Source organism: Amia ocellicauda, chromosome 16, assembly GCF_036373705.1.
Source record: "Amia ocellicauda isolate fAmiCal2 chromosome 16, fAmiCal2.hap1, whole genome shotgun sequence".
Taxonomy (NCBI): Eukaryota; Metazoa; Chordata; class Actinopteri; order Amiiformes; family Amiidae; genus Amia; species Amia ocellicauda.
The window spans coordinates 6253989-6324544 of record NC_089865.1 but is presented as its reverse complement, the minus strand read 5'-3'; the positions used below and the strand labels follow the sequence as shown (position 1 = coordinate 6324544).

General features: G+C 41.0%; 5 protein-coding genes across 11 annotated transcripts in view; 1 reads left to right on the top strand and 4 right to left on the bottom strand.

The window, feature by feature from the left end:
- The window catches only part of rab3gap1 (RAB3 GTPase activating protein subunit 1), an 18658-nt gene extending 1674 nt beyond the window's left edge, over positions 1 to 16984 (bottom strand). The window contains exons 1-24 of one of the 3 annotated variants that reach the window (XM_066687576.1): positions 16890 to 16984; positions 16734 to 16789; positions 16251 to 16326; positions 15533 to 15665; positions 15231 to 15309; positions 14815 to 14934; positions 13828 to 13993; positions 13510 to 13609; positions 13323 to 13404; positions 12966 to 13034; positions 12624 to 12697; positions 11923 to 12015; positions 11280 to 11449; positions 10989 to 11090; positions 10733 to 10905; positions 9835 to 9889; positions 9118 to 9513; positions 6196 to 6333; positions 4485 to 4712; positions 3764 to 3860; positions 3580 to 3683; positions 3369 to 3484; positions 1624 to 1726; positions 252 to 272 (exon numbers count right to left, since the gene is read on the bottom strand). In XM_066687576.1, the coding sequence (XP_066543673.1) occupies positions 252 to 272; positions 1624 to 1726; positions 3369 to 3484; positions 3580 to 3683; positions 3764 to 3860; positions 4485 to 4712; positions 6196 to 6333; positions 9118 to 9513; positions 9835 to 9889; positions 10733 to 10905; positions 10989 to 11090; positions 11280 to 11449; positions 11923 to 12015; positions 12624 to 12697; positions 12966 to 13034; positions 13323 to 13404; positions 13510 to 13609; positions 13828 to 13993; positions 14815 to 14934; positions 15231 to 15309; positions 15533 to 15665; positions 16251 to 16326; positions 16734 to 16789; positions 16890 to 16907 (2769 nt within the window). In that variant the 5' untranslated portion in view covers positions 16908 to 16984. The other 2 variants (XM_066687578.1, XM_066687579.1) reach the window with 2 other exon arrangements.
- Positions 16985 to 26998: 10014 nt separating this feature from the next.
- LOC136711819 (ankyrin repeat domain-containing protein 26) lies at positions 26999 to 31219 on the bottom strand. Its single transcript, XM_066688328.1, has 8 exons — positions 31035 to 31219; positions 30448 to 30517; positions 29895 to 29946; positions 29319 to 29378; positions 28922 to 29079; positions 28396 to 28548; positions 28044 to 28185; positions 26999 to 27168 (listed from the first exon to the last, which is right to left on the bottom strand). Exons 5-8 carry the CDS (start codon positions 29030 to 29032, stop codon positions 27107 to 27109), a joined length of 468 nt encoding a protein of 155 aa, XP_066544425.1. The 5' UTR covers positions 29033 to 29079; positions 29319 to 29378; positions 29895 to 29946; positions 30448 to 30517; positions 31035 to 31219; the 3' UTR covers positions 26999 to 27106.
- Positions 31220 to 36202: 4983 nt separating this feature from the next.
- On the top strand, positions 36203 to 48275 carry map3k19 (mitogen-activated protein kinase kinase kinase 19). The gene is made up of 14 exons (XM_066688483.1): positions 36203 to 36411; positions 36900 to 37097; positions 37609 to 37800; positions 38376 to 38536; positions 39053 to 39168; positions 39304 to 39416; positions 40093 to 40144; positions 41163 to 41250; positions 41846 to 42105; positions 42227 to 42270; positions 42389 to 44623; positions 44962 to 45081; positions 46255 to 46952; positions 47442 to 48275. Exons 2-14 carry the CDS (start codon positions 36924 to 36926, stop codon positions 47518 to 47520), a joined length of 4332 nt encoding a protein of 1443 aa, XP_066544580.1. The 5' UTR covers positions 36203 to 36411; positions 36900 to 36923; the 3' UTR covers positions 47521 to 48275.
- An 880-nt stretch (positions 48276 to 49155) lies between these two features.
- ccnt2a (cyclin T2a) lies at positions 49156 to 57942 on the bottom strand. Of its 4 annotated transcripts, none has more exons than XM_066688487.1 (10): positions 57733 to 57942; positions 56718 to 56799; positions 56015 to 56155; positions 55537 to 55597; positions 54239 to 54301; positions 54082 to 54127; positions 51658 to 51821; positions 51185 to 51255; positions 49623 to 50778; positions 49156 to 49524 (listed from the first exon to the last, which is right to left on the bottom strand). In XM_066688487.1, the coding sequence occupies exons 1-10, from the start codon at positions 57888 to 57890 to the stop codon at positions 49457 to 49459; spliced, it is 2010 nt and encodes a 669-aa protein (XP_066544584.1). In that variant the 5' UTR covers positions 57891 to 57942; the 3' UTR covers positions 49156 to 49456. The 4 variants fall into 4 exon arrangements, with proteins under 4 accessions (XP_066544584.1, XP_066544585.1, XP_066544581.1 ...); XM_066688488.1 differs by having other exon boundaries at positions 56027 to 56155; positions 57733 to 57941; XM_066688484.1 differs by having other exon boundaries at positions 49156 to 50778; positions 57733 to 57940.
- Positions 57943 to 58777: 835 nt separating this feature from the next.
- acmsd (aminocarboxymuconate semialdehyde decarboxylase) lies at positions 58778 to 65947 on the bottom strand. Of its 2 annotated transcripts, none has more exons than XM_066687567.1 (10): positions 65811 to 65947; positions 63614 to 63658; positions 61370 to 61466; positions 61101 to 61150; positions 60587 to 60823; positions 60307 to 60400; positions 59964 to 60059; positions 59534 to 59706; positions 59361 to 59459; positions 58778 to 59136 (listed from the first exon to the last, which is right to left on the bottom strand). In XM_066687567.1, exons 1-10 carry the CDS (start codon positions 65865 to 65867, stop codon positions 59074 to 59076), a joined length of 1011 nt encoding a protein of 336 aa, XP_066543664.1. In that variant the 5' UTR covers positions 65868 to 65947; the 3' UTR covers positions 58778 to 59073. The 2 variants fall into 2 exon arrangements, with proteins under 2 accessions (XP_066543664.1, XP_066543665.1); XM_066687568.1 differs by lacking the exon at positions 65811 to 65947 and adding an exon at positions 63898 to 64019.
- Between the last annotated feature and the right edge of the window lie 4609 nt (positions 65948 to 70556).

The following is a 70556-nucleotide window of genomic DNA, read 5'->3' as shown; positions in this document are numbered from 1 at the left end:
ACATCACAGACTGATAAATAAAATTAATAAAGAGCGAAGAATCGCAGGGGGGGTGAGGGGTTATTAAAATAAAAATCTCTCCAACACCAGCCTCACTCTACAACAGCCTGTTAACTCTCTCTCTTTTTAAAATCGCCCTTGTCCAGCTTGGCAATTACAGCGCGAAACCACTCTAATCCACTGAAACCTTGCGGCGCGTGTTCGCGGCACACGGGGTGTGGAGGTGAGGAGGGAGGAAGGCTGGTTGTTACCTCGTCAGAAGACTCGGCCAACTTGAAAGGAGTGAGAGAGAAGCAGCATTAGGAGAGAAACAAGAGGGTGAAAGAAAAAGAAAGAAAGAACCAAAGAGAAGTCAAAGGTGATTCGAAAGGGTTAGAAAGAGATCAGAAAGCTAGAAAAAAATGATTTACTGTTACAAAATACATGAGGTCATGTATTCACACATGGGGGAGATACGCAGACTTAAACACGGACGTGTGGTTTTTTTCCCCCCAGATATTTATCATTTTTTATTCATATAAAAAAATTAAATCCAATTTAAATATTTTATTTCAATTATTTAATGAATAACTTAAGCAGTTTATGGTAAGATTATATCCTTCAGCAGACAATTCTAAAGTGTTGCTGGGTTTAATTAAAACATGGTAAAGACCTATTTTTTTCACTATTAAGGTTTTATAAAAACAAAAATACAACAATTCCATTCTGAATTGGAATTAATTCAGCTTAATGAAGATCTAAACTGTTCTCTTGTGTTATGTTGGGATCTTTACTAGTTCCCCCCACATTTAAAACTGGAAACATTGCATCTATGATTAGAGTTTAAGGAATAGCCAAAGTGAAAGTAACAGTACAACGATTATTTTATGGGGTGAGGTATCTGGACACATTTATTTATTAAGGAATGATCAGCTATAAGATATCACTCAGGAAGGAGTGCAGTCTCTCTAAAAAGACATTTCTTTTTTAATTGTATACATTCACTGAAACACATGACACACATTAGTGTTTGGTGTCGCAGCACACAGGAGCTTGTGAAAATGTGCTGCCCCTAGTGGCAACTTCAGTGCTGAGCAAGACGGACAACACAACAGCTTGAGCACTTTCAGGGCCAGGTTTCGTCTAATCGAGTTCCTGCATGTTTTATGTATAGATGGTCCTGGTTACCGGACTCCAGATCTGAACCTGTGACTCCTTCTCATGGGGTTTTCCATAAGGATGCTGTTCACAGAAACCACCCACACGAGAACTGAATCGAGACATCTTAACGCCCATATAGAAAACATCTCGCACCATGGCTTCCACTCGCCCAAGACGGCTGAGTGCAGAGACACCAAACACAACGATGTAGGTAAATATATTAAATAAAAATTGAGCTTAATTTTTGAAAGACCCTGTACCTCATGAATGATGCAGTTTCAGAAAGTGCGTAGTGTTCCTACAGAGGGGAAATAATAAAAAAAAAAACTAGAGAAAGAAACTAGAACGCCATCACCTTCAAACCTGTGTGCACAGACAGCCTTGACCGCTCACCACCGACAGAAGACAAATCACTGAAGCAGAAGAGATGCTGCGAAAGAGAAGCCATTCTGCATATATACAGGAATAAAAAGATGCATTTACCCTCTGCGCGTTCACGAACAATTTGTGGATAATGCTTCCGGCCGGCCCCCTTCCTGCTCCGATCACCGACACCTCGGGCTCCTCCAGCAGAGAGCTCACGAACCTGGCGCCGGGCAGCAGCGAGAGGAGAGAGACGGTCAGCGCTTGATCAAATCGTCCCCCTGACTGACAAGCCCCTTCGAGCCTGCCACCCGGACCCTTGGCCGGGCCCTCGGTGCGGCGCTCAAACCCAGCAACGTCTGACAGCGTTATTAGCTGAAGTGACATTTCAAATAAACTCCCCTCGCCTGCTCCTACTGGGACAAGCTGCCTGTTACCGCCCTAAAGCAATATTCAGGCTTGAAAAGAGGAAAGACATTTTAGTGTGTATCACTTCAAAGCACTTCTGAGCAAATTTGTTTTCAATGCATTCAACTCTAATTGACAGTTGGAGGTGTATTAAGTCCCAGTCAGAGCCGTGCATCTCAACGCGTGGGGTTTGAGCACTAACCCGGCCCCGCGTCACCACTTCCCTCACGACAATCTCTCGTGTGTCGAGAAATTAAACCTCTCTGTATTTTGTGCTGCATCAGCTGTATGCAAGCAAAGTATTAGACATTAATTATAGATTAGTTGGTTTCGGTTCTTTTTAATCAACCGGCAAACATCACATAAATGAGATCCGAGTTACTGTGGGAGGAAGCAATAACATGATCATACAGGATTAACAATTATATCGGAGACAAGCCAAACATCTCGGCTAATGCATTATTAATGAGCCATTCATCACACACAGTTGAACAGTATAGGCAACATCTCACCCACAGCAAACTCGCTATTTTACATATTCAAGCTAATTATGTTAAAAAAAAGAAGAAAAGAAAAGCACCCCCACTTATATCAGAATCAAGGAGCTTTCCGCTGCAATATAAAACGTCAGTATTCTGAACATTGACTACTCCTTCACAATCCTAGCGAATGTTTTCCAAATGTCCGCTGTAGCAGAAACGGTTGATTCGGTGAATTTAACAGGTTAAATGCAACTCTTTAATAAGGCTGATCCTCGTCTGAACTAAAACAACCTTTAAATAATGAACATCTCACAGGAAACTTTGTGACATGACCCCCTTGTCCCCCGTCAGATGTTACCCACTCCCGGCAAGCCGTCTCTCCATGACTCCCTCTGTACGGCTCTCCACACCATTATTAAAGGGAGGAGGGAAAAAAAAAATCTTTAATAATGCGGGGGAACTGGGTTTTATTGAAGGGACGGCAGCAAAAGTGCACCGCTGCATCCCTCTGGGAACCAAATAAAGACCGGCGCTGAATGAAATTACTTTTTTGATTTGATTAACATTTCTTTTTTTTTTTTTTTCCTTCTCTTTCAAAAAGAACTGTGCTCTTAATAATAACGGAGAAGAGCAGTGTAAACACCAGAAGGCGTTACTAGTTCACAGCCGGGGATATGGAAATGTCGCCCGCGAATCTGGATTAATTCCAATTATTGAAGGGAATGCGATGTGTCACTCAGAAAATCAATGAGAGAGAAAGGTGAGCCGGCAGCTTCATAGTCGAGCCTGAACGATAGAAATGTCGCCAGATCTAAGCAGGGGCACTAGAAAGGCGAGGAAACTGGAAATGAGCATGAGGGAACGCAGTGTCACATGTCGACAGGAGAAATCATGAAGCAGAAGACTGTTGTACAAGAGTGATGGCACCTCTTCCTCTCTGAGAGCCAATAGGGATAAAAGATAACGTCTCTTTACCTCTCCAGGTCGTCCCGGTCCTCGGCTCGCTCACACTTGCCGATCCCGAACTTGGCTTTCAGGGATCGCGCGCGGGCGATGATGGCCTCCACCGCCATGAGCTGATTAATGATTTCCTGCGATGCACACAAAGACACAACGGGTTTGATCCCGCACAGCTGTGGCGTTCGGGTTTTCAAAAAGGGGACGATGACTAATGACGTTCGTGTACCTCTAACTTCTTGTAGTCTTGGCTCGGGTAGCGCAGGAGCTTGCTGGCGTGAGAGACGGTCTGCTGAATGGCCTTCCTCACAGAGGGGATATCTTCTGCCGATTCTGCCAAGGTATAGATAGTATTCGGCACGGTTTACTTACTAATGATCATAACGAAGTCTCCAGTGAAAGGCAGTGCTTACCTTCCTCTTTCACCTTGAGGATAGCTGCATGGATGAGGCAGGACAGCAGATGTCTAGTGAGGTCAGCAGGTTTTTGCACAGCTAGATAATGCAGGACCTAATGAAAATTCAATTGTACAGACAAGTGGGTGGATATTTAATGATGGGGCACACAAATATATCACCACTGTACATGTATTTGGCCAGATGAGTCACTTTTACAGCTTGCTAGTGATCAGCTATATATTTACAACTATTAAATGTAGGACATTTCTCCTTCCTGTACAGTTTGACCTGCCTTTGCCTTTCCAACGTGTCTCCATAAAAAGTACTCCTACATTAGCAGCTGTATTCCCATTGCAGTCCCAAACCCAGTATTGCACCAAACAGATGACGTGCGAAGGTCACAGTGACTAACAACCTTCGAAGCGCACGCGATCTTCAGCAACATGAACATCGTTAGAGATTCCTCACAGCACGCAGCCCGGGACTCTGACCTACTTTCCTCCCTGTTCATGACTGCTTAAGCTAACATCAGCAACAACTAGTGCCCCCTGTTCCATCTCGGAGAGAGAGGAAAAATAAATCAAGCCGTGCTTTAAAGAAGTACAGAAGTCCGAGTAATAAACTGCCTTTCCTGCTCACTTCAGTGCGTTTCTATTGGGCGCGGTCTAATGGGAGCAGCGCCAGCCTCTCTGCGGTTCCCTTCTCGCACATGATTAGCGCACCACCAGCCGTCTACCTTCTCAGCCTCCTTGGTGTCGTCGAACAGCCTCCTCTGCCTGCGCGCCGGGGTCGGCTTGGCCGTCTCCCAGGCCTCTACCCACATGTTCCCAGGGATTTTCATCCTGGCGCTCAGCTCTCCCTTGACAACTTTCTCTCCGTTCTCATCAGCCACCTCCTCCTCCACATAGTCCCGGGGGGAATACCACCTGACGAAGTCTTCCAGAGAGCAGCCGGGGTTAGCCGCCTATTAGGATGGAAACGAAGCAGCTCAGAAGCATCCCCTTCCCCAATTGGCAGGCTGTCCCCGTATCTTTTGACTGGTGCAGGAATGACAGCCATCGCTCTAAATATGAGCAACTCAATGTACGTACAGGGATTATGAAACAGTCATGCAATACCAGTCCTTGTGGGGGAAAAAAAAAACATTAACCAACTAAAATGTTACACCACAATGTTCTCTGCTAAACGAGGCAACCAACAAAGGCTGCTGCATTTGAAGTTGTCTTTTTATAAAACAATCATATATAATACAAGCTGATAATAAGCTAAATAAAAACTAAGCGTGATGGTGTTCTTCAAATTGGAATTTCTTTCTAAAAATAGCTTTATTCAATGGTGCCTGAGCTGTCTGGCTCTGTATCCGGCACCAATTCATCCTTCCCCGGACATCTTGCACACCGAGGAAGAGCAGGCGGCCGCCCTCCCGCTGCCGCCGGCTGCTCAGCACCGCTGTTTTCGGCGACACAGGGCTGCGTTTTACACAAGAGTGTGTCGACGCTACGCCGCGCTGGGGGAAGGGGATCTGTCATGTTCTTAAGTCACACAATTTATCATATTAAAACTCGGCTATCAGCCTCAAGGGAGCTGATAATTAAAAAGCAAATGCCAGATTATGCCTCGGTAAGCACAATTATGTGTCTCTAGCTAAATTTAGAGATGATATTAAGCTAAAGGGGTATTTACTGTATACCTGCCTGCCTAATTTCCATTAAGACTGGCAGTTATTGAAATGTCACAAATAGGAATTCAGTATCTCTAAATTTGGTCATTATATATATATATATATATATATATATATATATATATATATATATATATATATATATATATATATATATATATATATGCGCAAGTATTCCTTACATAATTCCATCTGTACTCAGTGTCCTCTGTGCAAGTATCTCTGTATAACAGTTCACACGGTCGATGATACTCCCTTGTTCTCCTTGGTATGCCAAAGTAGTAGTAGATTTTATTAATATATATTGCCAAACACTCATATGCAGTTGTGAATTTTAATTGTATTGTATCCTGTAATCCTGCCGTGCATTTTGCATTTTCTACAGCCCTAAAGCAATTCTTCTTGCATAAGAGTCACCTTGGAGAACGGTGTCAGCCACAAGACAACAATAATAATAATTGAAGGATCGCCATCCATCCTACTGAAAGTGTAGGACATGAAATCTAGAACATTAATGAACTTGAGTTCTAAAATCCATGCTCTTCCATTCACTCTTCCCCATGACTTTCACTACTTCTACTTTCTCTTCAAGTACATATACACTGCGAGGAATAAACTCAAGAAAAAAAAAAACTCTTTGATGGACAGAGTCTTTAAAGGCATCAAAACATGACGGAATAATTTGATTATGAAACGGGCGCTCTAATGAACAGCCTGGCGTTCGTTAGCATAATGATTAGCGCTTTGGCCACTGGCAATTTCATACCTTGAATGACTCCATGTCAGAGAGCAGGCAGGCACTCTGCATTCGCGCTCTCAGATGCGCACCTTCGGCTGATGTCCCTAATTTGGCCAACACCTCTGACTGTTCTTCGAGCAAATCTTCTGTCATGGGCGCGGGCTCCTGCAGAGACAGAAAGGTCAGACTTTGTAATTAAGCTGCTACAGTGGGATTTGATGGCTCCGGGTTTTTTTTTTTCCCCGGGAAGAAGATGTCAAAGCGAATGAAAAGGGCTGACACTTAAACTGGCCCCTTCGATCTCCCGAGTTCATAATTTCTAATGAAATCCAGGAGAAACATCACCTGCTCGGCGTCCACAGGACTGGCTCTACTACCGAGATTGACAGCGCCTGAACTTTATTACTCTGTCAGCACAAGAACAGCCCCAACACCTCAGCCACCCCGAAGGCCTTAATGAACATCCTGCGCCTTTGTTCTACCACACAGCCGCCTGGTCCGCAAGCTGATCTATATCTGGACCACTTCAGAGACTGTGGATAAACAGAACAAAGAAACAAGAGTCCCCAATATACAATAAAACACAGTGAAGAAGAAAAGCCTGAGCTTAATACAGAGAAAACAGACCCATAAAATCCCAAGCAGCTGAAGAATAGAAACTTTTCAGAAAAAGATTCTAAGCACACAAATACTGACAGTATTATTCGTTGCAAAATATCTTGCCTCGGTTTCTGCTCCACAGGAGAACCGAGTGTCTGACATTTGAGTTGGAGTATGCAGTAGACAACATCAATTTCAGACCTAAGTACGTTATAATTGTAGTGGGGAGGAAATTTAAAAAAAAAAGAGCTAAGCCAGAAGGACCATTACCAGAGCTCTTGAGAGAGTAAAAATAGGACAGGCCTTTACCGTGAGTAACATGTTGTTACCATTTAGACTAATTAATGTGAGAGAAGGTGAGAATCTAGGCCTGGCTATCTGATTATAAATGAAGTGTGAATGCTTTGAATATATAATATCCATTTCATGCGTTGCACATACAAAAAAAAGAAATATACTATAGATTTTTTGTAATGATATACAGTATTGTGCAAAAGTTTTAGGCAGGTGTGAAAAAATGCTGTAAAGTAAAAATGCTTTCAAAAATAGACATGTTAGTAGGTTATATTTTTCAATTAACTAAATGCAAAGTGAGTGAACAGAACGAAAATCGTGATGGTGTTCTTAAAAACAAATTCAAATTGGAATGTCTTTCTAAAAATAGCTTTATTCAATGGTGCCTGAGCTGTCTGGCTCTGTATCCGGCACCAATTCATCCTTCCCCGGACATCTTGCACACCGAGGAAGAGCAGGCGGCCAATTAACTAAATGCAAAGTGAGTGAACAGAACGAAAATCTACATGAAATCCATATTTGTTGTGACCACCCTTTGCCTTCAAAACAGCATCAGTTCTTCTAGGTTCACTTGCACACAGTTTTTGAAGGAACTCGGCAGGTAGGTTGGCCCAAACATCTTGGAGAACTAACCACAGTTCTTCTGTGGATTTAGGCACCTCAGTTGCTTCTCTCTCTTCATGTAATCCCAGACAGACTCGATGATGTTGAGATCAGGGCTCTGTGGGGGCCATACCATCACTTCCAGGACTCCTTGTTCTTTACGCTGAAGATGGTTCTTAATGTTTAGGTTCGTTGTCATGCTGCAGAATAAATTTGGGGCCAATCAGATGCCTCCCTGATGGTATTGCATGATAGATAAGTATCTGGCTGTACATCTCAGTATTGAGAAGACCATTAATTCTGACCAAATCCCCAACTCCATTTGCAGAAATGCAGCCCCAAACTTGCAAGGAACCTCCACCATGCTTCACTGTTACCTGCAGACACTCATTCGTGTACCGCTCTCCAGCCTTTCGGAGAACAAACTGCATTCTGCTACAGCCAAATATTTAACATTTTGACTTATCAGTCCAGAGCACCTGCTGCCATTTTTCTGCCCCCCAGTTCCTGTGTTTTCATGCATAGTTGAGTCGCTTGGCCTTGTTGCCACGTCGGAGGTATGGCTTTTGGCCACAAGTCTTCCATGAAGGCCACTTCTGACCAGACGTCTCCGGACAGTAGATGGGTGTACCAGGGTCCCACTGTTTTCTGCCAATTCTGAGCTGATGGCACTGCTGGACATCTTCCAATTGCGAAGGGAAGTAACCATGATGTGTCTTTCATCTGCTGCAGTAAGTTTCCTTGGCTAACCACTGCATCTACGGTCCTCAACGTTGCCCGTTTCTTTGTGCTTCTTCAAAAGAGCTTGGACAGCACATCTGGAAACCCCTGTCTGCCTTGAAATGTTTGCCTGGGAGAGATCTTGCTTGCTTGTATAACTACCTTGTGTCTTGTTGCTGTGCGACTTTTGACCATAAACTGTCTTCAGCAACCTCACCTTGTTAGCTGAGTTTGGCTGTTCCTCACACAGTTGTATTCCTCCTACACAGCTGTTTCTGTTTCAGTTAATTGTTGTGATTCAACCTACATATTGAATTGATGATCATCAGCACCTGTTTGGTATAATTGTTTAATCAGCCACCCGACTATATTCCTACAAAATCCTTGACTTTGTGCAAGTGTAATAATTGATGCTGTTTTGAAGGCAAAGGGTGGTCACAGCAAATTTGGATTTGATTTAGATTTTTCTTCTGTTCACTAACTTTGCATTTAGTTAATTGATAAGTATAATCTATTACCATGTCTATTTTTGAAAGAATTCTAACTTTACAGCATTTTTTCACACCTGCCTAAAACTTTTACACAGTACTGTACAGCTATCAAGATAAAAGAATATGTATGAACACATAACGGTATGTTTAAAATACATAAGTCATTTTCAGAGAGAAATATCCTAACAATCTAGGTTTCAACAAACATAAATAACATAAATTCCAGCTGGGGGGCCCTCACCTGTGTGACGGGGATGTACAGCGGCTCCTGGCTGTTCAGTATCAGCAGTTTGCCGTGGGGGTGCAGGCGGCCCTCGGCTTTGACCCTCGGTGTCTCCTTGCCCTCCTTCCCCACCCCCTTCTCGCCATCCTGCGCGTTCTCCTTCAGCTCATCCGTGTCGCTGAGGCACTCAAAGAACTCGTCCTCGCTGTCGCTCCAGGAGTCCCAGGACTTGCCCTGCGAGGCTTCAGCCTTGTCCCTCCGCGGCTCGGCCCCCACGCCGTCCTGCCCCGGCCGCCCATTCTCGCAGCCCGACACCTTCCTCTCCCTCGCGCCGCTTCCCCCCGAGCTGTCCGAGGGGCCTCCACGCCTGCCGTCGTCTCGGGCCTTCTTCCGCTCGATGCAGCAGTTCAGCATCTAGGAGGGACGCATCAAAACAGTCACACACCGGGTTTCGGGACCCGATAGCTGTAGATCTCCAACACATGAGCAGCACGTTCATATAAATCGGGAATCATACCGTTCCTTAGGAATGGTTAAATAAAAGGAAATATTGATTAAGCTGTATTATCAGCTGGTACACACTGCTCAAATATGTTTCCGACAGATGGAGGCATGTTTTCTTCTGCATTCTCAATTCCATCTGTGCTATAATGATATGTAATTAGTGCCACGACGGTGCAGAAGGTTGTCTGTGAAAATGAGCAGAGCATATATAGAGAGCAAGTATAAAATCACCTGGAGCTTCTGATGCAGTAAGCAGCATCTTAAGTCTGGGGGGCCACTGGCGAGTCTGCAGGGAAGGAAAATACAGATGCAGCTGAGTGGTTTTATAAGCAACAGATCATTAGATGCAACCCAAGACCTGGAGATGGATATTGCAGATGTTATTTTAAAAGAACGTGCAGAAACGGAAGAATATTAAATCTAGGAAAAGTGAAGTGCCTAAGACCAGAAATGGATCAAACTGCCAGGCGATGGCAGCCTTATTCCAAGCCCTCGAGACACTGCATTACAGGAGCGGCTGTCAGCGCGAGCCAGCGAGACCACGGATGTGAAAGAAGATGGAGATGGATTAATCTCGCCGATTCGCGGGGATAACCCCAGTGAGAGCGGCGGTGTTTACAGCAGCTGGATTACAGTAACACAGGACACGATTACACAATAAATCAAAAGCTGGGAAACAACCACAGTGAGTTTTATAAAGGCCATTTATCATTCTTAATTGCCAGGAAGAAAATAGTATTTCTCACTGCCGGTGCGAGGGAATTGAGGGGAGAGAGGGAGAGAAGACTTGATTAAATCTGAATTGTCGGTTGAGTTTTAGTTGTTTTTTTGGTTGTTATTATTTAGTTGGGCTCTTTTGTTATTTTATAGAATGCACCCTGGAGATACCTTCTCGTGCTGTACTGATGTGTCTGCAGAGAAATGACTGCATTTTACTCTTTTCTCATTCCGTTCCACTGCCTATCAGAGGGAAATGATGCTGGGAGATATAAACAAAGTGTGACAGACAGGGGAAAAACAAAAACAGCAACAAACAAACAGTGGAGGTATTCAGGAGACCGGTTCTGCAGACGGGAGACAGAGGAGCATAGGGTTGATCATTGCCTTGTGGTGTCTGTTGGATTCTTACCCGGGTACAAGGTAGTTGTTTTCCCATCGGTAGCGCATTTCCAGCACAAACTCCTGCCACAGGTGAGCTACTCCTTTTACCCCTCCGTGGTAAAAGTTCACCATACAGAGACAGAGAGCGAGTTTGTAGGTCAGGCTGTCGGCTGGGGAGGACTTGAACTGGTTGTACAAGTTCTGATTAAACAAACACCGGATACATCTGTTTAGTTACGACACACAGCAGCGCAATTCAGTTAAATAAATGTTTTACAACGTACATAATCCTCCGATTCTTTCTCCGGCTTGCCGTTTGCGTTGGATGGTGTGGACTTGGCACCATTGCCGTCTGACGGCTTTTCAGCAGCATCTGGAAAGAGGTACTGAATAAGAAGTATAAATTAATGCATCGCTTTCTCTTTCCCCACTTAAACTTCCTCTCTACCTTTGATTGCGTCAAGAACAATATTTACATTCAACTTCAAATATTAAAAGTCCACACTCAGACGCCTGGTCTTTAAACACGCCTCTTTCATACTCCTCTCTACGGGAGAGAAAGCGGCAACACTCACTAATAAGATCAAATTGAGGACGTCATTGCTCAGAGGAGATTCTTCGACCCGCCGATGTCTGCGTATCCGTTTCCTGGCGCTGTGAACCATGTTGGACACGGAGAGTTTATGAATAGGAACAGTGCTGGGCTCCGTCAGCTTGGACAGCGCGTGAGTGATATCGCTATTCTCTGGAAGAAAAACACCAAAGAGTCAGCGGCTGCCTCTCTTGTATACCACCTCTATGCCACACAGTGCAATCCTGCAACACAGGCCAAAGCAAATAAATGGGACTCTAATGGATGCAAAGAAACCAGAGATTCATGGAGAATCTGCAGATCAGTTACTGTGGGAAAGTCATACAATAAGATGGCATATAAATAAGACATTTCCCAGAGAGATTTCAATATTTCTGATGGGGTTCAGTACGTGCTCTGCTATAAATTCAATCTTACCACATCTGTTCTTTCACTTCACATGTACAATTTATTTAGATAATTTATTCTGAAACGTTGAATAATACACTTGTTGATGGCCATACTGACCTTTCCGTTTTAAATCAACGCCTCACTCTCAGATCCTAAACCTTCAATGTTGCGAGGTATCGCACATCATGCACACAAACACGATTTACATAACTACAATCCCCATTTTAAGACCGTACCTTTACCCTCTTCCTCCACCCCGGATCTCCCGAGGATTTCCTCCGTGGACTCTTTTCGACAGCAGAGCTTGAAGAACTCCGTGAGGAAGTCCCCTGGAAGGCAGAAATATCCATCCGCATTCGTACACATTGAATATGTATAGACAACCTACATAATAACAAGGGTGACTGACAAGGATTCATCACTCATGATTTTAAAGGGCTAATGTAAAACAGTATATGCAGTACTGAAACATTAGGGCACGAAAAACACAATCCTCTAGCTGTCTGAGGCTTCTCTGAACAAGCCGTGACATTCCTTTTCATCAAACACTTCCCACGTGTTGCAATTTAGGAACATAAAGAATAATCAGATTTGGCACGGAGAGATACTTTCTCTGAGTTTTGTCTGGAGAACTAGCCACACACACCTTTTTTTAATCTTAGGCAGTAGAAGAATAAGGATTTTCTTTGGCAGATGCGCCACAATGCCAACACAGGTCTACAGTGCATTCATACTATTTTGCATTCATCGGTTATTGACTCATCTTTGTGCATTTATTCATTTCGTTTTTCCTTTCGTCTATGTGCATTGAATCTCTTGGTAACACTGTTGCGGAGGTAAAATATTTAACCTTATCAATGATTGAAGGTAAACAGCCACGCATAATTGGAAAGGTTATTAATTAAAAATGTAAATATAAAATCACGGTGTATCTTACCCAATAAGCACTGAGGATTGTCTGCTTTTCTCACTCTCACAGACCAGTGAGGAGCTTGCAGAGGATCTAAATCACTGAAACAGTTAAAACAAACCCAGAAATGTCAACAGAAACCAGTTGTCCCCTCAAAGAGCCTCTTAAGGCAATTTTTTCATGGGGTGTAATATCAAATACAAAAACACATCTTTATTATTTTTTAGCTTTATGGTATTTTCTTAAGTTACTGTAAATGTTTGACAGTTGAAGTGATGATGCTTTTCTCATGCATGTTTGAGTTTCAATTATAGGAAGCCTATGGGAAGACTTACACTTTAAGTTGAGAGCGAATGAAGCCGTACTTACGAATAAACATCATTGTCAACCACGATGCCTTCGGTCAGGTGGGGCCATGTGGTAGCAAGGTGAAGTTCACTGACAACAACAACAAACCTAGTGAGCACAATGCTGAGCACAAAAGGAATTAATATTTAAAACCATAACACCTGCATCATACACATAATTCACTTCAGCACCAGCTATGGATGGAAATAAATACATTTGAAAGGGAATCAAAACAAGGAAGGGAGGTGAATGCTTTCAAGGAAAGCCATTTGCACTAACATTGGCGTGAAAAGGAATAGTCTAGTACTGGCTACAGTGTGCACTCTTCATTATTTTGCCTACTTTTGACATTATTATTACCCTCCATCTTTTTCCTACCTAATAGGATCCTCACAGGCTCCGAATGGCAACTTCCCGAACTCCACACCTCCGACCTCTCCACTTAGAAGGGCGTCAAAGTCTGGAAAGCATAAGCATAGGGGCAACATAAAGTTAAAGAGACAGCTTTTTGTGAAAAGGTCACATGATCTTCCATAATAACACTAAGGCCACAATCGACACGCACCTGGAGGCTGCTGTGGCCACGAATACTGCTGCCAGTCCTGAAGGATGTATGTAAACCTGATTGCTATATTTATGGGTGGCAAAGGTGTTAATGGGCAACCCTTTAAAAAAAAAAAAAAACAAGAAACAGTAATTCCAGTTAGTGTCAGTATACTGTGTTTCAATTGAAGCTTTCAACAACTAATCTCCGTGCTTTCAATGAGAGGATCAGTCTGTCACTTAATAAGCTTAAACAAACATGCAAGCACACATACACACACACACTTAAACAAACACCAGCACAATCTCCTCCGTGTAAAAGCTATGACATCATCCTTACAATCTTTGATTTGAATATATCCAGCAATCCTGACAGGTGGTTATACTGGCTGGGCACTTTTCGAAGGTGAACCATTTCAAAGTCCGTGCGAACGCCCGGGCCCTGACATTCACCGATGTACATCCGCCTCCACTTCTGCTGGATCTGAACGAACACGGGCACCTGGCTGATTGAGATTTACACAATGCAGTGTCAATGTCAGCAGCGATGTTCTCTCAAGAATAAATTGCATTTGATATCATTCCAGCTAAAACGACCTTCACAGTTGTCTTCACTGTGACTTCTGACTAAAATTCAGATAAACTACTCCATCTAGTGGAAATAAATCAGATGCCAGCCTGTTTGCAGATTTATATTTGTGCATGCTTCTTAACATATCATTAATGATATTATCCACTTGAGATAATTGCTTGTGATGGATTAACAACCTGACGCTGTGAAAGGTTCAGATTTATTAACTGTACAGAATGTGGAAAATCCAATTTCATTATTTCTAGTGGGGACATCTGTGGAAGGAAAGTTAGAAATTCTCTCTCTCATACCTGTTTTACTCTCTTAATACTTAAGAAAGATAAGGTCAAGCCAGAAGGAAGCTTGTTTTCTGTTTGTTATTTACGATGAGAATCTTGCAGACAATGTCAAACAGTATGATTGAAGTGCCTGCTCCCTAATCCATGTGTTGACCTATGAACTCTGTCTTATAATGATATATATTCTGCTTAGCTAACTCTAAGATAATATAGTAATGACACTGTGATTGTAACCAGATCTTTGTTTTTTGTGTATAAAAGCCTCTGACTTTTAAATGAAGGCAGAGCGACTTTGGGATCTTCTTGATTCACTGTTCCTCTCCACGCTGCGTGTATTAAAGGCATTGCAACTAACGCTCCAACCTGATTGAAGATTGTTTTTCTTCCACACATCCAATCACTAAAACATCCAGTTAAAATATGACAGTTTAAAACAGTTTTAAAGAAATGAACCTACCAGCCCGTGTTTCCCAGGGATATTGATATGGAACTCAAGAGCAGATTGCATTTTGATTCACTGATAACTGCATCGCAGTTGGCTCCCGGAGAAATTACAACAAATTCTCGCACACCATACCTGCACACAAACAAACATTGTTTTTAAAACATGGATATTATTTTTTTCTTGTATTTCATAATACAGAATAAAACATGCAGGTGAAACGTTGAGCCATTGTCTATTATCAGTTAAGTAGTCAGAAGAATTAAGACAATTGCAGTTTTTACACTTTAGCACACTAGAAAACACTAGAATAGTTAAAGTATTTTATCAATCATGCAGAATAGAGCAAAGTTTGTGCTGGAATTACTTTAGTGTGTTTTATATCAACCCCCCCCCCCCCCGCCGTAAAATCACAGCCTCTCTGTACGCACCATCGGACTATACAGTGAGCCCGGGGTGGGAAATCATTGTTCATGCACAGCAAATCTTGCATAGCCACAGGGAACACATCTGTAAAAAAAAATTAAGTCACCTAAAACTAGCATTTCAGACACTTCAAAACAAAACAGCCACAATACAAACATAATCACAAAGTCTGTTCATTTGGAGAAAGAGTTATGGAGGTTTACTGTTACAAAAAAATAAGATAAATGATTGCTCAGGAATGGTAAAGTAGAAAAGCACATTGTATCAATCCTTCATGTTAAATCGGAAATGTAGGAAAAACTCAGACCTTCCTCTGGTTCTTCCCTTCCTTCTCTGTCAGGCGACTCCTGTTTTAGATAGATGTGCGTTATTGTGAATTTGAAATCAGCAAAGGAAATCTCCTCCACCTTTTCTTCCCAGGTGCCAGACGTATATTCCCCCTGGAGAGAAAAAAAAAAAAAAGCATTTCAGCTGATTCCTGGAAGGCCAACAGATTGTCACGCCATATCTGAAAGTATTTTTTCACCCAATACACGTTTTACAAAAGAGCAGTTTAAAATGTTAATGATATAATCTCAGAACACTAACTTTGTAGGACATGAAAATGTGACCAAAATAGAAAAAAGCACGCGTCTTAACCCTGCAGTAGCATCACACAAATGCAGGCGTGGGCAGTGCTATTAACTCTCCATGTCTATCTTTGCAAATAAAATAAGGTAACAGGCATGACGTGTCTAAAGTATGACGTTACTCTCTCAGCAGGAACTTGTAATTATGTTTTGTTTGTTTTTTTCCTATGCAAGCAGTATTGCATGATTTATACCCAGCTTAGTTTAAGTTGGGGATATATATATTACCAGCAATTGAATGCATATTAACACACATAAAACAAAAAACAACTTTAAAATGGAGAACTTTGAACTATATGCAAACTTAGCTTAAAAATAAAGACTAAGCAAGTGGGTCAAGAATAGCAAACAGCCCTCAGATTATATTAAATATGATTGTTAGCAACACAAAGATACCTTCTCCAGAGGTTTGCCCACATTGCCCCCAATAAGCTTCCAGTCATTCAGCACCTCCTCCACCCTGGAAACAAACCTGAAGGCAAAGACACTGCAATAAGGACAGGGATGAGCAGGCACACATCAGCTGTGCATCCATACATTCATGCTGATTCGTGGTCCAGCAACAGTGATCTGCTGCTCAGTATTATAACTGCATTGCACTGGGGGGTCTAGTCACTCTTATTCATTTTTTCTGCGGCGACAGGGAGTTTCTACAGTGGGATGATGAGTTAACACAAAGTTTTCTGCCCTACGTTGTGAGCCAATACAATCGATTTCCCCCATCATGGCATCTTATCAGCCAGCTTACAACTCAAACACACAACACATGTGGTCGCTCTTGTCAGCTCTGTCCCAGGAGAGGCAGGGAGGCGATGATGTGTTAGTGAAGTGGAGGAGAGGAGAGGAGAGGAGAAAGGACAGCTTTATTCCTCCACCCACCTCTCCCACTCCGACGCGGTGGTGAAGTCTGTGATCTCAAACACCTCGGACTCGGGCTGCAAGACAAGTAAAGCGAGCTGCGGTTAGCAAAAGCACACGTCCAGCCCATCTACGTGGACATATCTGCATCGCAACTGGAGGGACACGATTACTCACGTCGCTGTCAGCCGCCATCTTGAGTGCCTGTTTGTTTTTCCTACCGCCGGTGCATTGTGGGAGCTCCTTCCTGTCGTTCGGCGCATGTGTTAGTTAGGGAGCGTCGTCAAATGACACTTTATTATTATAATTGCACGGCGCTGATTTGTTATTTTCGTCGGACACGCCGAGAGGTAGATTGGAAGTGGCGTTTGTTAAAGCCAAATAAGATGACGTAGTGTTTATAAAGGTGTGTACGTTTCCATTATCTTGGCTGTGATGGTTCGTTATTAGCAACATACATATTAGTGCATTACTAGCACATGCTTTTCTCTAAATGAATAGATTATTATGTGTGGCGCATTGTTTTTATCTTCTTTCTCCACTCCACCCTGTACAGCAATGTACATACGAACATACAAAGGCCTGGAGTGCAAAACATCATTACACAACACAACACAACACCACACCATCTCTTGAACAGTATCATGAAGACCTCCATATATACTCAGCAAAAAAAGAAACGTCCTGTCACTTTCAACTGCTTTTATTTTCATGTGTAAATATTTGTATGCACATAAAAAGATTCAACAACTAAGACATAAACTGAACAAGTTTCACAGACATGTGACTAACAGAAATGCAATAATGTGTCCCTAAACAAAGGGGGGGTTAATCAAAAGTAACGGTCAGTATCTGCTGTGGCCACCAGCTGCATTGAGTCCTGCAGTGCATCTCCTCCTCATGGACTGACCCAGATGTGCCAGTTCTTGCTGTGAGATGTTACCCCACTCTTCCACCAAGGCACTTGCAAGCTCCTGGACATTTCTGGGGGGAATGGCCCTAGCCCTCACCCTCCGATCCAACAGGTCCCAGACGTGCTCAATGGGATTGAGATCCGGCTCTTCGCTGGCCGTGGCAGACACTGACATTCCTGTCTTGCAGGAAATCACGTCCAGCGAAAGTGGGTTTGTGCCCATAGGCGACGTTGTTGCCAGTGATGTCTGGTGAGGACCTGCCTTACAACAGGCCTGCAAGCCCTCAGTCCAGCCTCTCTCAGCCGATTGCGGACAGTCTGAGCACTGATGGAGGGATTGTGTGTTCCTGGTGTAACTCGGGCAGTTGTTATTGCCGTCCTGTACCGATCCTGTGCAGGTGTTGTTACACGTGGTCTGCCACTGCGAGGATGATCAGCTGTCCTTCCTGTGTCTCTGTCTTAGGCGTCTCACAGTACGGACATTGCAATTTATTGCCCTGGCCACATCTGCAGTCCTCATGCCTCCTTGCAGCATGCCTAAGGCACGTTCACGCAGATGAGCAGGGACCCTGGGCATCTTTCTTTTGGTGTTTTTCAGAATCAGTAGAAAGGTCTTTTTAGTGTCCTAAGTTTTTATAACTGTGACCTTAATTGCCTACTGTCTGTAAGCTGTTAGTGTCTTAACGACCATTCCACAGGTGCATGTTCATTAATTGTTTATAGTTCATTGAACAAGCATGGAAAACATTGTTTAAACCCTTTACAATAAAGATCTGTAAAGTAATTTGGATTTTTACCAAATTATCTTTAAAATACAGTGTCCTGAAAAAGGGATGTTTCTTGTTTGCTGAGTATATATATATGTGTGTATTTGTTTTAATATATGCAAACTCATTCATCAGAGCCCTAAGAATTCAAAACATCGAGGAGACCTATATAACTCTTAATATACAGTCATGCTACATCAACAATCTGACTCCACCAAGACACCGACCAGATCAAGATTTGTAGAGGAGTATTGTAAAGGAGACTCTCTCCAAACCTCTTCACAGCAGCTCTTGTTGTGTTCAAGACTTCGGACTGGGAAGGAAAAGGCATCAATTCAAATTCAATTGTATTGCAACTAATCGATACCTGCCCAGCCTCAGCACTGTCTTAAAAGGGGCAAGATATTATATATTTTTTAATTTGAATACATTATCTTAATTTCCCGATCAGTAGGGGACAGGGGCATGGTGCACGATGATTATCATTAATAATAACAATAATAATAATAATAATAAATGTTCTGTGCGTCTCTGCAGATCCCCTGAGAGAAGCTGTGCAAGGCTGACAGGACACACACTCAGGTTCATCTCTTCCCTACATGGATTACAGACTAAAGATGTATCCCATGTACTGCTAAAGTCAAAACTCTAACTGTTGCTGATAATGTGCTTAATAACGAAGCTTTGTCTACTGTGCTGATTTCTAACTAGACCCATGTATTTATCCATCTGTGTGTCTCTCTGTAAATGTGTGTGTGTGTGTGTGTGTGGTCCAGGTACACAGTGTTAACCCCTTAGTGTTTGGAGAGATGAAACCACAGTAGAGAGGGGAGAGAGAGAGTGGAGTGCAGAGAGAGGTGTGTAGGAGAGGGAGGTATGGTGCCTCTGATGAGCAATGAGGGCGCTGACTGTTAGTGCAGCTGACTGACTCGCCAACAGAGGGACACACTGACCTGCTCTGGCTGCGTGCCGCCCTCTCAGGCCAGCAACTTGTGTCCTCACTCACACCGTGCAGCTTTCAGTCTTTATTAGTATGCATCTCTGAATGTGTTTCACTGTTCCTGCAGCTGAGAGTGGGGGTGGAACTGTCCAGCTCTTCATCATAATTTTTGTGTTGATCTTTTTTTCTTTAATACATTTACCATAACAGTGAGGTTTGCATCCAAACTTGAGATTTCAGTAACAAGAGCAAAACAGGCTCTTCGACAGTGTTTGGCAGTGAAGCTGCTGCCATTTTTCTGCCCCCCAGTTCCTGGGTTTTTGTGCATTGTCGAGTTGCTTGGCCTTGTTGCCACGTCTGAGGTATGGCTTTTTGGCAGCAAGTCTTCCATGAAGGCTACTTCTGACCAGACTTCTCCGGACAGTAGATGGGTTGCGAAGGGAAGCAAGCAAGCATGACGTGTCTTTCATCTGCTGCAGTAAGTTTCCTTGGCCGACCACTGTGTCTACACTCCTCAATATTGCCCGTTTCTTTGTGCTTCTTCAAAAGAGCTTGGACAGCACATCTGGAAACTCCTGTCTGCCTTGAAATGTCTGCCTGGGAGAGACCTTGCTGATGCAGTAGAACTACCTTGTGTCTTGTTGCTGTGCTCAGTCTTGCCATGGTGTAGGACTTTTGACAGTAAACTGTCTTCAGTAGCCTCACCTTGTTAGCTGAGTTTGGCTGTTCCTCACACAGTTGTATTCCTCCTCCACAGCTGTTTCTGTTTCAGTTAATTGTTGTGATTCAACCTACATATTGAATTGATGATCATTAGCACCTGTTTGGTATAATTGTTTAATCAGCCACCCGACTATATTCCTACAAAATCCTTGACTTTGTGCAAGTGTAATAATTGATGCTGTTTTGCTCGTTACCTGTATAAAAGACACCTGGGAGCCAGAAATCTTGCTGATTGATAGGGGATCAAATACTTATTTCCCTCATTAACATGCAAATCAATTTATAACTTTTTTGAAATGCGTTTTTCTGGATTTTGTTGTTGTTATTCTGTCTCTCACAGTTAAAATACACCTACCATTAAAATTATAGACTGATCATTTCTTTGTCAGTGGGCAAATGTACAAAATCAGCAGGGGATCAAATACTTTTTTCCCCCACATATATACATTCTACCGTTGAAAAGTTTGGGGTGACTTAGAAATTTCCTTGTTTTCCATGAAAACATACATGAAATGAGTTTGAATAAGAAATATAGCTAAATGAATAGGAAATATAGTCATTGACAAGGTTAGAAATAATGATTTTTAATTGAAATAATGATTGTGTCCTTCAAACTTTGCTTTCATCAAAGAATCCTCCATTTGCAGCAAGTACAGCCTTGCAGACCTTTGGCATTCTAGTTGTCAATTTGTTGAGGTAATATGAAGAGATTTCATCCCATGCTTCCTGAAGCACCTCCCACAAGTTGGATTGGCTTGATGTGCACTTCTTACGTACCATACGGTCAAGCTGCTCCCACAACAGCTCAATAGGGTTGAGATCCGGTGGCTGTGCTGGCCACTCCATTATAGACAGAATACCAGCCGACTGCTTCTTCCCTAAATAGGTCTTGCATAGTTTGGAGCTGTGCTTTGGGTCATTGTCCTGTTGTAGGAGAAAATTGGCTCCACGTAGACTCCTAGGTCTTTCTCATGTGTTTCTTCTTCCAGTTCTATTCCTCCCATAGTGTAATTATAGTGGACATTTTTGTTACCTGCATGTATTACCTTGCACTTGTCCACATTGAATTTCATCTGCCAGGTGTACCTTTGAATAACCTGTGCTGCCGAGATTGTATCTGCTGAGCCACCTATTTTAGTATAACCTGCAAATGTCCTTTGCAGATTTGAGTTAGTCCATACATTAACAATGTCTACACTGTATTTCTGATCAATTTGATGTTATTTTAATGGACAAAAAATGTGCTTTTCTTTCGAAAACAAGGACATTCCTAAGTGACCCCAAACTTTTGAACAGTAGTGTATATAACCACATAGGCGTGATATTCTGTGCGATTTCTAAAAAAGCAGATTATAAAGTATGATTGGTGAACAAGCAGTACAGTGTCATAAGTCTTTATTTAGTGGTTTAATGTCACAGAAAAAAATACAAGAAATGAAAAGATTGAATCTAGTGTTAGATTTTTTTATACTCTCTCTGGATCTTCCACTTTTCTTTTTACACTTGTAATGTGCAAAATTGAACACATTCTGTTTGTTCAAGGACAACACAAAATTGTGTTAAAATTTACCAATCTACAACACAATACTCCATCAGAGCAGTCCATCTCCTCGGCCTGTCCAACATGGCAGTGGCTTCAGATTGGTGCCTCCACCCTCTGGTGATCCAACCGGTGTGGAACCAGTTCTTCACCACAAGTGAGTCCACCCATTGCCCGCTATGGTTATAAGCACGAGACTGCTCCAGAACCCTGAGGATGGACATGCTCACCCACAGGTGGCTGCACCATCTTCTCTATGCATTCTTAACTTCTCCCCTTCTCCTGATGGTCCTGGAGTAGATCAGACGAGAACCAGTGACAGTTTTGCTGGTTGCCCGCAGGTGGCCTCACAGACTGTGGTTTGCAGATTTCATCTCCCTCCTGACCAGAACGCCATGGCAGCTTTGCCTATAGGCAGATCTGCTGTCTCAGGCTCAAGGCACACTCCTGCACCCAAACCCAGTGTCTGTGGTCTGTTGGAGGCAGTAGTAGCCACTTTTTTCATTCGGCGAGAGCTCCCTCCATGAGGTCACAGAATTCCTACTGCTGCAGATGTTCCAGACCTCTTGCCAAGACATAGGCCAGGACCCAATAACCTGCCCCACTGGGGTCAATTTGCAGTTCCAGCAGGAGCTGTTGGACGAGGGCAGGTCCCCATCTATGCTCAAGATGTACCTGTTGGCCACCTCCACGTATCATCTCTGGATTGATGGTGAGCCGGTGGGGTCCCACTTCTTGGCCTCACAGTTTTTGAAAGGAGTATGCAGGCTGTGGCCTCCTCACACCCTTTCCCTGCCAGCTTTGCACCTTGACATAGTGCTGGACGTACTTTCCAAGGCCCCATTTGAACCACTCTTATCAGCTGACCTCAAGCTAGGGTCGCTATAGACGGTTTACTGGCAATTACATCTGTATGATGTGTGTTTTGCAGGGGATGGGTCCAGGGTCACACTCAGGCCTAACCCTGCGTTCCTTCTGAAGGTGATATCTCCCTTCCATGTAAACAGGCCGGTAGAGTTGATGGCTTTTTATCCTCCTCCCTCCTCTTCAGAGGAGGAGAGTCTGCAGTTATGTGCTGTACGGACCCTCAGGTGCTACATGGACTGCACTAAGGTCTGCCGGCACTCGCACCCCCTGTTTCCGTCCTATGGAGGGTGGACACAGGGGCAGGCGCTCTCCAAACAGCGCCTCTCACATTGGATTGCCATGGCCTATGAAGTGGCTGGCGCCCCGTTGCCTGAACACCTGGTTGCGCAATCGACTCGGGGTGTAGCCTCGTCATGGGAGCTTTTTCAAGGCGCCCCCTTGGCAGACATCTGCGCGGCTGTGAGCCGGGCCTCGCCGCACACCTTTATTCGGTTCTACAGGTTGGATGCGACTAGACCGGCCCCTTCTATAGGGACCTTGGTTTTGGCTTAAGTTGAGCCTCAGTAGCCTGTGAGGCTCCTGGCCCTATAATATCTATCTGTGTGCCCCTCTATAGAGCATCTGTGAGGGGGGAGAGTTTCTAATCTGGCAGCACTGTTGACATCTCACAACTATGCCACCTAGTGTTTAAAATGAGCACTAGGACTCAAACCTCCCCAACTCTGGATGTCACTATACTAGACAGTCATTAACAGGTTATTTTACCTGGGGTCTATAGCTTAAGTCCACAAACACAGAAGACTGAATTAGAGCACACTTTTTTTTTATTACATATCTAAAAAAAGGGATGCACTTCAAAATATAGGTACATTAAATACTGCAATTACGCTATAAATCACATGGTAAAGGAATGCAAGTACTGTTTAAATCACATAACTGGGCCAGTAATTACACTATACTATTACTAGATATAACATGACATTAAACTTAATTACTCAGTTTCAAATGTCAGATACACTTCAAGATACAGGTACAATAACTACACTGTACTTACACTGTAATTACATTTTTAAATACATGGTGTATGCATGGAAGTAATGTCTAAATCATATAACCAGGCCAGTAATTACACTGTATTATTACTACATATAACAACAGGCCGTTACACTTAATTACGTTACGATTTCTTAAAAAAAAAAATTGGTGTAGGTACTCTATGATTACAATGTACTTAATGCAGTGAATACATTATGTGATTACCATCATGTTCAATTAGTGATCTGAACTATACTGAATTCCACTGAGTTACAAATGTCCCCAGATTATATGTAAAAGTATTTCACCTCTCGATTAAAACTTGTTTAATCCCATTTTAATTTAAACCTTTGATCAGTTGCATTATGAATAGTTTTATTACCAAACACTCATTCACAACTTACACTTTATCTAATTGTTTTATACTTAGTTACCATTTATACAGCTGGGTTTTCACTGGACCAATCTAGGTACAGTCCCTTGCTCAAGGGTAGAACAGCAGTGACCCCAGCTGGGATTGAACCCACAACCCCCCGCACTGCAGTCCAGAGCCCTGACTGCTACACACTGCTGACGTGTCAGTGTGTAACGCATTGATATGGAGCATATTCCTCTACGAAAGATCCACCTTATTAAATGTAGTTACAGTGTGTATCATGAGTTAGAATATCAATACTGTAACTCAGTGTAATTCCTGTGGAAGTGTACTGTGTTATGAAGTGACTCAGTTCCCTGATAATAAAAGGTGACCGGAATGTAGTTACGCTGTGTGACATGGTCATTTCAGTAAACCAATGTAACTGCCATGCCATTCCCCTGGAAGTGTTCAGTATTTTGAAGTGCCACACTATTCCCTGGTTATAATAGCACGTTGGGAATTTATTTACTTGGGATATCATAGTAACAATAAACCCAGTCTCACCAGAGAAACTTGAACAGGCTAACGTTTAGGCACTGCTGTTCCCTGGTGGAAAAACCTTACCTGGATAGCCTTGCAGCTTTTCCTACCATGGAGTACTCCGAGATTACATAAATAAATATGCGCTAATAAAGGCTACATAAACCAACCAAACATCATCATCATACAAATAATGCTACTTCTGAAATAATCTAGCAAATGTAAACAGGGCAATTATTTCCTTATGTATTTATTGTATCATGTTAAAATGCAAGATTATGCCATGCAGTACGATCAGAAAATGAGATTGTTAATAATAATGTTAGATAGGTAGGTATGTAGGGTGATATTAGTGCATATAGATACCTGATCATGTATCAGGATCGTGAAACGTGTACATTGTTACAAACGAAAACAATGGAAGATCAAGACGTAGGGTTGTTAATGCCAGTATTTATTCAATGCAAAATATATAAAATGTTATATTTGAGTAATATTCCATGGTTTCGCGATGAAGATCTTGCTTGCAGAACGTCTCCGAACTGCAGTACTATCTTTACCGTGTTTGTTGTTTAAAATAACTCACCAGTCACAAGATCTATGGCGTGTGATTGGTTATTTACCTTTCATTGGCAGGACACATATGACACGAATGATTGGGTCATTTATTCGGAATTCCAGCTCTCTGTCTGTTTACGTGCTTAGTCCTGCCTTCAAGGATAAATGACCCAATCAGGTGTATCATATTTCTCTTACCTCCTAAAGGCAATTAACCAATCACATGTCAGAGAGCTTTTGACTGGTGAGTTATTTTAAACAACAAACACGGTAAAGATAGTACTGCAGTTTGTAGACGTTCTGCAAGCAAGATCTTCATCGCGCAACCATGGACTCAAATATAACGTTTTATAATTGTACATTTTGCATTGAATAAATACTGGCATTAACAACCCTATGTATTGCTCTTCCATTGCGTTTTCGTTTGTAACAATGTACACACTTATTAGCCTACATAAAACACAATCAGGTATCTATATGCGCTAATATCACCCTACATACCTACCTGTCTAACATTATTATTATTATTATTATTATTATTATTATTAACAACAATATAATTTTCTGATTGTACTGCATGGCATAATCTTGCATTTTAACATGATACAATAAATACATAAGGAAATAATTGCCCTGTTTACATTTGCTAGATTATTTCAGAAGTAGCATTATTTGTATGATGATGATGTTTGGTTGGTTTATGTAGCCTTTATTAGCGCATATTTATTTATGTAATCTCGGAGTACTCCATGGTAGGAAAAGCTGCAAGGCTATCCAGGTAAGGTTTTTCCACCAGGGAACAGCAGTGCCTAAACGTTAGCCTGTTCAAGTTTCTCTGGTGAGACTGGGTTTATTGTTACTATGATATCCCAAGTAAATAAATTCCCAACGTGCTATTATAACCAGGGAATAGTGTGGCACTTCAAAATACTGAACACTTCCAGGGGAATGGCATGGCAGTTACATTGGTTTACTGAAATGACCATGCCACACAGCGTAACTACATTCCGGTCACCTTTTATTATCAGGGAACTGAGTCACTTCATAACACAGTACACTTCCACAGGAATTACACTGAGTTACAGTATTGATATTCTAACTCATGATACACACTGTAACTACATTTAATAAGGTGGATCTTTCGTAGAGGAATATGCTCCATATCAATGCATTACACACTGACACGTCAGCAGTGTGTAGCAGTCAGGGCTCTGGACTGCAGTGCGGGGGGTTGTGGGTTCAATCCCAGCTGGGGTCACTGCTGTTCTACCCTTGAGCAAGGGACTGTACCTAGATTGGTCCAGTGAAAACCCAGCTGTATAAATGGTAACTAAGTATAAAACAATTAGATAAAGTGTAAGTTGTGAATGAGTGTTTGGTAATAAAACTATTCATAATGCAACTGATCAAAGGTTTAAATTAAAATGGGGTTAAAGAAGTTTTCATCAAGAGGTGAAATACTTTTACATATAATCTGGGGACATTTGTAACTCAGTGGAATTCAGTATAGTTCAGATCACACTACATTGTATTCATAGAGTATCTACACTGATTGAAATCATAACATAATTAAGTGTAATGGCCTGTCATATGTAGTAATAATACAGTGTAATTACTGGCCCAGTTATATGATTTAGACATTACTTCCATGCATACACCATGTATTTAAAAATGTAATTACAGTGTAAGTAGTGTAGTTATTGTACCTATACCTGTGCCACCTCAGTATAGTGTGCGTGCCACCCCAGTATATAGCACATCTCAGTATATAGTGTGTGTGCCACCTCAGTACATAGCGTATGTGTCACCTCAGTACATAGTGTGCGCCACCTCAGTATATAGCGCATCTCAGTATATAGTGTGTGCGCCACCTCAGTACATAGCGTGCGCGCCACCCCAGTATATAGCACATCTCAGTATAGAAATCATAACGTAATTAAGTTTAATATCATGTTGTTATATCTAGTAATAGTACAGTGTAATTACTGGCCCAGTTATATGATTTAAACAGTACATTCCTTTACCATGTAATTACAATGCAAGGACAGTATTTAATGTACCTGTACTTTAAAGTGTATCCCATTGTCCCAGTAAAAGCACTGCTGGGGTCTCTGTAGCATACAAAAAAATAAAACTTGCAGAGGACTGTCCAATCAGCTGCAAGATGGCGATGTCATCTCTGAAGACTCTCGCGCTGTGTCCGGGTGCACTTTCACTGAGATGCAGTAAAGCAGAAATGAATCCAGTAGCACAAGAAGTGTTCGTGGAAGATAAAGAAAACAAAGTTCAGACCCAGACGGCAGTGTTTAATCCACTATGTTTTATCTAGTGCTTAACATTTTCTACATGTACATTCATTGGTTTTCAAGCTGTGATAAGTGAACCTCTAGTCTTATTGTGTGAGGCTTGGAACTGTATTACGGATCCCTAAACACTGTAATAATGTCCTTATCAAATTATGAAAGTATGTTGAGCAAGTGCTACAAATAGGCTTGTCTGGATACATATTTCTATAGGGAAAGGTAAGTATTAAAAAAAAAAAAAAAGAGCACAGATCTCCTCTTTTGATTGGTCATGTAATAATAGAGGGTAAATTGAAGCGAAAAACTACCAGTCCTTCCTTGCCACTGATAAATTAAGGTTGCATTGAACAGTTTTGTTGCAAACTTCCCAACCCAATTCTGTACCTGCAGCAAAATACACCGTTACAGACCATAATATGGGAGAGAAGCAGTTGTGGTTCACTAATTCAATCAAGAAAAATAACTGCTGTATTTCGTTTATGGGGATCCAGTCTGTCTGCTGCTTGGAAGCGGCTTTCCGTCTGTCGTTTTCAATTACAAGCCTGCAGCCACATCACAATTTGAAAGGGTTCAGGACAAAAAACAGCTGCACTGAATACACAAACTTCAGAAACCACAGTTTAATCTGCTGATAATAACAAAAGGCATGCGTTTCACCTTCAGACCGCATTTTCGTTTGAATGCATTTCATTTCAAAACATAAAAGCAAGCCACGCGTTGCATTGAGGCACAGAAAGGAGCATGCTCTCGATTTCTGTTGTCCACTCGTTGGCATAACCGAACATACCTTCGTATAAGTGCTCATTGAGCTGCTGGAAGATCCTCTCAATCTCCGATGAAGATGAGAGGACATCGTGCTCTTTAATAGCTTTCCTCAGGTCGTGGATGATCCATCTGCTCTGGAAGTACATTGCCTCGGTTTCCTGCAACTGAGCCCCAAAGAAACATGCAACACTGTCACACACTAGTACAGTTTACTACGACACCTAACACTACTTTTCCATCTTTGGAGAATTCTTCTCTACTGCCCAGGACAGATGCTTGACATGAAACAACACAGAAGCTGTCAGTGACTCTCTCCAAATGATCACACAATTGCAATTGCTGAATGCCAGATAATTTTTAACAGTGACACCTACCTTTCTTCTCGTCCATTCCAGTTCCTTCCTCATGAGCGTTTTTTCCTTCTCCATCTCATTTCTGCAGCGAATGCTGGCATCAAGAGACGCTTCACACATGGACAGTTTCATCAGTGTGTCAGCCAGCATATTCTCCACTTGTCTCCTACAGACCTGAAAATCACGTTGTCGACTGTTAACTCTCACTGTTGCAGACGTCTAGTCCAAACACTGTTGCTCAAGAAAGACCGGAACCTGCCACCATGTGGAGGAAACTAGCAAGGGACTTATTCCAATAAAACCACAGCAGACTAGCAAAGCTACTGCACACATAGTACCATCCACATCAAACTGGGCAAAGGACTTCATAGGAAACAACAGATTTGACATTGACACTACTGGTAAACTGCCCACCTGATTGTGAAGGGACACACAATGTACACTATTCTTGTGCTCCCAGACTGATTCATGCTCTGTGGGGCACTGTATTCCAGATTACATCGTTACTGTTTACTAAGGCCACTGAAAGTCACTTTCAGCCACCTACCTCTCTCTCATCCATCTCGTTCTCCTGCTGGAAGATCTGATCATGGAGTTCCATGTTTTCGCAGATGAGATCTTCCACCGTCTGGAAGTCCTCACTGCTCTCGGTCCTCATCTGGACCTGGGCGTCTCTCACGGCCTTCTCCTCGACCACAGGCTCATCTGATCGGAACCAATTGAACAGGAATCAGCAACGCGCACACAAAACCCGTACACACTGTGCAATGTTTCGTGGGAAATGTCACGGAACAAGTTTTAAAAAAAAACGAAACACTAGGCAGGAAAGCTGGATTACTGCAGACATATCCCAAGTAACCATGCGTCTGCGCAAGGCTTATTTATTTAATTTATGATCCCAAACGACTACAGTAGATATTTCTCATATTCAGAGTTTAGCTCACCATGTTCCAATGTTTCCCTCTTCTCTAGTGAGATTATCAGAATTTCCTCAGTGTTGCTGCCTGTCATTGAAACACAATCACAAAATGAACAGCAATGAAATGGACATACAAACAAACTGCCCATCGCAACCCCAGCACACTGACTAATTTATCTCAATGTTGTGAGAAGAACAACATATTGATTGTTAATGTTTGACTGACATATCCAAACTCCTTAATGTATCAATGGGAAGATCTAGGAAAGTGATGTTATATAAACCTTTTGATATATGGTTTAATAAGTGACCCAAATGAGGTTTTAGATTTAACTTTACAACCCATGTCATCCACCAAACAACTTGTTTCCCTTTTCCACAAGTTTGTGTGTGGCACTCAGCAACTTAAGAGTGGATATGCTGATTACGGACAACAAACTGAAGTTATTCAGTACTTCAGGTGTTTCATGCAACTGCCCACTAGAAGGTATTTTTACAACAAATGGCTTGAGGAAAAAATACATAAATGGCTCAGAAAAATACATCAAAATCAGCTTTCTATGCACAGATATAGTGAAGAGAAAGAAGCTTTAAAAAGTACCGTTCTCCCAGCTCCCCAGATATGTTTCCTCATGCTGCAACTCATGAGCCTTCTGGAAGTAAAGTGTATTAAATAAAATACATTAAATTCAGTAAGCAGTTGTGTAAGAAGACCTTAATCTTTTATATCCACAACAATATATTCAAATGCTATGATTTATACAGTATATCAGAATGGCATTTCATAATGACTGATAACAAAAACAAGTTATATCCTAAGTCAATTTAATAACACAACAGCTGTTAAAAACAAACGCGGATAAATTAAAATGATTCTGCAGTATCGAGAATCCTGTCATGTTTAGGCACCTGTGTCTATCTACGATGCACTTGTATTGTATCAACCAATTCTTGTTGTTTGATGCACTTAATCTACATTAAAGGCAGGGTGGTATACAGACCATATGACACTGGCTCCCCCATTGAAAGAAAAAAAAATGAACCAGCCCCAAAGCCTTCAAACATCAACATTATTGAAAAGGCTAATCTTTATCACAAGCGTAGTACACTTACACTAAGGCGGTGATAAGAAATTTGTTCATAAAACTTGATACCTTTAGGCTTAAGTGAACTTCCTCATCCGATGAACGGGACACTTCTTCGATCTCATCTTTATTCGATGTGCTGCAGAAGACAAAATCATAAAACTGCTTATTTCTTAAAAATAAGTTTACTTAACTAATATAAGGCATACCATTTTTCTAGGTTTGTGTCATTTACTTTTCAAGAGAACTATCGGCCCAACTGGTTCTGAATAATCCTAGTCTATTGCCAAGGTTACACAGGTTAATTAACTGGACTGGATATCAATTCAGACCGCAAACAACCCACGCATATCCTCTGTCACCAAATTAATAATACTGATGATAATGATCATAATAATAATAATGTAGACATTTTAATGTATAGTGCAATGGAAAACACTAGTTTATATCTACACCCTGCTGAACAGACAACAATTGCCCACCACAGAACTAATTTTTCCCCTAAAGAATGCAATGGACAATGAAAGAAAGAATCTTTAGCAATAATGCGCCCCAAGAATAACTTGCAAAGATCAGTTATTCAATGTATGCTATGCTACATGTGTTAAAAAGGCAGGAGCTTCCTCTGTAAAACAATTCAAATAATCATTTCTTACCTGGGTTCTTTGTCCCCCTGATTTAAATCATTCTCCGACAAATGTTTTCCAGCATCATCTTGGTGCTGCTCTGCCACATTTTCATTGAAGAAATCATCATCAGGCCACTGGGGGAAATCAAATTCATCCTTATTCTCCTTCCCCTTACCCTTGAAAAAGGTTAGTAAACCAAACTGCTTCTTCAATTATCGAATGAGACCTGTAATGAAACGTCATGTGAACTACCCAACTGGTCTTTGGTCGTCATGGCTAGGCTGCATTATGACGTCAATTTCGAAGAACTGGAAATCTATTACATGACTTTGTAACCATGACAGCCAGTCACGTATCTGTACACTGAACAGGATGGTGCTCCCAAATAAACCACACATCAGGAAAAGGAAACAGTAAAGTTTAGATAAATCAATGGGTTAAATTAAGCAAATATCGGGACATCTTAGAAGAATAATAGCATATTATATATTACTGAACGCCACAATGGTCGCCCACTGCTGAAACAACAGCTAAAAAACGAGACTGCATTAAATATCACGACATGCATCTTTCCCATCTATTAAACCAATATCTTGAAGCCATCTGCACGTTTCTTCCGTGGTCCATTTGTCAACCATAGTCATCTGAAATGGAAGAATCAAACAAGGGGTTGAAATGTTTAAAATCTAATATGTTATCGTTTTAAGTGTAGAAGTATCCGCTACCTGATTTCTTGCACGTTTATAGGAAACATTACAACGGCGGAAAACATAGCAAGAAATAGAAATGTAGAAAAGGAAACAAATCTCCAGGGCGAACACAAATATTCTTTAAAGTGGTCACAAAACCAACTTTATTAGTAATCGATACAGGGCCATCGCCAGAACAGATGCAGGGCGGGTTAAAATCATCCATTTGAGACATTAATTGAACACTATAACATGGGAGACAACATGATAGTTCAACTAATACACCCGCAAAGATGAGTGTGTAGCGCACAGCCGGCCAACAATACAAGCACACAACACAACAGCAAACCCCACTGCGCAGCCCCCACAGCCACTCTGCATAGACCACCATAGTAAACTGCTGTATCAGTGAGCTTAAATGTATTCATGTTATATCACAGGCCAGCATCAACACTGGTTTGAAAACACACCATTACAATAGATACATCTCCTCAGCACTGGTTTGTGCATTGTAAGGTTCATATCATCTGTTTCTCCTGACTCTGGCCCTTCCTGTGTGGAGGTCGGTGAAGATGCCTTATGGAGCCACTGTCCAGCGTTGCCAGATTTGATTGACAGTCTACCACAACACACAATCACAACATAAAATCCGCCGACTCCACTAACAACCCGCCCACATGCAATTCCTGATAGAAAACCACATCTATAGCGCAATAAAAACAATAGCATGGGAAATATTGCAACTCACAGACCAGGGCACACTAAAATATACTATTAACGCTAGATTATTTATTAAATGAATACCAATGAACTAATTTGCAATGTAATTTAACATGTCTGTTTATTTGGGTTATACACTAATTGCCTTTTAATATCTTTATGGAGGAGAAATAGTACACAATTCAGTTATGGTATAAAATGTAAATAATAACAATACAATGTAGATAACAAAAACGTCCTTACCTTCATGATGAATCAGCTGGTCTTCTTTTGAACATGATTGATGAACTTGAAGAAACTTGAACGATGCACAGTCACAAAGTGTAGTTATTTAATGTACCATAATATAGTTAATACCCTCAATAATATAGTTAATATCATACATAATATTGTATTATACCAACTGCACTGCTCTGTATTTGCACTTGCATTTATTTGGCAAAACCAATGTAACCATGTCCTGCCAAGAAAGCTCTTTTCCAATTTTGAATTTGAATTTGATGAGTGGAACTAGGAAATATAATTCCCAAAACAAACTGCAACGTAAGCAGGATACAGTGATACAAATATGTTCTTAAATATACTGTGAAATTAGTATTCAATTATTATTATTATATCAATTTTTCACACTCAGCTGTTGTGTGTGGATTGTGTTATAATAACAACATAAATGGTGAGGTTTGTTTATTCTTAAACATGTTATGAAGTCCGAGCTGACTTTCAGTGTCTGTTAAGATTAACCCACAGCCGCCATGCTTGTTTGCGTCACACTATCCCGAATCCGTCCCAATTACGTCAACGCACACGGTGACGTCAGAGGCAGACTCCTGCAGGCGACGCAGACTCGTTTGGAGTTACAGCCAGTATCTTAAATAAATATGTGATTGACACACATCCTATCCAATCAGAGGCAAAACATTGACTGTCAGGTGGACGACCTGTCATTTAATCTGAGAAATATTTGATTGACACACAATCCCGCCAAATAATAGGGGAAAAAAATCCCACATTTTATCTACCCGCCCAAGCCCATTTTTTCACGCACACTGAATCTGTATGGTCTCAAATTAGCGCCATAAGTAACGAATTCAAATAAAAAATATTGTAAACAAAAAAAAAATTGAGAAAAAATTGATGTTGAGATCAAAAGTAAAAAAATCGAAAGCAAAATGTATAGAATTGTAAACAAAAAAAAACATCTAAAGCAAAAACAAAAAAAAGACTTGAAAGCAAATAATGTTAAATAGAGAGCAAAACTCGCCTGCAGTCCCTATCCATACCAGCCCACTGATTGGGTCAGGAGGAACCGTCACTCAAACCTGCTGGACCAATGGAGACCCAGGATCCACGCCTCCCTGTAAATCCTGCCCTCATGGCAAAACCGCGCCAAAACTCGTAAGGAAAAAACATAAATCGAAAGCAAAGAAACTGGCGGGAAACCAAAGATCGCAGCATCGCAAGCAAAAACAGGGGCTGCTCTCAATTTAACATTATTTTTTGCTTTTTACTGTTTACAATTCTATACATTTTGCTTTCGATTTTTTATATTTTTGATCTCAACATCAATTTTTTCTCAACTTTTTTTTTTGGTTTACAATATATATTTTTTTGAATTCATTACTTATGGTGCTAATTTGAGCCCATACATCTGGCAACATTGCCACTGTCTTAAGTTACCTTCCGTTTGTACATGTTATTTTGCTAGAGCTACATTATGTCTCCGAGTACGTGCCTGGACTCGCCTACTACGCTTATGTCTGTGCGTAAAGTAAATATGATAGTTCTGGTTTTATGTTACAATTAAATCACTGCATAAGAAATTAACTGGATCAATAAGCAAATACATCTAAATTACAAAAAAAAAAAAAAGGTCCCACTAGGGGGGACACAGCAAAACACTTGGCGACGACCCTGCATCACATTTCTCCATATGCAATTATGAACGAATGTGATTTATAACAATATGACCATATTTATAACAAAAAGAAAACACGTGAGTAAATTGGAGGATCATTTTAATTAGCTTGAGTTTATTTTAAGGGACCCAGACTTCGATATGCAACAATGTGAATAAACGTGCCTCACCAAATCAGTCAAATCACAGGCCCATTGTGTGACTTGCTGGGAGGAGAGTGTACTTTGCCTGCAGATTTGTGTTCTTTTGTTCTCTATAATTTGGTTACGCAATAGACCCACAGAGCTTAAAGGGACAAGAAACAGCATAGAGTGATGCCACACAGTTTTCTTTCTTTTCTTTTAATGGACATATTGTTCAGGTTATATTTCAATAGCATGTTCAACAGCAAGGGTGTTCGTGCATTTTAATCAAAGTACTTTGTGTGAGGCGCAACCTTGTCAAGTCAGGTGGATGTAGAACATCCCTCACTACTTTCTGAGATTGTTTTGGTTGAATGAAATATCCATTGAAACATAACAAGGGCAGTGATGTTCAGACTGTACAATGCACTAGTTAGAGCTCATCTGGATACTGTGGACAGTTCTGGGCTCCACACTTCAAGAAAGATATCGCTGCTCTAGAGGCAGTTCAGAGGAGAGCAACCAGACTTATTCCAGGTCTGAAGGGAATGTCCTACTGAGAGACTGAGGGACCTGAACCTTTTCACCCTGGAACAGAGGAGACTACGTGGGGACTTGATTCAAGTCTTCAAAATCATGAAAGGCATTGACCACATCAAACAGAGGAGCTTTTCCAGATCAGCAGGGACACACACACCCGGGGACACAAATGGAAATTGGGCTTCAAGGCATTCAAGACAGAAAACAGGAGACACTTCTTCACACAGAGAGGCGTCACAATCTGAACAAACTCCCCAGCGATGTGGCTGAAGAGACAATTGGGGAACATTCAAAAACAGACTGGATAGGATCCTTGATCACTTATTAGTTATTAATGGACACCAAATGAGCACAATGGGGCGAATGGCCTTCTCTCATTTGTAGACTTTCTTATGTTCTTGTGTTCTTATAAGCGTGGGGAGGGAGAAATATGAATGATGTTTAGGCCAACAGAACAGACAAAAGAGCATATGTGTCCCTTGTTGTGGGTGGGGAAATTAACATGTTGGATAATATTGAAACTTCAGAACAGCAATGAAATCAGAGGCAATTTTAGAGTTAGATGAGACCACATGAATATTCAAGTCACCAAGCAGCATTAAGCAGAGGGAAAGTGGGACAGCAATAGTGAGTAGTTCAGACAGAAATGACTGATTAACTTAAGTTGAGTTTGTTGTTCATTCTCAGTTCATGGAGCAGGGGGGCTTTTACTGTTCATGGATTGAGGATTAAGGAGAGCAAGGCTAATATTGCAACACGGGGAGGTGAATTGGTGGGTAGTAGTAGATTGCAGGGGGTGTAGACAGTCATGGGTAACAGTATGAGATGATGAGACTAAAGAGAGTTAATGTTGCTCCCACTGGTATAATTGACACACCAGCAGGCAGGCACAAGGAAATCAGAGGAAAGAGATCACAGGGGGAGTAGCTCATTCCACCAATGATGCAAACCTACAGACACGTGAGGTGAGATCATTGTTGTTGTTTTTACAGTTGTCCCCAAGGCATCACAACAGTTCCACTTCCATCTGTGTTGTTGTTGTGAATTGTTAAGCGGTCATTAAACATACAAAGTAAACTAAATACATGCATTAGTCTGTTTTGAATACATGGTTTATTGAAAACTCTTCACAGGGGACAGGGGGAGTGTGACTACGGCACAGCATTCATGTCTTTGTTGGTATGCCGAGTCCACAGTTTCCTTAGTAACAGTATAAACTCAAAGCTCGGCTCACAGGGGAAGTCTTGCACAGCGAACAAGGAAATGCAGACAGTGTGTATCGACATGAAAGAGGCCAAACAGAGGCAGGAAACCAAGAAAACAGAATGGACATTGAGATTCTGTAGTATAGCAAATGTATATGTACAAGAAGATTAGAATGAAGTCAGTCTTACTACAGATGCAATAACAGATTAAAGGTAAGTCAACTTTTGATTTCGAAAGAGACTGTTATGTTTCACACTGCAAATGCAATCAGTTTTGCATGGCTACTTAAAATAATGCTTTTTGTTGTTTTTGATTAAATAAATGTACTGATAGATAACTTGTTTATTTCACCTTGAAACTATTTAACTACAGAATTAATATTTACACATGTCTAGAGTATACTAAAGGTGACCAGCCACTTTGCTGATAGCTATTTTAATTATATTCTATGTTAGTGTTGTTTCAAAGAAATAACTTCACGTCTTCATGTGGCACTGAAAAACAATTGTCGAAATGTTAAGCGGAACATCGGCATGTGATTCATATTCTTTCCTTTTGGTTTGCCATTGCTACTTCATGTTCTTGAATACAATTTGTTAATTGATGTAGTCTTAAGATCTTTAAAAACAAACTCCCTTTTTGCAATCACACACAAACAGTCTATGGATTTGTCCTTCATTATTTTGGTTCACCTTTTCAGAGCCAGACAGGAGCTCTACTCAGCATGAATACAATGAAACTGATGCAGGAATTCCTGGAGGCTGTTTTGGAAGGTGACCTGGAAGAAGTGCACAACAGACTTGAACATGGGGATTTTGCTTTGGTGAATGTCAACTCTCCACACACCGATACCGGATGCACTCCCCTTATCACAGCGAGCCAGAGGGCCCAACCGGAGGTAACGGCTTTTTACCCGTCACTAGATATCAAATAGGCGTCATTGTGACCTACCCACATCTTTGTGATAACACAGATTCTAACAACCCGATTGAATGAATAAATGAATTAATTAATTAATTTAGGTTACAGAACATAAATGAACATTTTTCTTTTGGTTTTGTGAATACCAATCGTGTTAACTCTAATGTGTTAAACACCAGCAGTACTGAAGTATTCTCTAGAGGACATATATTCAAAAACAACTGTGGGAATACATACACAAAGTTGTTTTGACCCTCCCCCCCCAATCATATTAATGTATCTATAGCCTTCCTCCTTTACTCCACTCGTTTAGTCAGGATTTGATCAGTTGTTCAAAAAATGACATTGTAAATGATTTCTATGTCAGCTGTGTACAGTTCTCAACATGTCCTCTGTTCATACTTGTCTCCTACAAGCAACATATTCATTACATGTATCTTGGTAGTAACCAATGCCACACAGCTCATATTCTTCACAATGTCTTGCAGGCAGTGCGCTTCCTGCTGGAGAAAGGAGCTGACGTCACACTCTGCAACCACAGTAACCAGACGGCGGTGCACGTTGCGAGCCCCTCTATCCAGGGGGGGCTGCTGCTGGCTGTGAACAGGACCGCATCTCCCCAGGGGCAGCTCCTGCAGTCCGCCTGGCAGGGGGACCTCGACTATCTGCAGCACCTGCTGGTAAGCTGCACAAACAACAGAGCAGATAGGCAAAGCTGTAACACAATGGCTTATTTCATGCCGGTTATAGACCATGCAATCTGATAGCCATTATCAAACCCACTCTTAGGGGTATCCAAGATTTCAGTTTCACAACAGACATCCATTCGGCGATTGTTGAATGTCTTAACCCGTATTTCAGTGCGTGACGTTGTTTTTCTGTGAAGATTAAAGTTGCAGCTTCCATAATTGCTATTCAGGTATGTTATATTGCAATCATACATCTCATTTGCTCTGTTCTGTAGTTAAACATGCTGCTTCATGTTGTGTGTTAAACTTTGTTTATAACCACTGTGCACCAAGTAACTTTTGTTTCTAGTGTATTTAATATGTATAATCATTCTGCTTAAACGTGACAGTTAATCAAATAGCAATAACAATGTATGGCATTCCTTGCTGTTCTGCGGTTGGTTTTTTTATTTAAGTAAACATGTCTTGCCATTATTTGTTATCAACAATAATATCTCGGTATATTACAGACAATTGCATCATGTATTTCACCAGCACTCTAATTCTGTGACTGGGTTGTATTTTAGTCCCAGAAAAAGCCCGTGGATGTGAATATTCAAAACCTGGACGGGCTGACCGCCTTGATGCTCACTGTGAGAGATGTTGACTTGTTTGAGAGCCTGGGAGCCCTGATGCCTTCAGAGTACAGACCAGTGGAGGTGGTCAAGGAATTACTCAGGCACTTAGCGTAAGAAAATCATGCAATGTTTAATAAGATCAGAAGAGTACAGGGATAGGCACTGAGGGAGCATGGTGGTTCTGAAGCTCAGCAGGATAGTTGCCTTATACGTGGTTGTTCATAACTGGAAATCTACCTGTGCTTTTCTCAAATGAGTTAATCCCTGAAGACTTGTCATGTGCACTCACTCCCTGCATCTTGGAAACTGCCAACAGAAAAGCAGGACCTTAAAGAATTCATTAGAAAGTGTTGGTAGAACATGGGGTGGAAATTACATATCAGATCATATTTTTATTAAGCTTTTTACATTGTTACTGTTAAATGTATGGTAACCTTCTTCAATCCATTGCCTATTGTATCAATAAAGGACCCACTGCCAGTTCTTAAATTGGATCAGAGCAGGTCAAAGGTCGAAGTAGGCAGTTGAAGCCTCACTCACCTTCATTTTTAAAACAAACAAATCAAGACTAGCACATGCATTCCTACCCAACCAGTCTGACGTCTCTCTGCCCTGTTCCCCCCCAGTGATGCTAGCCTGTGTGACTTCAGTGGGAGGTCGGCCCTGAGCTACGCTGCTCAGATACAGAGCGGATTAAAGTTTGAACTGATCCAACTGCTGGAGGACTCTCTGTCTGATTCAGGTGTGTTAATTTAGCTCAGCCCTGGTTTATGAAGTACAGTATAATATATATGAAATTTTATCTTAGGAGTTGTGGCAGTTTGAAAAGCACTACTGTTTCCTTCAAATGAAAGTCTTCCCCCCATTTTTCTAACAGAACAAAACCACTTGGACTTTGAGTATTTTCACGTTGAAGAGCCTCTTACACACCCCCTCAGCTCCTCCCCACTAGAGAACAGCGTCATTATAGAGAGTTCGCCAGACTCACAGGTAAGGCTGCAGACTGGGAGAATAAACTGCAACCTTAACTTTTTTTCTTTCAAGAGATGCAGTTTTAGCTAAATTGCAATAATACTGTCACAGAGTTACTTGTTAACATATTAAAGGGAAGAAATTTAAAAATCTTGACTAAACATTTATAGGTGAGGTAATGAATGTGCTGACTGACTGACTTTTTCACTCCATTTAGCATGCCCAAAAGAGAGATATAACTGTGCTGGAGAGAGCAGCTGGTCTTTGCTTAATGACCACCATGCAGATTTGATTAAAACAGATGGTTGGCACAAGGCACAGTAGGCAATAGCAGACCAGCACTGTGGCGAGATACAAAGCCAAAGCGATGCATTACCTGGGGGAACAGTTTAAATATTTTAACACCCCAGGGACTGAGTGTTTAGCTATAGGCCTGATCCAATCAAAGACCACTGGCCCTTGAAATAAAGCTATGAAAGGGTCTATTGCAGTTGGCAATGGTATCTTGTCAGCTAGCTGCTTTGTCAGTGCAGTCCATATTTATAGTTCATCTTCTGCTGGCGTTTCCTCTAATCAGTTGGATTGCAAAATATATCACATTAGTAAGAATTCTAGTATCTGAAGTAAATAAATAAACTAAGTTTACATTGTTAGAAACGGCAGTTGGTAATCTCTAATCTCATATTCCTCTCAGGATCGGGTTGAAGAATCCACAACTTTTCGTAGAAGGAGTAAATCCACAGGAGGTCAGTATTCGAATTTACATTTCTATTTTTACAGCCTTGTAGAAGTCTTACAGACCTGCATTTGTTAAACTTTCCATTTGTTGTAGAAAAACAATTCAAAGCAAAACAGAAACCACAGATAAAAACCCCTGTGTTTCCCCACAAGCTAACAATGTGCTTGCCTGTTTCCATGTCTATTGAATGGACATGAAACCCTGCACTGCCTATCCCAAGTCCCCTCCTTGTGGTAGCGGTGCTTCTGCTTCTGTATATAACAAGCAGACATCAGTCCTGCAGTGTCAGTACTAAAAGACACTTCAAGCTCCAACACAACAGGACAAAAGCAGCCCTGTCATTATCTGGACAGGCTGAACAGACAGGCCTGATACAAGATAGGTGGAGGTGGGTGACATTATACTTAATCACTGAAAGGACAATGGCTTTTCAATAGGATTGTGATTTCTGTGCTGCGGACTGTGGTTGTATACAGACGGAGTGTTTTCTCTCTCCGAGGGGAAGTGGGTGTAGAAACTGTGGCAATAGCAATCTGTATGGTGTTTGGTCGAGAACACTGCTAAACTGGTTGTGAAATAATACAATATTTGTGTTGTACCTCCTTACATTTTTGAGCCACTAATATATTTCCCATCCTGAGCTGCTGATTACAAGTTCTGAAACTGTACAACCTTTTGTGAAAGTGGCAGAGAGCTGAGGGAAAAATACTGGTAATTATTGCTAGTTATAACAGCTTTCTTCTGTTCATGCTAATACACTGTATATCTTGTTGTATCTTGTTATGAAACTCAGTTTAGCGGGGACAATGATGAAAAGTGGAAATGTGTGCTTTACAATATCCATTGAAGCAGCCTGTAGTAATTAGAATATCAAATAACTCCAACGAACTGTGCATGTCCGTCATTTTAGATAAGTGTATAACAGTACATTTATGGAAGTTAGCCACTTGTCCCATGGTAGCATTTAAATGTTGTTGTGTTTTTTTTTTGTTATTAATCCTTTAATGTATTAATTTTCTTCGCAGATCAAGGGATTTCCCTTTATTTTCAAACTGCTGTGAAAACTCTGCACGATTTGAGGGAAGCGTATGGAGAGATGGAAGAACTGAGCAGGTGAGAACCGTCCCAGTGTCCCTGTATCCTCCATGGCCCTCACCTGGCACTGCCATTGAAAAACCTCCATTTTCATTGTCATCAAGTCACTGTATCTCAAGGACGCTTCATTATCTCCTGAACACTGCTGAAAAGGGACTGGCCTCCCCGGTGAATTGTACTTTTGTCTATCCCGTTTCATACTGCAGAAATGAGAGCTGCTCACCTGGAAAAGACAGACTTTTGAAAGACTTGAATTGTCATTCCTGCTTGTTTCAGAGGCATTGCTGCTTTTTGCAGTCTTTGCAGGAAACAGTCCCTTGCGCCAACAAAGTGGGCAAGAATTAGGATTAACATGAACTGCTGATTCTGATACAATGCTATTAATGAATCTGGTTACATGTATCATTGAGGAAATATATATTACAGGTTTTATAGCCTAATCAAAACCTCTATTCACCATTTTTATCCCCACAGAATTATGTCTGCTTGTTCGTGGAGATGTAGAGTCACTCCTTTACCCAAATAATTTGTAATCATAAAATGTGTCTTGTGTCTAACAGTAGTAAACTTGCAGTGACATCATTATATCTTTGCTATTTTTTTGTCTTCCTAGCCAAGGGACCTCGCTACCAAGCCTATGGCACAGATACAGCAGAGAGAAACAGTTTGCCTCTAGTCCAGTGAAGATTCAGCTGATGAAGAACAGACGACCCTGTCCGCCAGTGGCTTCTAAGAGCACTGGGAGGTACAAGCCAAAGGCGGCTGGGCCGGGGCTGAGTGACCAGCCACAGCTGACCCGCTCAGAGCCCTGCCTGATGGAGCCCATGCTGGACTCAAGCTCACTGCTGAAGATTAAAGCCCACATCCACAACAGTGAGTTTTGTTAAATCTTTGTTGATTTATTGTGTTGAGGGTACTGTTTCTGTGTCTTTTTGAATCATGTTTAAAGTTTCATGGAAAGGTAAACATTTATTGATTTTATTTTCCTCTGTAGGACTTGGTCTAAGTGAACCAGAACAAGATATCAATTGCCAAAAGGTAACTAATCAATGGCAAATATAAAGTAAAGATATGCAATGACTGATAAGAGCTAAATTTTGGTTTATGCAGTATTGCCTGTAGACCATTTTTAACTGCTCTAATTTTTCCTTTTAAGGTATCCTTACCCACTCTGAAAGCGAAACCTGTACTGAATCAAAAGCTCCTCGCCCCTTTGAGTAAAGGAAGAGAGAAAGGAATTCCCGAACTCAAGTTTCATTTGCCTTTCAGACCTAAGGCTTTAGTGCCACTCTCCCCAAAGGTGTCCAAAGTAAGAAGAGAAAGACTGTCAAGAAAAGGCTCTGAGGGATCTAGCACAGCCAGGACTGGCAGTGAGGACAGCAGCTCCAGCTGTCTGAGCAGTCAGGGCTCTTTTGACATGGATGAGGAGAGAAACCCTGCTGAGGCAGTGCAAGAACAATCTGGACATCCTAAGGAAAACCCATCTGCTGTATGTTCTGGTGACAATATTGAGTGTCCTGTAGAGCATTTGTTCTTAGCATGCAGCAATAGGGACACCGATCACAGGCCTACAGATCCCGCTCCAGACCCAGAGCCCATTGACACAAATGGGCAAAACATCAACTTTGTTGGCTCAAATTATGTTGTAGAAGGAGTCGGTGAGGTATTAATTGAGGCAAATAAAACAGACTTAAAACAGGTCATGTCTTCCAAGCCTTCTCAAACAATAAGTGGTGGCAAAGTAATGGACACAGTTCCTACATCACAGGATAATCTGGAAAAAATAAGCAAGAAAGATGGAGAAGAAGCTAGTTCTGGGGAGTCTGTGTGTCTGGACAACCCTCCAAAAGGAGATCTCATTCCTGAGTTAGAGAAAAATATTCTAGTAGAAGACAGAGAAACAAATGGTATTAAAAGCTTATTGAGTAAAAGGGAAGCTGATAAAATTGGCTGTAATGCTGAATTAAAGCAACTGGTCTGCCCCATTGTGAGTGTCACAGTGTCTGTAGCAGATGTTCAGGCAAGAGAAGAGTCTAAACCCCACAAAACCCCCAAGAACAAAGTCAAAATGACCAACACACATTTTAACGTCAATCAAACCTTCAACATCTTGGCTCACAAAGAGCACCATCAGCACAGCAAAAAGACAAAAAGCAATCTCAGGAATAGATGTGCCCCATCACATATGAACACAAACATCAGGACACATCAGGAGTTGATCATCGATGGTGAGGGTGCAGTAAAACCAGCCTCACCCAAAACAAACGCTGTCAGAATCACCCAAAGGAGCGCTGCTTTTCCTTTGTTTCGAAATGGCCAAGCCAAATCATTCCAGCTGAGCACAAACAAATCCCCGGTGGAAAGAAAGAGCTTCATGAGATCTGGACTGTTGGTTAAGAAGATGCCACTTCAATGTGTGTACAAAAGCACTGGTCTGCTTAAGAAGCCAGCAACCCCCATAACTCCAAGAGCCAAGTCTGCAGTAGATTATGTAAAGATCAACTACAGTGACATGTTCCAGGAGATAGACTCCAATGATGAAGGCCCTGCGATCTACGAGATGTTTGCTACCCCGGTATACTCAAACCTCAGGGCCTCCACTGCGTGTGAAAAGAGGTCCTATAGAGCGATACAGTCTGCTCCAGTCAGGAAGAGTTTGGGAGGCAGAAACACAAAATGTACCAAGGGAATACAACATTGTAAGTTAAAGAAAAATGTGAAGGAGAAAAACAATTCTGCTTCAGTGAAACAAAACAAGAGGAGAGATGTTTTCCAAAAAGGAAAACATCTCAAGCAGGTGGTCAGCGAAGACGAACAGGAACACACTGTCTTTATATCTGGCCCAAACTGGCACATAAAGACATCAAAGTCGCAGGTCATATTTCCTGAGGACCTGGAGAACTGTACGAATCTGTCAATAGTTGAGGAAATCCGAACACATCAACTAACAGACGAGACGGCCCGTTCCAGGACACACACAGACAACACCACTGCTGTTCCCAGCGAAGACCAAAACGCGATGAACGAACTCTGTGAAAAGCTATCATCTCGTAGTAAGCAAAACAAAGGCGGATTGTACACCTGCCACGATGGTCAGAAGATGGGAGCTACAGATGCGCAGTGGAAGATAAATTCCAAGTCTTTCCAAACTGAGACGAAAATCAATACCTGGACTTCAGAGAGTGACAGAACGGTGTCCCCAGCATTCAGGAAACTTCTCGACAGCGCTGGAGATGGGGATCTGACCGACGAGTTATTGCGATGCTTGGCTGAAGAGCTCATATCACTGGAGGAGAAGGACTTGGTTGTCCGACCTGAACACAGTGACGCCTATTCACATGAAATCAGAGCCATTTCCGAGGAAGCTCCTTCCCCCAGTGAAGAGCAGCAGGTATTTTAAGTTTTAAGCTTTAAATTCTAATCAATTACAAGACCATATCAGTGGTACTTAATAATGCTGGTTTAAGTTGCCTTTTGGGTCTAATCTAATCTTTTTTTCAAAGAAAGGAAAGTCTTAAATAAACATAAACTAAGGCATGGATCCATTTTAAGCCATATTTCTTAATATATGCAAATTATCAGCACAGTTTCTATGTTTCACTAGAAAAAGGTTGTTCATCTCAGTGTATCCTTACAGTTATATTCAGTTACAATACATGGACAAACCATGCATCTTCCACAGATTCACAGTGCTGTTTTAATTACCTGTATGTCATATCATTTTGACAGGATCTAATAACAGCTGGCAATGGATGGGAATCATCAGGTAGAGCAACCTCAGCATCGAATACTGAGGACGCCATCATGTGGACAAAGGGGGAAATTCTTGGTAGAGGTGCATATGGAACAGTAAGTATATTTTATTAATTGACTCTCATAACATGAACAATACTTGTTTACATTATAAATAAGCCATATATAAACTATTATACGTGTAGAATAATCTGAAAATGTAAATGTAATGCTGAGTAATTGCAAGTGAGTAAAATAGTCTAGTCCCGAACAACAGTTGAATCTTTATAATCGGCATCAATATTATAATAATCAATCTGTATTCAAGCATTTTTTTTTATAATATAGAATGGGCAGCTGTCCTGGGTGACTTTAGCAGCAACATATTCATTCCTTTGCAAGTTTCTACATATTCTAGTCAGAATGATAACAGATTTAAATTTAAGTTGGTCTTGCTGTGAACTATCATCCCAATTTAATCTCTAGATGTTTTAGAACATAAGAAGAACAACAGAAAGTTTACAAACGAGAGGAGGTCATTCACCCCATCATGCTCGTTTGTTGTCCATTAATAACTAATAAGTGATCCAAGGATCCTATCCAGTCAAGCTCCTCTGGTTTGATGTGGTCGCTGCCCTTCATGATTTTGAAGACTTGGATCAAGTCCCCACGTAGTCTCCTCTGTTCCAGGGTGAAAAGGTTCAGGTCCTCAGTCTCTCAGTAGGACATTCCCTTCAGACCTGCAATAAGTCTGGTTGCTTCTCCTCTGAACTGCCTCTAGAGCAGCGATATCTTTCTTGAAGTGTGGAGCCCAGAACTGCACACAGTATCCAGATGAGCTCTAACTAGTGCATTGTACAGTCTGAACATCACTGCCCTTGTTCTCAATTCTACACTTTTGACAATATACCCTAACATTGTGTTTGTATTTTTGATTGTATCCCTTCATTGTTTGGATGGAGAAAGTGAGGAGTCCACATAGACTCCTAGATCTTTCTCATGTGTTTCTTCATCTAGTTCTGTTCCTCCCATAGTGTAATTATAGTGGACATTTTTGTTACCTGCATGTATTACCTTGCACTTGTCCACATTGAATTTCATCTGCCAGGTGTCGGCCCAGAACTGAATATTATCTAAGTCCCTTTGAATAGCCTGTGCTGCCAAGATTGTATCTACTGAGCCACCTATTTTAGTATCATCTGCAAATTTGACAAGTTTGCCAACTATCCCAGAGTCCAGATCATTAATATAGATTAGGTTTACCTGACCTGTTTTATTGCTGATTCCCAGGTGTACTGTGGTCTGACAAGCCAGGGTCAGCTGATCGCTGTGAAGCAGGTGACCCTCGATTACTCTGACGAAGCCACTGCGGAGAAGGAATATCAGCGACTGCAGGAGGAGGTGGATTTGCTAAAAACCCTCGAGCACATCAACATCGTGGGCTTCCTGGGCACCTCACTCACTCAGAACATTGTCAGCATCTTTATGGAGTACGTCCCAGGTGGATCTATAGCCAGCATTATCAATCGCTTTGGACCTCTGCCGGAAAAAGTGTTTGCCATTTACACAAAACAGATCTTGGAAGGAGTGGCTTACCTGCACAGCAACAGAGTGATCCACAGGGACCTTAAAGGGAACAATGTGATGCTTATGCCCACCGGAATAATAAAACTGATTGACTTTGGCTGTGCGAAGCGCCTGGTGTGTCTAACCGCCAGTGGGACCAGCAGCGAACTGCTCAAGTCAGTGCACGGCACTCCCTATTGGATGGCCCCGGAGGTAATCAATGAGACCGGCCACGGCAGGAAGTCCGACATCTGGAGCGTCGGTTGTACCGTTTTTGAAATGGCGACGGGGAAGCCCCCACTCGCCCACATGGACAAAATGGCGGCTTTGTTTTACATCGGTGCGAGGAGGGGCCTGATGCCAGCGCTGCCGGATGACTTCTCGAAGAATGCCAGGAGCTTCGTCCAGGCGTGCTTAACAAGGTGAGGAGTCGTTCATTTCACAGAGCATGGATTCAGTGTCCTACCACTCACCCCTGGCCACCCTTGACCAATCTGATTTCCTTTCTTGAGTTCTATTAATTTTCACCAATCTTTAAAAATCTTTTCCCACCCTTGTGGCTCAGATATTTGCCTCGAAATGAAGACAGAAACTTCAGTAATCTTCACATAATTTAAAATTTATTCACATGCACCAGCAATAGTAATCACAGCTGAAGCAGCCCCAATGGTGCAAACACGTACACCAAATAGACCGACAGTCATTTTAACGTTGGAGTTTTGTGTTCTTTTGCAGGCTTTTTACATGTGGACAATGTCCATCTTTTAGATCTCTAGATTTTCGCTCAGTTTGGGTTCTGCCACCCCTCTCAAATAAGATACACATCTCTTAAGATCAGGAACATTGTGGAGACTGGTTAATATCTGGCATGTTATCAGTCAGGTCTTAGCACATACTTCTCTCCATTGCAGTGATCAGCGAGAAAGACCGTCGGCCGAAGAGCTGCTGCGCCATGCTTTTATCCCGCGGCCACAGCCATGTGCCCACTGACCCGGAGGAAGGCTTCAGGTCAAGCGTCCTAAAATACAGGCGCCCTATGGGCCCAGAACTTGAAGAGGTTCATAATGTTAGAGGACGTGGACTCCCTCAAACTCAACAGGACCTCCGTAGAAGCACTTCTGACAGTGTCCACACATACACAGGTGCCAATTTGCTACCTTAACGGTTTAATCAAAGTATGTATTCTTTGTAAATAACTGTGTACAGATGTTTAAAGCAATTGTTAATAAATCTAAAATCAAGTCATAAGTTTGCTCAGTAGTAACCTGCCTCTTGAAGAGATTGCATATTTGAGAGATGCTTAGGTCACATACAGTTTAGATCACCTTTTTAATTAATTTTAAATTGTTTTCAAAAGTCAAATTATATTTAAAGGAAGAACAAGCTACTACACATACAGACATTTCATAGTAGAGTTAGTTTATGCTTATTTCCAACCATTTCTCACATGCACATTCAGTTGTGGGGAAAAACAGACGACAAGAGACGGCAAGTTAAGGTAGTGGTAACCTTAAGATTTATTTATAGAATTTAAATGAAAAACTGGATGTCAAGATTTGCGTGTTTGTTTCTTAACCACTGTAATCCTGCACTTTAGAGTAAAATCACTGTACTGATACTGGAAACATACATTCTTGGCTTCATTGTGAAAATTGGTACACAGAAATTAGGAGGACTAATCAATTGAGAACAATTATCTGCATTAGGAATTAAAAACAATGCATTATAGGAAACTGACCTGAAAAGTAATACAACACAAAACTGTTATTGTTACTCGACTTAAATTTTGCCCAATTATTATTAAATAGACATTAATGATCCTATATTACCATAATCAATTAACAGCTCTGCATCTAGGCTACTGCATCAAGCCAAGAAACATTTTAAATGCACTTCACAGCAAAGATTATGTAAACGTTTTATTTATAATTTTATAATTGTCCTTTTATGTTTGAGGCACAACCTTTGGCATCCAGCTGAAGGTCTAGATCAGAATCAGGTACAAATCCTATGACCTCTAAAAAAAAAATGTCAAGGTGATAAATAACCGGATCTGGATTGCCAGAACAAAATGATAATATGCCCCTCCTGGCAGCCATGCAGCCTACAGGTTGAAAGAAACCGCTGGAATGCTGCCTTCTGAATTACCGATGGACTCTTACACAAGTTACAATAGTTGTTTTTTTTTTGTTTTTTTTTATATATATATATTTTTTGTTATACTTACAAGCAGCTCCAAACCTGAGTATTTATGGTATAGCTTAACATACAAAAATGTATGTACATTTATCTCCACTTTCTGTAAACAGTTTGTCAGTATCCTGTTTTGTCCCTTTGTGATTGAAACATGCAAATCATACACACAGTATAAAGATATAAAAAAGAAAATGACACTCATTCAAAAGCTAAGCAACTAAAAACCCACTTTCTCGGCTGCAGTGTTAAATCATGCCTTCACCGCAACAAGGCATCTCTTGTTTTGGAAGCAGCCGCTCATTCTCTTGCGTTTACAGTCGTGGAAATACTGTTAAATTAAAACAATTGCACCTTTCATGCTCTTACAGTATTCATAATACTTTTTTTTTCCCCCTTGTGGAGATACTCATTTACACTTTTTTTCTTTCCAGAGTGTGGAGGACGAAGCAGCAGTTATGTAAATTGAAACGGGCAGGATTGAGTCATACTGTCTAAAGATCGGGAAGCTTTTTTTTTTTTTTTTTTTTATCCTTTGTTTTTTTTCCTCCCTCAACACAAGACCTAAGCTTATATATATATATATATTTCTCCCCACCCCAACCCACCCCACCCCTCCTCTCCTCTCCTAGATTACATGTTCATTCCTTGGGCACTTAACAGCGAATCGAGCATGTCGAATGTGTCTTTGTAGTCCATGTGCTGGCTGTTTGCATTGAATTCGTGGGTGGCATCAGGCCCGTTGGTCTCCACTGGTTTCTTGTCCAGTTTCACTAGGGTGCTGAGATGTCCGTAGCCCACCTGGTATGTGACAGGGGGAGGAGGGGGGAAGGGTAGGTTAAGAACAGAGTTGTGAGATGATACATACTGCTTTACAGAGGAAGAATGAGAGGAACTACCTGAACTTTTGGAACTTTTGCTCATTTTGGAGTGGTGGTTGTGACTGACGTCGGGGTGCAACCTCTTCCGGGAAGAGCTGGAACCGGAGGGGCCTCCCTCGCTGCCAAGAACGACCGGGCTGCGCAAAGCCGCGGCCACAGTCCCGTCAGCACCCAGCTTGCCACCGGCGCTCATGTTCCCGCTGTGCAAGTGGGCGTGCAAATGAGAATGCTTGTGGCTGCCATGGTGGCGGTGAGAGGAATGGTCCCTGTGTTTGTCTTTATGCTCTCTGCCCACGTGCGGGCTGGAATGCTTGCTCTTGCCGCTGCCCTCGTCGGAGGAGCTGTGCCTCTCGGAGGACACTTTGATTTTCATCTTCAGCTCCTCCTTGCTCACGGATTTCTCTGTGGGCGGGATGGGGATGCGCAGTTTCAGCGATCCGCTTTTGTCCTTTTTGTCTCCCGGATGCTTGTCCGGCTTTTCTGGGTTCGCCAGTGGGATTTTCATTTTGATGGGCGACGCTACGGAGCTGCAGCTGGGGTTGGGCTGGAGCTGCGGCTGCGCGTGTTTTTTGTGGTGCGGTTGGTCTACCAGCACCTGGGCCGCATACGGATCACGGATTTCCACGTCCAGACCCTCCAGTTTCCGCTTCTGCACCGCGAGCTCGGCGGCGTGTTTCTCTCTGTACTTGTCCAGAGACATTTTCTGCGGCGGGGGAACGGGCGGGGGGTAGAGGAGCGGATGATGCTTGTTGGTGCTCGATTTGTGTTCGTGTTTACTGGAGGGGAAGTCAGTACTTTTGTCCGGTCTGTGGTGGAGGGTGGTATGCAGCTGCACAGGCACTCCTTGCTGTATACTCAGCGCCTCCGGTTTGAGCGTGTACATTTCGGAGCACCCCTGGTCCTGCTGCTGGGACCAGTCGTTGGGGGCAGTGAAATTGTAAGAGGTACTCTGCATATTTGTTGTCACTGAAGCGATAGTGTCAAGGGAGTGGCCCGAGTTTGAAGACAAGGTCACAGGGAAAGACGTGGAGGTCGATGCTTTGGGGAACGTTGTGTTGGTGGAAACTCCCGTGATGCTGTCTACCAGAGATGCGTTCTGGACCAGGGAAGGACCGGGAAACGAATTGTCGCCAACCTGTCCTTCACTCTTGGGCTTCTTCGCAGCTTGATTGGCCTAATGAGGAAAATGAGAAGAACCATTGTAAAACCTATACATGCTTTTAAGACACAATGAAAAGAGTGCAGTGTGAAGAACTATAGTGCTCTGGATTCAAAAATCATTATTACAGGACTTTCACTTACACCGAAAATGAAAAGGTGCAGAATAAACGCATCTTTCAAGACTATACACGACGCGCCAATCCAAAAACGGGATCGTACATAGGATAGGAGAGGTATACTAATTCCTCTCATTTATACCATTGTGCCGGTAACGCACAGTACACACAAAACCTACCAACCCTGCATCGTCTCTGCATGAACATGATAGCTCACTTCTACCCCTATGCGCTGTGAATTTTACAGCTCCCTCGGTTTCTTTCAGCATCACGAACGAATACGACTCGCCACCACTGCCTTACCCTCCAGTTTCTGATTCTTTTCAATCTGCTGGGCGTCTTCTCCAGAATCTGCAGAAATTCATGCGTCAGCTCTACGCAAGAGAAATACAGGCATTAATTATTGAAACTACAGGACAGAAAATCAGTATATTGTCTTAGCACTTTATAAACATTTTAAGCTTCCTCTTTACAGACATTCAATCCTCTCAATCAGTGCATTTCCAGAAAAAACACAATGATTCGGGTTCACCTTTCATATGAGGTTGACAAAGTAATAGTTTCTAAGTTTGTGAACATTACCTCTCATCTTTCTGGGGTCTGTTGCAGGTGATTAATTAAACATATTTGGATTTTGGTCACCCCTATCCTAATCCATTTATGTCCAGCAAAAAGAAACCAAACATGCAAATGTTACATGATGTGATGGACGATGAAAACCACAACTTTATTTAATTTTTTAATAAAACTTCCAAAGATAGTTCAGGAAAACATACCATCAAGGAGCTCTAGCGTAACCGATGGATCTACATATTCCCACCAGTGTTTCCCATCTGTGGACACGGGAATCTCCCAATTGGACCATTTACAAGCCAAATGAATGCATACACACGCTATCACGGTTGGCTTGTACTGAAGACAGAACGTGGTAAGATGGAGACTGTTGTGTAAAATTGTGGTTTCAAATCCAAACATGTAAGAGAAAAAGAGAGAGAACAAAAGATACAAGCGGAACATTAATTTCTGATGCCACATGAAAAAAACAACTATAGTATACAAATTACTAATCTATTACAACAGCAGAAAGTCTTCGATTACAATTCAAATGCCCACTACATTTCTGGCAGAAGATCGACGATATCCAGCTTATAATTTAAAGTAAGCAGTCTACATGTATACTGCAGTTCATCACACTTGGGGTAAAATGGTTAGCTTTCATTTACTACAGTAAGGACAGGAACAAATCAAAAGCAAATGAACAAATCTACAACATCTGGTTACCATCCATGCAATCTGTACTAACGAAGGGCTGTAGAAGCTCTACATTTACATTTAATGTTGTGCATGCCAATAACATCCTTAAATGGTCACCCCAGCCCCCAAACAGGGTTTCAGCCAGGAAAATATTACAATATTAGGAGGGGTGGGGTGGTGGGTACATATATTAAGCTGTGAATAAACACTTTGGTTAACCTATTAAAATTCCACACTTTTAAATTAAAAAACATTGTGAAGCCCAAAACAATTCAGCTTAGAAGAACCACATACAATTAAACATTGGTCTTCATGTTCAAGCACTAAGATATTTATTATGGTTTAATGTATTCATTACAACTCTCAAATAAGAGAGGGGGGGGGATCTTGTATCAATATAATTTAAGACCAAAATATTGACTGGAATAATGCATCTCTCCTCTCTGCATCTACTCCCTCAGTCTATCACACTACTTACATAAAAAAGGACAAGAAAAACAGACAAAACAGGATCATGAAAATGTACACAGTGAAGTAAAGTCAGTGCACACCCTCTCCAAAACACACAGGTTTGCCACAAAATAGAAAAAGGACCAGATAAAATCTAGGTTTGCGTCACCGTACTGTGGTAAGAGAATTCTGCAGCCCTTCCAAATCTGTTATATATTTTTCGAATAAATAAAATGTTATCTTGCGCATCAAAAACAGAACCCTGGCAGTCCATTAAACAATGTAATGGTTAACAGCTGGATGGTAACCTTGCGTCCCAAACAGAATGTACAATGCCTGGACACTGGGTTAGTTTGACATTTTCCACATACAAATTCAGACTGTTGCAGCACTTTAATTCTCTCTGATTTGCAAGATAAGGAAACCGATTGGTCAGTCCTGAAACACTCATCGGGGTTCAGATCTGAGACTAGGGAAGATGCTGGGGTTCACTGTGGCCTTAAATCAGGAAGGAAGAGTTTCTTAATGTTGGCCATCAGTGTGCCATTGTGTGCAACAGCAGCAGCATATGGTCTTGCAGTCTGATAACCCAATTAAGTCAACAAGCATGATTATGAAATAAAGTTTTTCCACATTCAAGAAACCACTGTGAATGGTCATTTCACTGCTGCACATCAATTCACCCGTTTTGTGAAATCAATTGTTTTTGCTCCAACATTCATGCAGACCTGAAGGTTTATGCATTCATTCAAAATAATGAGATTCATGCCGTTTCAAATATTTGAGCCGTGAAAGCTTGCTATACTACAAAAAAAATGCTTTAAAAACCTCTGGAATAATATGCCACTTACGTGCAATACAAAAAAATAAAAAATAAAAAAAAAACAATCTAGACCACTTTTAAAAGGTCAAATCTGACAGTTAGGCCCTTAGGGTCATGGTCCAGACATTGTACATTGCTGATGAGACTAGAGAAAATATCCTCTACAAAAGAAAAGGTAAACTTTAAAAGATACTATAAACCAAACACCCAATTGATTTAAATAAACTTGAGAATATTAAATTAAAATTTACTTTACATTTATTTGAAATTTTAAGACTTGACAGGAAAGATCAATTTAAAATCATAATAAAAATACAACAAAAACTTAAAAGGTCTTTGTACTTACCAGGACGACCGAGCTTTCTAGGTTAAGTTTACATCTTTGTAATCTTTAGCTGCTATTCAGGCTACCAATTTTGTCTTTAGACATATGCACTCTGTACCGAGTAAACGTGAGTAAAAAGCACCACTACACTTCTCATTGTGCATTTAACCCCTCAGTGCCAACAATGACCCTTGTACAATACACCGCACTGCGGCCAGGGAGGTACCACCACAGAAGGCGTCCCAGTCCCCTGGCGCAATTAGGGCAACAGGCACAGGCAGGGGACCCTGCAGTATAGGAAGCTATAGTGTGCTATTACAGTGCAACAAAGAGGGTCAGGATAACAACCTGTTGGTAGCCATGAAATAGGAAGTCTGTGCCAAATCCTTGCTTGCTGAAAAACAAAAAACAAAAAAGAAGATTACCACTAAAGTCACAAAGAAGATTAGACATTCTGGGTTTCCCCCAAAGAGCATTTAAAAAGTCATACATAGGAAACATCTACCTCTCACTAGCTGGGAACATTTCACAACATCAGTATGTGGATGCTCAATTGTTATTTCAAAACCTGTAAAAAATGAAAAGACATTGTCAGATTAAAAAGGCTGAAATACATGTTTCTCTTTTATTCATTTTAAGAAAAACTTAATTGATTAATTCAAATCAAATGGGGGAGAGGTTGAACTTAAAACTATAAGTCTCCTTTTCTGAATGTGTAACGGATTCAATCCATAGCTTTAGAATGCTAAAAATAGGATAACACCAATGGGTTTCAATTACACTGTTCAAACCATGTCTGGCCTCAGTGTTATACTTTGTATTGACAAAAAACACACCAAAAAAAATAATTGATGCCTCAACAGTCTAATGCTGAACACAGTGAGCAAAGTGAATGAAGAAAAAAAGAAAAGCACTAAAATGATAAGACAATATCAAAGACTATCCTCTGAGCTCTCCTGGGAATGTGATGCTGCTCACACACGTGTATGTATATACACAGATACAAACACACATGTACATATTTACACACACAGTGCCTACAGAAAGTTTACACCACCTTTAACTTTTGACATTTTGTTGCCTCAGTGTCGAGTTCTTTGATGCATTTGTACCTGCCCCCTGATCTGTGCCTTTGAACAACTTTGTCCCGAACTCTTCTGAAAGCTCCTTGGTGCTCATGGTTGAGTCTTTTCATTCAAATGCACTACCCAGTAGAGGGAATTTAGAGAAACTGCGGAATATATCCTGATATCACGTTTAACAGATTGAGGCCACTTAACGTGGGGTGTAAAACGATTAGTTACAACTAATTTAGCATTGTTATTACAAAGGGGGGTTGACACTTATCCAACCAAGCTATTTCAGTTTGAATTCATTTTCTACAAATGTCTTGGTAGATAAATAGAAAAAAACGATTATAATGCATTTTAACTCTAGACTAGAAAGCAGTGGACATTTTGCTAGGGGGTGCAGACTTTCTATAGGCACTGTATACATGTGTGTATATGTACGTCTACACACATTTACAAAAATCCAATAATCAATGCAACAAATTAATCCTTTGAACGAATGTGCAATAAAAATATTATTCCTACTGAAACTATAACGCTGCATGACTGCGCAGTCAAATTGCTTCACAAAGCTGCTCAAATGGAGCAGGAAGTCCTGTCACAAAGATTCCAAATATGAATGTTTTAACAGAACTTAAATACAAAATGTAACAAATGCAAAAGGAACATTTAAAATCATTAAAGTCTATTGACCTTTATCACTGGCTTGACTTGATGCTTAGCCCGTACTTACCTAATGTCTGCAGCACTATGGTTTCAAGTATCACCAGCTCTTGAGCTTGCTGGAGGTATGCCTGAAGTTCAATAGACAATCATTACATTACATCTGTAATGTGTCTCCAAAACTTTCTAATTTTATTTTTTGGGAAATGAAAGTGTGAAGTCTCATTAATGATTGTAGTTCGTTATGGGGGCTTTTTCTATACAAATATGCCGCAGCCAATGTCAATCCAAGTCCAAGGCAGCATCAGAATTGGAAACCAGTAAAACCAGATCACCCAGAGCAACAATGAGAACCACCAAAGAGGCTTCACACATACATCTCCCCACAATTTCCAAGGAGTCTGCATTGAAATGCAAACGATCACCGTTAAGACAAACCAAGCCTCCATGTAACGCCCTACCCATCATAGATGCTGAGAAAAATTTCATTACTTTCATCTTAAGAGCATTAATGGAATAAGGTAAAAAGAAATTAAAAGGAAAGCTACCTTCGCACTTACATTACTCTTTGTATCTAGCTGTGCCTCTTGAGGATTTAGACAGGCATGTGCTACTTTGATGACATGTTCAAGTTTCCGAGGTTGTTCTTCAACTTTTGCAGCCAAGAATAACGTTGTTGGAGAAATTATCTGAAAGATGGGGAGGGGGGAGAAGTAACTTGATTTGAAGGTCAACTTGCAAATAGATCAGATGACACATATAGGATGTCTGTTTTTAATTTTTTTTTTTTTAGGAATGGTCAAAAACAAATGTGGTTAAAAAGAAAAGGAGTATCACAAAGTAATTTAAATCAAGAAGCAGCAGCTGATTTAATCCCAGCTCCTAGAATCTCAGTGCTACTCTAGTTTAAACAAAAGGATGAGATAACAATGGGTAGTTGGAATGAAGACGACCACCTTTTGCATGGACCATCTGTTGCCCTATCTAGATTGCAGTGAGATTACAGAACAAAACAAAAAAGATGTCCCGCTTAGGCTCATCTTTTTTAAACCTGACATTATTTGTTTAAATATCATATCATATCATATCATTCCACCCAGGTGTCCTTTAGGTTTCAAAAGCAATTGTGTATTAACTCTACATTAGTAGCTCTTGACTTTCATTAATTAGAGCCAATTGTTGGTCCATGCATGGGTCATTTATACAAAAGCACACAAACATAAATAAAGGAAGATTTTGCTAAATACTTACATTTCTGTGGAACTTGGTGAAAGAATGGTACATATAAAATCTGTGCATGTAAACAATTGCAGTGTTGATGGTTAACTGGGAACTGGAGACAACGGTTAAAGAAAAGACTTCATGGGAATAGTTTCAATGCACGCAGGTAAGATGTGCTTTGGTGATTTTCTCACAAAGACGAGCCTGTGTAACAGCTTCAGCCACGCAGTGATTTAGGCCCTTTAAACGCACTTTTGCATTAGTAACGTGCATTCAAAAACATTAAAAACACGAACAGCGAACTTACAACCAAGTACTTAAAAAATGAGCTCAATATCGTGGCAGCCATTTAATACATTAATGGTGTTTGCAGGGGGGGAAGGGGGGGCTTGGGCGAACATTAATCTCATCCAAAGATAGACCTTAAATGTATTAAAGACTGGAAAAACAATCCTGCAGGAGTATCATCTATTTACAGACGCAAATATGTCAGAGTGCACGGTAAAAGCCCTCGATCGCGATCTCAGTCCCCCGCTGCACCGATCACCGGTCACCGGGAGTCTCCATCGCAGCAAACCGTGTAAATCAACAGCGGCTGCCCGACACACGGGGCCTGTATCCTGCTCTCCCGGCCCAGAAGAGGCACTACCCCAACCAACACACATAACGGGCTTGTTTCCCGACTCGTCATCAGCAACCCAAACGGGCTATAACCCATGCTGGCAGAAAGTGATGCACAATGAACATTAGGCCGGTCTGGATGCTGCTAAAAAAGCGGATCGCTTACAAAACAAGGCTTCCTTGAGAGCCGCTCTGGGAAACAACTGGTTTCGGTCGTGCCACATCAAACGACACATTTCCGCGCTCGGATCCTTATTCTTAATTGGTAAATGATATAAAAATCAATTCAACGGCCATCAAGCCCCCCAGCCCCCACCCACCCACGACACAGAGAAAGAGGGGCCTACCGAAGCGCCATCTCTAAAGCCTACCGCGGGCCACTCGCCTCGGCGGCTCCGGTGTCAACACATTTCGGGAAGGATACACGTTGAGCCGCTGTCCCATATCTTGGATAAGGTTGGCCGCCTGCTGCCGGTACGACAGCTCCCTGTCCGGCTCGACTCCACTGCGGCGGGACGGCGTGGCTTCGAGCTGCTCCCGGGTGAAGAACCATCTCGAAGAGGATCCCCGGCACGCCGCCATCGCGCTCAGAGCTCACTCAGGGGCCGAAGAACAGGCACGCACGCACGGCAGCACGCAAGGGCCCACGCCGGACGAGCAGGAAGTGCTACGTCATCCACACCGGAAACAGTTTATTTCGAGCGAGGAGGATCACGGGAAATGTAGTGTATAAATATGTTCGCCACAATACCATCACGGTTCATTTTGGGAATATTTAAACACTGTTCAAACTGTTGTACTTCAAAGTGTAATCCTGTAAATAGTAAATAAAAATGCGTCACTTTCCCTCACATTCAGGATGACATAAATCAATCCCATATTTTGAATGGGCGCAAATTGCCTCCGGTTTGTATATAGTTATACAATGTATATGGGATGTTAGTATGTAATCCATATATATAGGTTGAGGTTAGTTTCTACAATATTGTCAACGTTTAAAATAATTGTATTGTGTGTTTATTCTTTACTCATTAGAGCATTGAGAGATAGATATGAACAGAGTATGTCTTGTAGCAAAATCGATTAAAAAAAGCAAAAGTCATGTAAAAGTAAATGATGGGAGCTTTACACTTTTTTTTTCATGAAGCTAAATAAACGCTGACTATGCTGTTTGTAATTACAGTACTGTCAGGATCACAGTATCACCCAAGATGCAGCACTGAAGGCTAAATGATTTGCGTAGTAAAATCTACTGTGTCTGAGACAACGTTGTAATTTATATTTCTCATAATTCATTCAAGTTTCTTAAAATATTCACTAGCTGGAGTAAAGTTGGATCTCTAACCCATTAACCTGAGATTAAGAGTATTTTGCTCTATGGTAATAATAACACTACTGTTTGTGTTAACAGTAATTGATGATGCTACCAGAGAACATGCAGACAATTAAGTAAACGGCACATTGCTGTATAGCTTTACAACTGTATTTAATTAAATCTTTGTAGCATTTATTACAATATACTCATAAAACTTGTTTTTAAAATGAATTAAAATGATTTTAAAATTGAATTCCATTACATTTTTGTAAACTCATATACAATTTAAAGTGACTCACAAAGAATGGTATTGTTGTTATTGTTGAATGGTATAATTTCATCAAGTTGCATTTAGCTTATAATACTATGTAGCAGGAGAGAACAGGATCTCACAACTGTAGACATTTCTTTTTGTGTGTTTCCGTGCTTCGGTCCCAGTTTAATCTTGGGTTACTCGAACTGGCTTCGGTGCAGGCCCAAAAAGTCCAGAGCATTGCTTGCTAACAGTTTATCCTGAAATACAGACAGAACACAACAATGTGAAGAACATAAATGACCATAAACTGTGGAACTATTTGTTGTTTTATGTTGTTATGCAAATTGTGCAATCAGTGTGAATAGGGCCAGAAAGTGTTGTAATTTAAGCCTGAATGTTTAGGCTTGAACACGCTAATGAATCCACATGTATGTATCACTAAAAAGGTGTAAAGTAAAAGTAATAATGAATACATAATTACCTTCAAAGCACCATCATGTTCACTCATTGACTCTATTAATGATCCTGGCTCAAGTTCTCCTAGTGGAAATGGATAATCTGTCCCCAGCATGACTTTATCCTTGGAAAAAAGGAAATCATTTAGCACCGTTATCGTGTTGTTTTCTGTCAATGTGAGAACCACAACTCTCCTACCTCTCCAACCACGTCAAGAAGTAACTTCATAGCAAGTGGGTCGTGAACAAGAGAGTCGGTGTAAAAGGAACCCAGGTATTTCCGAGGATTGATTGTGTTATCCACTGCGCATAAATCTGGACGGACATTAAACCCATGTTCAATGCGTCCAATCGTGTATGGGAAGGAACCACCTGAATGTAAAAAACAACAACTTTTGTGATATCATCCATATCTCGCCTGCTATAACATCTTTACATCAAATGCTACCTTTCAATTATCCTTCTGAATAACCTTTATTAGCACTGAGAAGATCATCATTATATTGCCTATAAATAATTACAAAATGATACAAAGACACACAGTCTGCAGACCAATATAGCACAACATGCACTGTTGCCTTTAGGTGAATTGTTTTTGTAGGGGTTACTGGCTAAATATTTTAGATTACCTCCATGAGCAAAACAGACTTTAAGCCTGGGAAATCTTTCAAATATACCCCCAAAGATCATTGAGCAAATGGACACAGTCGTCTCTGACGGCATTCCTGGGGGGAAAAAAATTGAAAAAGTTGAAAAGTTGAATTATGTCTTGTAAAGGAGTTAACACCTAGAGACTTTTCTTTTGAACATTATCTGAAATCACTATCATCACCACCTACCTAAAGCAACTTGGTTTAAATGTTTAAATCTGCCTCTACATCTGACTTTTCAAAACTTTAAAGTGGCAACATTACTCAATACCTACACATTAAAATACACAAATACATTTCAATCAATACTCTGAATACTAACCTACCAGCCAGGGAAACCAGTATTTAGACATTCTTTCATCAGTTTGCATATCCCAGGGGTGCACAAATAAAGAGCAGTTCAGCTCTTCAGCAGCCTACAGAAAACAGAAAACAGCCATTGTTATTAATATGATCAGCAAGGTACTAATCAGATGCAAGAATTCAACTCATAAATATGACTATTTTTCTCATTCAGGGGCTTCATTCATCGAGACTAAATTTCACTCAGAGACTAAGGTAAAAAACCTGTTGGTTTTGTTTAAGGGAAACTCGATCCTTACAGCATAGAATGGGTACAGCTCGGGTGAATTCAGATCCCAGTGGTTGATATGAGACCCTATCTGTATCCCAGGGAATCCCAGCTCTTTCACACACCGATGCATCTCCTGCACGGCCAGGTCTGGTGCTTGCATTGGCAAGGTTCCCAAGGCCGTGAATCGTTTTGGGTGCTTCTGCACGGTGGCCGCCAGGTCATCGTTCACAATTTGGCATAAATCCAGCGTGTCTTGAGGTTTGGCCTGTTGTAGGAAAGGAGAATGCATATGAGAATGAATATATTCTGTTTTCATAATTAGAAATGACTACTTGAGTATGTGAATTCAATCATTAGTCTCTTTGTGTGTTCACACATTAAATTCATACAACTATATATTACAGTAGAGAGGTACTTCAGAATAAGGAACATGGTTAACCGGCTGGTCAGAGGTTAGATAATGGGTAATTATGAAGAACCTTAATGTGCCAATGTATAATATACATCATATAAAGTCCATAGAATACGCAGAAAGGTCTTACCCAGTAACTGAACATGACAGGAACTGTGGAGAGGACCTGCACTGTTACTCCTTTAATAAAACAACACAGATGTAACTAGCATGCAATACAGTACTTGATTTCAACACGAATGCTTCAGGACTGTTGAGGATAGAATAAAATACAATATGGTTTAAAATAACAAAGATGTATGTATTTGAAGTGTATATAGTAAATATATGATATGTTAGATAGGACGACAAAGTGTCAATTCTGACTGATAATACATTTGTTTGAGAAACAAACCGTACCAGACTTATCCATTTCTTGAATTCGAACCACGGGATCCCAGCAGTTTTCCTGCACCACACGGAAAAGCTTCCCATCCTTCATCATTTTAGCTTCTCCCTATAATAAAAGCACAATGAGCACTACGTGTGCCAATACAGAAGTTGCAGAATTGATGTACAAGCACACAAACAACCCAAAAAATGTAATCCGTGCCTGAATTACCGATATTGGATTTATGAAGGTGTGACAATAAGTAAATAGAATTTGTTAAGTTGATCTATCTTGAAAACAAACAACCATGTTAATATAACATAATACAATATAATAGGATCTTAAAATAATCTATTTTCTGGAAAATAATGTAGAATTCATTTATGGTTGCAATACTTTCAGTGTCCCACTTGGTGGCAGACTATGGCATTATTCTATTACTTTCTTACAAAATAATAAGATCTACATTTGGAAATGTCAAATCTAATCTGATGACCATTTTATATTTACTGCTCGTGCAATGGAAACAGCTCCTAAGAGGTATTAAGCAGTTTTGCACACCTTTTATAGAAAATCTGGGAACAAAATAGAAAAGGGTCATACGCAACCAAAATATATCCTACACAACCAAAAAATGCTCAAATGCATATGAATCCTCACTGCTGATTGGCTAATGAACATATGCTTGACTGCTGATTGGTTATGAACCATATGATGTCACTCACTCGTTTTACCATTGTTTTTCATGGATTATAAATCAATAATTATTGATCCTATGCGGTAAAGCACGAGTTACATGACTGATATCAAGCTGAATCACTGTAAGCAGTTTGTATTTGTAGTGCAAGAACTATTGGAGGAGTTAGTTATTGTCTTAACACAATAACAATAATATGTAGACTATAATTATTAAGATGAAAATTGCCTAAATATTCACATGAGCTTTTCAATGTCTTTTAATAGTGCAAAGCTTCTCAAATGTATCTGACCCCTATAATCAACTGCATACAGATATAAATAAAACATTTTTTTCATTGGCATCTACTATATAATAGCAAATCTACTCTTGTTTTTAAGTTTAAAGTGTTTGTGTATTTTAAACATTTGTGTATTGCTTTAAAGGAAAGGCCAACCCTAGTCCTTCATTTTTTTAAACACAGTAATGCTTGAGAATTGATTTTGCAATAACTTTATTCTGACATCCTGCATCCCTTGCTTTTGATACACCGTCCTCACTGGTTTGACAATACTCAATTGTTAAATGTTTGTATTGTGTGTGTGTGTGTGCGTGTGCGTGTGTGTGCACGTGCGTTATTAAGCTGCTAGATATCATTTTCTATGCAGTGCGACGCTGCTTCACCAGCTGTTTTGTATTCTTATCTCAGCCCAATGTGAGATTAATTGTGCCAGCAATGCTCTTTTATGCTGATATAAAACGTCAAATGTTGCTAAGCAGCTGCTAGCTCAGTGTGCCCAGGTAGACCCCACTGTGTTTTCGGCATGCACACCAAAATCCTACTGACACAAACAAAGCCCTTACTAAGGTAATTTTAACAGTGTATGAGTGGCAATTTTTTCGAATACTGGTGTGTATGTGTGTGTCACATTCTTACAGTTAATTTCCAAATTAAAAATAATAAACAAACACATATACATAGATCGATAGATATGGAATGCAGGAATATACATGGAATCCAGGATAATTTAATATATAATAGGTTTACTCTTCTCATTAGCATAGAGGGACTATAACTTGTTTATTTGAAATTATACATTCAGCACAGGGTACAGTGTAGGCAGTATCCTGGGATACATAATTCAGTTAAGAGTATACTTGCGAGGGAATACTGCAGAGTATGCGTGGAAAGTTCAATAAGAAATGTAAGCTTCAGAACAAAATACATTTTAGCTCTGCCAATTTTGAGAATGCATTATCTGAGGCATCTGAAACATACACAAGAAAATAAATAAAACAATTGAGTGTGTGAAGAATTCTGACATGTGTTTGATGTGGTTTTCCTAATCCACACCTGTTCTTCATCCTGACTGGTACTACTTGGCATTTCTTTGAAAAGGAAAGAATTCAAAAGATGTATATATGTCTTTACATCAGATGTCTGATGAAGATGGAGATGTATTTTGGGGGTACATTTCAAAGAAATGTTGGACAGAAGTATTTATAAAGCATGTAAAGACAAATTTGAAATGGTCAGGGGTTGGACTTCTGGAATATCAGAGCTATAATAAGCAATAATAAAAAAATATCAACTTACTTTGCAGTGGTGATGCATTTGAATCCATCCTGCATAGCCATACCTCTGTGGAATGAAGAAATGCTGACCATCAAAACATCAAACAAGTTTTCACTTTGGAGTAAAAGAATAGTAACCTACTCTACTGGCAGTGTCCCATTACTAGAAATCCTCTTAAAATAAATGAAAGAACAACGTCTACAATACATGAGATCAGTATAACTAATCTGATTCTGGTACTGTGAACGTGAAAATGTTGAATGACTGATATGCCAAAAAGAGTAAATGTTCAATTCTCCTTATACCTCTGTAAGATTTTCTATATTGATCAGCAACTATATTGGACTCATCCAAATGAAGTCCATTTGGCTCAGACAGGGCCTGCGTGCATCTGCCTTTCTGTCTGTGTCTTGAGACGTCTGTAGCAGACAGAGACACTTAGTTCTCAAAACATCTGATTTTCCTGCCTTGAAACTTTCATAGAATGAGGTAAACATGGCTATATTGATAATGAACCTTCCTGTTGTTTCTGAGAGTCGTTCACAAGGTCACAGAAGTGGTGAGATGGAAATGTACCAGAGGGTTTGACATATCCACTCATTAGCTATATTGTTTAATATTTTGTAGCCAATATAAACTGTCAGCTTTGCATAGTAATCAGTATTTAATGCATATTCATTGATTCTTCCTAATTATTCCCATATATAGACTTTTCTTTGTTTGTTTTAGAGATCTTGACCTAAAAATAACTGCACCTAATTTTGCTCGGGGCTCAGAAGCTTCACAGAGTCCAGGGATCCTGCCCATCTCTGTCACCTGTTTCCCTATATTATTTTATTACCATTATACAATAAACATCTTATTGATTCACCACAGTCCTGTGGATTCCTCACACATCACATTTCTAACACCTCCTCGCCTGCATAAGCCGCATAACGGGTTCGGTCTTAAACTTATTCTGACCTCTTTATGCAGTCCGTTCATGTACACACTAAAACTGCAAGGTAGGAGAAGTTGTCTCATTGCGAATGCTGAACTCTCACTGCAGATCCTGTGGGATCCACATTATCCCAGTGAAGTCGATAGTCACAGAAAGGTCTTATCGAAGTCAGGGGATTAGACGCGTATATCTTAGGTAACACTTAAAAAGCTTTGTGACTTTGCTTGATGGTAGAATGGTATAAAATATATAATGAGGTTCTGCTGTCATCTGAGGAATGGGCTCTCGATGAAAAGGCTTGCCTTCCCTAAAGCGTCGAGAAGAATGACCGTTCTTTAGGTAAATGAGAAAAAATCTGCTCATTGCCTCAGGAGATGTAATTTTTTATTGTTAAAAAGAAAGGAAGCTGATCTTAATGTTATTACTCAAATAATACAGAAACATAAAGGAAATAAATGCCATTTGGGTATCATAGCAGGGTATGACACTGTACTAAACACACACTGAGTTTGCTTTGCTCACACACACCTGCAAGCACACTGACCTTTGGAAGTTGGCTTTTACTTTCAAAAGCCTCTCCTCCCACAACCCCCCACTGCTGGCTGTCACCTGCTGAATAATCATTGCCTCAGAGCTGGGTTTATTAGCGGCCACTGACAACTCTGACTCCACATTTCCCTCAAGGTCACTATCATACCACTATTAATATTTAAACACAAGTCACAGATTTAAAGGAGCAGTAGAATGTTTAAGATAAAACACACAATATCTATTTCAACATTGTACATCCATACCAATACAGCCTCTCTGTGCTTGTTTAAAACATGTGAAGAAATGATGCATCTTCCTGAAATGTTTCATGAAGGGACATAACTGCCATCCCCGCATGCTTGGTCTCTCTCTCCATACCAGACATCAGGAAAAACAACTGACAGACACATGGGACGTACACAAAACAGGGTTTTATCTGTGAGTTGATTCATTTGATCAAAATACTATTAAACAAATTATCAGAATATACACATCTAAAATAGACAGATAACATGTAAGGTATTATATTGTGAGTTGCTGGTGCTTTTATAGGCATAAACCGAGACCACCTGCACGCACACTTTCATTGATCCGCAATCAAAAGATCAATAACTTATAACAAATGATCAAATACGTCATTGCAAATACGTAAGTACAGAATGGACTTGGGTTGCATATTTCACATGAAGAGCAGAACACATTGAACAGTATGCACTGAAAAGTTAAAAGTTGGATCTGTTACAATACCTCTTTAAGATCGGGCCACTCCTTGGGCAAGATATGATTATGAATATCAATCTTCATCTTAGTTTAAGTGCTGCTTTAAACACTTGTGCACACTGTGAAGCCAAGCTTTACGCACCTTGACATTTAGTCCACCTCCAAGTCTGTAAGTATTTTCAATTTCTCCTCCCTGCTGACGCCCTCTACAGCAAGCCAATGGCAAAGGTGGACAGTGATTTGCGTTTTTTTTTTTTTTTTGGTAATTTCTTTCCTTTGCCATTGCCCCCCTTCTCGTCTGTTCTTACTGATTTACTTTCATTCATTGTGATGTGAATACACTTTCTCTAGTTTCAAATAGCCTATTAATCTTTGCAGGCACATATAAATACATAAACTACACACTTATATATTTATTTATATCTATATCTTAGTGTTATAGGCTTTTATGCTACGTGGATTCAACAGTCCAAAATAATTCGAAGAAAATACTATTTTATTGAATTTAGTATTTTTCTTTTCATCAATAAAAACAATTCAATTTTTAATACTTGTGATTAAAATGTCAGTCCTTAAAATCACTTAAAAAATTTTAAAATCTTTGTGATTTTAACAAAAACTAAAACAATTAACTTTAAAATAAACGTGCTCAAATCAACAAAACAAACGTGATAAAAGCAAAAACTGCACACCAACAAAAGAGTCAAATACATTGAAAATAACTGAAAATGCATTGAACAAAATAAAGAAACAATTAAAAAGTAAAAATAAAAAACAAACAAAAAAGGTCCAATGCATTTTAAATTAAACCCAAAACGGTCAATGTATTTGACAACAAAATATAACAAAACTATACCAAAAAAAACCCCTGAACAATGTGATTTAAAAACAACTAAATCTTTAAAAACAATTAAGATTCGTTTTTTTAAAATCTTTTTTAAAAACAATCATCCTTAAAATCTTTAAAAGATCTTGGACTCGGGCTCCAGCAGGGGGAACTGACCGTCCCCGGAGGTGGGTCCCATCATGGGATCCTGAGCTCCCCCAGATCTTGTATACGCCAGTTCTTATAGGCTTCCTCCTTGCCCCTCTGATGGACCTCCAGATTGACATAGTCTCTTACGAACACCATGCCCCTCCGCGCGATGACGATCGGGTCCAGCTCCTGCTTATTGAATAGACTGATGTTCCGTCCCTCCCACAGGGCCTGCTTCACTGCGCAGACGACACGCCACCAGCACCTCAGGGTGGATGATGATATTCCCCTGGCCGGACCGTACAGGATCTGCTGGGCGGTCGCCCGCGCAGGAACGGCAAACCTGTAGAGGAACGGAGAAAACAGGAGCCAGACCCTGTGGGCGGAGGGGCACTCACTAAAGATGTGAGCCTCCGTCTCCTTCCCCAGGCAACCCTTATAGGGGCAGGTGTCATAAGGAGCTATGCCCCTTCTGTGCATGAACACTCGGGTGGGGAGACACCGACTCACAGCCATCCAGGAGACATCTTTCTGTGTATTCGTGAGGCAAACGTGCGTAGCGTTAGCCCAGATAAACCGGCAGGTTTCGGGAGGGAAATCTTCTATCCGGCTGGTCTCCTGGGCAGATCTCATCTGACTACAGATGGTCTTGTAATCCCAGGAGGCCAGCACGACTTTATGGAGGCCTACTTCGAGCGCAAAGGCTCGGAGCGCCCTGTAGAACGGCGGGGGATCCCACGAGTGCGGCCTGGTGTTATCCATGGCGCAGAGGCCGAATGGTCTCAGGCTGCTGGCAAAATAAAAGCGGTTCATGAAACTCACTTTCTTGCCAGCAGCCTGGATGTTCTTGACCACATAGGCCAGCCCCTGCGCCTTTATCAGCCGCACAACGTCCGGGACCCCCCTGCCTCCATCCAGGGTACCCTTCACCATCTGCACTCTTTTCAGCCTCTCCATTTTGCATAATTCGAAGAAAAGTCGGGATCTACAACTGCTTCACTGCAGAACAACTTTTGAACCACTTCCGCCTATGCGCAGTGGCGCCCCTATATAAGACCTTGACCCCGTGACTGCGGCTCGGCCAATCACCGCGCCGCATTGCTCCAGTTTGACCCTCGACCCCGGAAACCATAACAAGTCCCCTGAACGCAGACCCGATAGCTACTGACAGACAGATAGTGCGGTCCCGATACAAACACGATATACACTCACCTAAAGGATTATTAGGAACACCATACTAATACTGTGTTTGACCCCCTTTCGCCTTCAGAACTGCCTTAATTCTACGTGGCATTGATTCAACAAGGTGCTGAAAGCATTCTTTAGAAATGTTGGCCCATATTGATAGGATAGCATCTTGCAGTTGATGGAGATTTGTGGGATGCACATCCAGGGCACGAAGCTCCCGTTCCACCACATCCCAAAGATGCTCTATTGGGTTGAGATCTGGTGACTGTGGGGGCCAGTTTAGTACAGTGAACTCATTGTCATGTTCAAGAAACCAATTTGAAAAGATTCGACCTTTGTGACATGGTGCATTATCCTGCTGGAAGTAGCCATCAGAGGATGGGTACATGGTGGTCATAAAGGGATGGACATGGTCATCCCCCACACCATTACACCACCACCACCAGCCTGCACAGTGGTAACAAGGCATGATGGATCCATGTTCTCATTCTGTTTACACCAAATTCTGACTCTACCATCTGAATGTCTCAACAGAAATCGAGACTCATCAGACCAGGCAACATTTTTCCAGTCTTCAACTGTCCAATTTTGGTGAGCTTGTGCAAATTGTAGCCTCTTTTTCCTATTTGTAGTGGAGATGAGTGGTACCCGGTGGGGTCTTCTGCTGTTGTAGCCCATCCGCCTCAAGGTTGTACGTGTTGTGGCTTCACAAATGCTTTGCTGCATACCTCGGTTGTAACGAGTGGTTATTTCAGTCAAAGTTGCTCTTCTATCAGCTTGAATCAGTCGGCCCATTCTCCTCTGACCTCTAGCATCAACAAGGCATTTTCGCCCACAGGACTGCCGCATACTGGATGTTTTTCTCTTTTCACACCATTCTTTGTAAACCCTAGAAATGGTTGTGCGTGAAAATCCCAGTAACTGAGCAGATTGTGAAATACTCAGACCGGCCCGTCTGGCACCAACAACCATGCCACGCTCAAAATTGCTTAAATCACCTTTCTTTCCCATTCAGACATTCAGTTTGGAGTTCAGGAGATTGTCTTGACCAGGACCACACCCCTAAATGCATTGAAGCAACTGCCATGTGATTGGTTGGTTAGATAATTGCATTAATGAGAAATTGAACAGGTGTTCCTAATAATCCTTTAGGTGAGTGTAGATATCGGTGTTTAACAGATATCAGAAAGTTAACCGACGCTGAGTTTAGTGTCACAATACTCGATACCGGGCACGATACTTGATGACAAAACGATACCTCGAGCATAAATTAAACGCATTGGCGGACGTCACAGAATAAGCACCGGGCTTCATTTTTCCAACCCTCAATGTGTAGAATAATCAACATAATTTAATATAAACCACAACACCGCATTTATTAACAGAGTATAATACTTCTCTTACAAGTATTTGCATTTCGTGGACAGATTGGTTTTGTTGGGGTTAAACGGAGAGCTCATTTCAGAAACCTTTTGTTTGCTGGTGTTTGGTCTTTGCTTTGTGTCGGTGCTGAAATGCAGGAATCCGTGCAGCTTCCTCTCATGCTTGCGGTTGTTTTACTGGTATGTTTATTGCTGTGCGAGTCTGAAAAAGCACATCGATCTAGCTTTCTAGTACTTTAATTGTAATCAGTAAATGCTTATATAGTCTGTATTTTTTACAGTACTCATGTAAACACATATAAGTACAGTTATTCTGATATTCTAATCTATATGCTAATACACGAATGTCTGCAATATTAATAATAGTGTCTCACTGATTCAGAGAAATAACTAGACCGGACAACGTAACCAAAGAAAATTTAAAAAATCAAGTACAATATATATAATACACTTTTAGAAAATGATTTGTTTAGTCTTTGTCAAGCTGATAATATCGGTTTTAGACAGCAGAGCTGTGTGTTATATTTTCTGCAGTGGTAACAGCAGCCCCTGCAGGCTGTCAGATGTAACTGCGTCGACCTGAGACAATGTTTCAGTTGTGGTAACAAACTAGCTAATCACTAACATGATATTCAATTTCATTCCTTTAAGATGTTTTATTCCCCTTTTAAATACTGTCTAAACTGGAAATTCGCATATTCATATTAGTTTATGCATCTGGGAATTGAGAAGTTGCCTTTAGTTGCTGACTGGGGAATAATTGTCTTTCTTCAGCATAGTTTTTTTCTCACTGCTGTGATGAAGGTGCAGTGAATACTTTGATATTTTCATGTATTTTAAATCAAGTAGTGCAGAAGTAAATTGTTCCAGGGTCCCAACCTTCAGGTCAACTTGTATAGTGTATGAAGACCATGCTGAACCAGTAAGATACCTACCTAACAGCAACTTGTGTATATCCGCCCTTATTTATGTACTATGAAGGCGTTATATTTGTCACGTACCTAAAACATTCTGTAAGGTATAACATGTGCTGGTAATATGTTTTCTAACACTTGTCCTTTAACCCGAATCATGTACTGGCATGAAAGACACTCAGTTGCATGTTATGGCGGTAAAACATTTGATATTTTAGACTCTGATACGGTATACAAGTCTGTGGAAAACCTCATAACAAGAACAGTCCATTCTACTAAAGCAAAGTGGTCACATTGTCTGTCATGCAGCATT

Bases quoted from the DNA above. Each gene is read 5' to 3' on its own strand.
- LOC136711819 (XM_066688328.1), bottom strand. From the start codon at position 29,032: ATGAGGACCGAGAGCAGTGAGGACTTCCAGACGGTGGAAGATCTCATC. The intron at 28,186-28,395 runs GTAGGTGTCACT...TTTGGGGCTCAG, and splicing joins TGGAATGGACGAGAAGAAAG to TTGCAGGAAACCGAGGCAAT. The intron at 27,169-28,043 runs GTATGTTCGGTT...ACTGCATCTCAG, and splicing joins CAATGAGCACTTATACGAAG to TGAAAGTGCACCCGGACACA.
- map3k19 (XM_066688483.1), top strand. From the start codon at position 36,924: ATGAATACAATGAAACTGATGCAGGAATTCCTGGAGGCTGTTTTGGAA. The intron at 39,417-40,092 runs GTAAGGCTGCAG...TATTCCTCTCAG, and splicing joins AGAGTTCGCCAGACTCACAG to GATCGGGTTGAAGAATCCAC. The intron at 46,953-47,441 runs GTGAGGAGTCGT...TCTCCATTGCAG, and splicing joins GTCCAGGCGTGCTTAACAAG to TGATCAGCGAGAAAGACCGT.
- ccnt2a (XM_066688484.1), bottom strand. From the start codon at position 57,890: ATGGCGGCGTGCCGGGGATCCTCTTCGAGATGGTTCTTCACCCGGGAG. The intron at 55,598-56,014 runs GTAGCTTTCCTT...ATTGAACTTCAG, and splicing joins AGAGTAATGTAAGTGCGAAG to GCATACCTCCAGCAAGCTCA. The intron at 50,779-51,184 runs GTAAGGCAGTGG...TTTCCTCATTAG, and splicing joins AAAGAATCAGAAACTGGAGG to GCCAATCAAGCTGCGAAGAA.
- acmsd (XM_066687567.1), bottom strand. From the start codon at position 65,867: ATGAAGATTGATATTCATAATCATATCTTGCCCAAGGAGTGGCCCGAT. The intron at 61,151-61,369 runs GTACGGTTTGTT...GTTTTATTAAAG, and splicing joins TCAAGAAATGGATAAGTCTG to GAGTAACAGTGCAGGTCCTC. The intron at 59,707-59,963 runs GTAATCTAAAAT...TTTTACATTCAG, and splicing joins AGTCTGTTTTGCTCATGGAG to GTGGTTCCTTCCCATACACG.